Source organism: Hoplias malabaricus, chromosome 12 (genome assembly GCF_029633855.1).
Source record: "Hoplias malabaricus isolate fHopMal1 chromosome 12, fHopMal1.hap1, whole genome shotgun sequence".
Lineage (NCBI taxonomy): Eukaryota > Metazoa > Chordata > Actinopteri > Characiformes > Erythrinidae > Hoplias > Hoplias malabaricus.
The window spans coordinates 36440882-36512494 of record NC_089811.1 but is presented as its reverse complement, the minus strand read 5'-3'; the positions used below and the strand labels follow the sequence as shown (position 1 = coordinate 36512494).

Below are 71613 nucleotides of genomic sequence, written 5' to 3'. Positions count from 1 at the left end.
ATAAAATGAGCTTATTAATAGAATATAAAATATAAGTCACTAATATTAACAAACAGTAAGACAATGTCAAAATAATCACTAATAAACATAATGCAGTAGCACAAAATATACCAATATATAGTGTTACAAATTACAATAGCTGTGCCCGAAAAGAATTTGACTTGTACTAAAGTGTACTTACAGTAATTTCAATTATATATTAGTAATGATTTATCACAAATGAGTGGTTCCAAAATAGTACAATAGAAGCCAGTACTTCGTTGTGTGATGGTAACCTGAATTTATCATAAGATTTACTAACTTTATTTTTGTTCCCCTTAATATAACCTTGTTATAACCTCGCATTATATGACAGTAATTTCCTAAATTGTGGTGTCATACACTGGCACCACCAGAGATGTGTCTCGTGGTTACTATGACTCTGGATGTCACTTCCTGAGAGTACAGAAATGTGTATTTTTTAATCAGAATCATTCAGATATATAAATTATTCAGAAATAATATATGTTTTCGTAGCTTTGTAGGTAAGGGCCGTTTTGACTATTCAACAAAGGGATCAAGCAATAATCAGCCTTCATAGAAATGTTTTGATGTCACATGGCAGTAGTCGGTGTAGCTAGTATAAATAGTCCCCTGACTTTGGTGTACATTACTAAATGCCCCAGAGTGGTATGCAGTCACAGTTTAAAGTAACTGCTTAGAGCTTAATTGAGGCAACATGTTATTTCCAGCTCGAATGTTCTAGAGACACAAAACTCCATGTACATTTACAAGGACTCTGTACTATATAAATATGAGCTCCATTACATTAGATCCTTAGCTGCAGCTAATGCACAGCTGTAACGCAAACTCCTACGTTCATCTTTTTACTTTTTCTGTTTTTCTCCCAATAGCGTGAGTGTATTTCCATCCATGTGGGTCAAGCCGGTGTTCAGATGGGCAACACATGCTGGGAGTTGTATTGTCTGGAGCATGGTATTCAGCCAGACGGCCTAATGCCTAGTCGTGCCCCTGTGGGTGGCCATGATGACTCCTTCACCACCTTCTTTAGTGAGACCGGTGCTGGCAAATACGTCCCACGGGCCGTCTTTGTAGATCTGGAACCATCGGTCATTGGTAAGTGGAGCTAAACTGGGCATGTTGCTTCAAAGCTACAATAGTGAACCAAACAATGAAAACACTAATAACAAAGAAAACAAGAGATGACTATTATTCAAAATAAATGGTATAAGACAACTTCAACATCTTTTTAAACATGAATCTTTTGTCCAGTGTAGAGCAGTTGAATAAGGTGTCAAAAATGGTGCAATAAGAATGAATTATTGTTGTCCTTCATTGTGCAGATGAGGTTCGCACGGGGCTATATCGTCAGCTCTTCCACCCTGAACAGCTGATATCAGGAAAGGAGGATGCTGCTAATAATTATGCCCGTGGACACTACACTATCGGAAAAGAGATCATTGATTCAGTCTTGGATCGTGTTCGCAAATTGGTAATACATTCATTCATTCATTCATTATCTGTAACCCTTATCCAATTCAGGGTTGCGGTGGGTCCAGAGCCTACCTGGAATCATTGGGCGCAAGGCGGGAACACACCCTGGAGGGGGCACCAGTCCTTCACAGGGCAACACAGACACACACACATTCACTCACACACTCAAATTGGTAATACAGCTTTAAGTTAATAGTGTATGTTAGTCTCTTAGTCTGCAGCAAAATTCCAGTAAAGCAGAAATAAACCTGATGTCACATATTTAATCAATTGGTCTCAGCTGTCAAACATTTGATCGTGTATGCTCCTGCTTTTTTGGAATAAAACATTAAACAACACTGGCTCTTTGTTGGGCGGCACGGTGGCGCAGCAGGTAGTATCGCAGTCAGATAGCTCCAGGGGCCTGGAGGTTGTGGGTTCGATTCCTGCTCCAGGTGACTGTCTGTTAGGAGTGTGGTGTGTTCTCCCTGTGTCTGCGTGGGTTTCCTCCGGGTGACTGTCTGTGAGGAGTGTGGTGTGTTCTCCCTGTGTCTGCATGGGTTTCCTCCGGGTGACTGTCTGTAAAGAGTGTGGTGTGTTCTCTCTGTGTCTGCATGGGTTTCCTCTGGGTGACTGTCTGTGAGGAGTGTGGTGTGTTTTCCCTATGTCTGCGTGGGTTTCCTCCTGGTGACTGTCTGTGAGGAGTGTGGTGTATTCTCTCTGTGTCTGCGTGGGTTTCCTCCGGGTGCTCCGGTTTCCTCTCACGGTCCAAAAACACACGTTGGTAGGTGGATTGGCGACTCAAAAGTGTCCATAGGTGTGAGTGTGTGAGTGAATGTGTGAGTGTGTGTCACACTGTGAAGGACTAGTGCCCCCTCCAGGGTGTATTCCTGCCTTGCGCCCAATGATTCCAGATAAGTGTTACAGATAATGAATGAATACTTACTTTAGTAATTGTAAGTGAATATTTGTCATACTCTGAAAGTCAAGTTACTGAAGGGTTCTTAGTTACGGTTGCAAGTATACACACATTAGAAATTTTTTGCTGTGTTTGAGTCCCTAAAAAAAATCCTTTATTGTATATGACCCAAAATGTGCATCTGATTGGTTTTGTTTTGGCTCTCTCCGTTCATAGACGGATCAGTGCACTGGTCTACAAGGCTTCCTCGTGTTCCACAGTTTTGGAGGAGGTACTGGTTCTGGCTTCACCTCCCTGTTAATGGAGCGTCTCTCTGTTGACTACGGCAAGAAATCCAAGCTGGAGTTTGCTATCTATCCGGCTCCTCAGGTATCCACAGCAGTCGTGGAGCCCTACAACTCCATCCTCACCACCCACACCACCCTGGAGCACTCAGACTGTGCCTTCATGGTGGACAATGAAGCCATCTATGATATCTGTCGTAGGAATCTGGACATAGAGCGGCCCACTTACACTAATCTCAACAGGTTAATCAGTCAGATAGTGTCCTCCATCACTGCCTCTCTCAGATTTGATGGAGCTCTGAACGTGGATCTAACAGAGTTTCAGACCAACTTGGTGCCCTACCCTCGTATCCACTTCCCTCTGGCCACCTACGCTCCCGTGATCTCTGCTGAAAAGGCCTACCATGAACAGCTATCTGTTGCTGACATCACCAACGCCTGCTTTGAACCCTCAAACCAGATGGTGAAGTGTGACCCTCGTCATGGTAAATACATGGCCTGCTGTCTCCTTTACCGTGGAGACGTGGTGCCCAAAGATGTAAATGCTGCAATCGCAGCTATAAAGACCAAGAGGAGCATCCAGTTTGTTGACTGGTGTCCCACTGGTTTTAAGGTGGGCATCAATTACCAGCCCCCCACTGTGGTCCCCGGAGGAGACCTGGCCAAGGTGCAGAGAGCCGTGTGCATGCTGAGTAACACTACAGCCATTGCTGAGGCCTGGGCTCGTCTGGACCACAAGTTTGACCTGATGTATGCCAAAAGAGCCTTTGTGCACTGGTATGTGGGAGAGGGGATGGAGGAGGGAGAGTTCGCGGAAGCGAGAGAGGACATGGCAGCTCTGGAGAAAGATTATGAAGAGGTGGGAATTGACTCTTTTGAAGAGGATGAGGAGTTTGAAGAATATTAGCCTTGTTAATAAAGTGTACTCCTTCTGTAACAATAATTCTCATTGTACTTTTTAAACTATAACATAAATTGTCATTGCTATTCGGATGAGTTTGCTTTGTTGTTATTGCACCATGCACCACTAGAGGGCGACACAGTCTAATATATACTTTTGGCTTCTCAAGCTTGTGAGATGTCCAAACAATGTGAGAAATGTAATATGTTTACTGTACTAAATCATAAAATGACCAGGATGTGTCACCAGAGATTAAAGAAACATGCTAAACTGAAGCACGTACTGGCATCTCTGGATCCCTCTTCTGTGGCATGTGATCCCACCCAGTGCCCAATCCCCAGTATTGTTTCCAAATCCCAGGTTGCCAGGTATGACACACAGTGGAAGACAAACACTGTGCTTCAGCTATGGAAGCGACCAAGTAAACTGAGATAACACTAAGTAGCTGTCCTCTTTAAAACTCCATGACCAAAGATGGAGTAAAACAGGAGAACACATTTGCGACGCTTTAAAAAAACATGGAGACAGCTTAGAGCCCAGTAGGACTAGTCAGATGCTGAGTTGGCTATGAATTAATTGTGTAAACTCGGTGGCTTGTGTTTTAAACAAAGAAACTCGGGAATAATCTTCCCCAGCATGTTTCAAAAGCTGTCTTCGCGTTCTCATAGTCCCCTATTTACCTCAGGACAAAAAATTCTAATAAGAAGCTGGCAAAACATTAATATTAGCCGTGTAAACTGACCTATTTAAGGTGGAGCTAAATGTTTGAATACGAAAATTGTAAAATGTCCCATAAAATGACGTTGAAGGTGGAAGGGGGGTGTCATAAGAAATATAACATCAGCTTCAATTAAACATTTATTGTGAAAATGATGAGTCAAATAGGAAGCTGGTGAATACAGGAAAACACTGACGGCTAGTTCACGTTTTGCCTTTGGTTAGCATGTTAGCATTGCTAAATTTTTTTTATGCTAAATGGTGTACACATATCTGTGTAAATAGTTGGCAATGGCATTTTTTTAAACTATGAAGGTCCAAGGTCCTTAAACTCGTCTTGGGCTCGCTTGTTCATAAAGTTTCAGTTTCCTTAAACTGTCACCTCGCGAGTTTAGTGTCTGGGAATCAAAGGGAGGGGACAGAAAACTCTCCCAGTGTCTACCATTTGGAGTTCAGTTCCCATTTTAAATGCTTATCAGATTGCAGTTTACACCTGTGGTGTTGGGGTTATTTTCAGATTAATGTTTCTGTTCAGACATCTAAGCCGTCTTTAAATTCTTAATTTACTAAGCATCCCCATAAACTACTCAAAAGTGACTTCAATGTAGTTGATAATTGTAATTTCAGAAGTGGAGGGAAAACTAGGGCTTTTAATAAGACAATTTTTATAATAAAAATATAATCAAATAAGACAACACTTTTAATACAACATAAAAGTTTATAAAATTGTTTTTAGTCATTGGAATCATTTGTTTTTATCATTAGATTAGGATTGGATAAACTAAATTAAATAAACATAATTTATTATTATTGACTAATATATTACTATTATAAGAGGAATATTTTGATTGTTTTATTTTCCTTTCAAATCCAGGGCAACACAGTTAAAGTTCTAGTAAAAGTATTTTGTCATATTTGTTTTCTTAATATTTAAAAGACACATTTCAATTGGGTTTGTACATCAGATTTCACAAGTAGCTAGAAATTCACATCATTTTAAGACATTTAAGTCTATATCCTGAACATTGTTGTTTATGCTAAGCTATACATTCCTTTTTTCACTTTACAGACCTATACTATGCTTTTACAGGTCTGTGTAGAGCAATGCCATCAATTAAATGTAAAATGTATGATGTGAAATCACTGCCCTCAGTTTTGCAACCAACATTGATTTCAAATCTTGCATTTCTTCTTGGCAGCTTGTAACGTATCTAAATGTAAAGCCGTCGTTTATCATGCACATACAGGTCTAGTTAATCAGGTTGGAAGATGGCTGATTGTGCTAGATTTTTATTGTTTATTTGGAGGTATTAGACTTCTCTAATTAGACCATGGCCCCACCCTGCTCTAGTCTGTAGGCTGAAAGCAATTACTCAAAATTGGGTTGGACTGAAGATTTACGACTGCAAAGGTCAGCTGGATCAAAGTGATGTCGTACCTCACTCCATGTCCTAATCAATCGTGCTGCCAAACTTCAAATCTACACATACCAAGGGGCCATAAACACTGTTACACACCACACACTACACACACACAATAATCTGCAGTCAAAAAGTGCAATTAATTACTCTTTGATTAAGATTTTCACCAGTCATGCCCTCTCCAACAGCAGCACTGTTCCCTGTGTCCACAATCGATCACGACGTATTAGGTTTTATATGATGTAGCTGAGCCATACTGTTCTAGACATTCTTCAAAATACCAATTCAAAATACCTTTTTCTTATCATGGACTTAGCAAACATTGATATGAGAAATTCATAGCGTGCTTCACAACTATTTACATGGATTTGTGTAAGTGCTGTGTTAGTTTACGGTTCTTCCTTTACAGCGATGAATCGAACAGAGTCCATAAACTATCCCTGCAGCGTATTGATCGTGTGATGAATCAGTTAGTGAGTTATTTAATTAGCCAGGCATTATGGGTCAGTGTTGAGTGCCTTTGATTGTGTGGAGTTGCCAGGTTCTCCTAAATCATCAACTGGGAATTGGTGCAGGGGGAGATTATTATTTTTCTTTTTCTTATATAGGGCCGCAGAACCGACAGTGACGAATAAAGCGATGGGTGAATAGTGAAATCTCATTGCACAAACTGTTAGCCACATCTCTTGTCACTACTTTGGAAATGGAGACTTGTTCTAAATCATCTAGATTAGGTAACCTTGAAATGGCAGGTGAGTATATTGGTAGTTACTGAACATCGACTTTGGAGTGTTATGTGATTGGTGGGTGCTAATCTATATGATGGAAAGCCAGACACAGTGCTGGCTCTGATAGGGAGAGTGTCTGTGTGTATATGTGTAGCTAGCTGTTCCTATGTGAAGAAAACACATTTCCTTTTTAAATCCCCTTTCCATACTTTGTAATCTGTAACTGTATCGCATACTTGGCCAGACTGGCGTGAAGCTCAAATGTGCCAGGTGCACTATACTTATTATGTAATCTAATTAAGCACATTCGTCATACTGCTTTCCGATGGAGCCCTGGGGAGCAACTAAAACACAAAGACTGTGAACTATCCACCAGAGATTGGCAATGGCGTTCAGCTGTTAGCTGATTACATTGATCTCATTGATTTGTTACAGCTTTCCAGTCATTCCATCTCCAAAGGTGAGCACTTTATCTTTATATAAACACGCGGTGTAGAGAGCACCTCTATATATTTCACTGAGTAATTAGGTAAAAGTGTTTTAAGCATAAGCCTAAGTATTTTCAGGATAATCAATGCTTTTTCATTGTCCGATGGGTCAATACAGGTCCATATTCATTCATCTTATTAACTATATACCAGCACTGTGTGTTGCTCTGACTTGTAATATTTATTCAAAGGTGTTGTCTGATGGAGGTAAACCAGTCCAGTTGAGATTGTATTATTTGGATTGTTGATTATTTGTATTGTAAGGTTTTTTTTGGATTATTTGAAGTTTTATAAATGCAAAGGAAGCTTTATGTAACGAATGCTCCTGTGCAAATTAAAGTTATCTATCAGTAAGGTTTTTTATTATCTGAAAAATCGTGTATGTTAGATAATATACGTGAAAATTCAATGTAAAAGTTAAAGGGCAAAAAAAAGAGAAGTTGTGTGTTCTCCCCGTGTCTGCGTGGGTTTCCTCCGGGTGACTGTCTGTGAGGAGTGTGGTGTGTTCTCTCTGTGTCTGCGTGGGTTTCCTCCGGGTGACTGTCTGTGAGGAGTGTGGTGTGTTCTCCCTGTGTCTGCGTGGGTTTCCTCCAGGTGCTACGGTTTCCTCCCACAGCCCAAAAACACACGTTGGTAGGTGGATTGGCGACTCAAAAGTGTCCGTAGGTGTGTGTGTGAGTGAATGTGTGAGTGTGTGTGTGTTGCCCTGTGAAGGACTGGTGCCCCCTCCAGGGTGTATTCCTGTCTTGCGCCCAATGATTCCAGGTAGGCTCTGGACCCACCGCGACCCTGACTTGGATAAGGGTTACAGATAATGAATGAATGAATGAATGTGTAAATGAAAAAAAATGGAAGCTGGAATCATAGAACAATTGAATGCCCACCCTGACACATTACATACTGAAAAAAATACTAGTATTATAATTGTATGTTGCTCTACTTTTTTTTTACATTATTTAAAACATATGTTATGTATTTAATATGTGGTTTGCGTCCTTGAAAAATGCCTGTCCTCGCATGTATGCCCTTAAAAAGAACTGAACTAAAACTGCAGGCTGCAGGCTAGAGTGGATATTTATGTCCGGAGAGTGAGTAAATAGTTTGATAGGGTCTAATTGGAGGATCAAGACTTCATTAAAGCTGATTAAGTACACGAGCTGATTAGATTACATGGCGTCTCTGAGAGACACAGAGGGGTGTCGTTGGAAAAGGGAATTAGCTGATGAATGCAGGCTTTAGACAGAGGAGGAGCAGGACTGTGATTAATGAGTGCTTGTGGGTGGTGGAGTGTTTGTGTATTGTGTCACGCAGTTGTCAGAGAGTGAGTGAAATGTCTTCATCAATTTGTACCCATTATCATGTCAATAGGCAAACAGGAGGGGGGAGAGACAGGCTTCTGTTCAGCCCATCTGCATGCTTCTGCTCTTCAAATAATCAGCCAAAGGTCTCTCTCTCTCTCTCTCTCTCTCTCTCTCTCTCTCTCTCTCTCTCTCTCTCTCTCTCTCTCTCTCTCTCTCTCTGTCTCTCTCTCTCTCTCTCTCATCGCTCATCATTCACTCAGAGACACACTCCTGGAGTCCTCTTACCGTAAACCTCTTTAATTTCACTGAAATAGTGTGCTGACATGGCCCTCATGTTGATTAAATATAGACAGTGTCTGTGTCAGAACACCAGGACACCACTGGGTTACTTGTATTATTCATTAGGATGGATGGGTCGAACCGTTCAGCTATAAAACATCTCACCAAGGGCCATCACCTTGATGTGATGATAGATGAATAAAAATATTTCTCCCACGTGAGAAGTTTCCAATTCAAACTTCACTGATTAACAAATAATGGATAAACAAACACTTCTGTGAGGTTTTAGAATAGTGCTTCTTTACATTTTAGAAAGCAGTCGCATTGCTCCCCAGCCCTGCCCGGAATCACTGGGCGCAATGCAGGAACACACCCTGGAGGGGGCGCCAGTCCTTCACAGGGCGACACATACTCACACATTCCCTAGCACCTATGAACACTTTTGAGGCCCCAAACCACCTACCAACATGTGTTTTTGGACTGTGTGAGGAAACCAGAGCACCCGGAGGAAACCCACGCAGACACAGGGAGAACACACCACACTCCTCACAGACAGTCACCCAGAGGAAACCCACGCAAGCACAGGGAGAACACACCACACTCCTCACAGACAGTCACCCGGAGGAAACCCACGCAGACACAGGGAGAACACTCCACACTCCTCACAGACAGTCACCCGGAGGAAACCCACGCAGACACAGGGAGAACACTCCACACTCCTCACAGACAGTCACCCGGAGGAAACCCACGCAGATACAGGGAGAAGACACCACACTCCTCACAGACAGTCACCCGGAGGAAACCTACGCAGACACAGGGAGAAGACACCACACTCCTCACAGACAGTCACCCGGAGGAAACCCACACAGACACAGGGAGAAGACACCACACTCCTCACAGACAGTTACCTGGAGGAAACCCACGTAGACACAGGGAGAACACTCCACACTCCTCAGAGACAGTCACCCGGAGGAAACCCACGTAGACGCAGGGAGAACACTCCACACTCCTCACAGACAGTCACCTGGAGGAAACCCACATGGACACAGGGAGAACACACCACACTCCTCACAGACAGTCACCCGGAGGAAACCCACGCAGACACAGGGAGAACACACCTACCACTGCTTCACAGACAGTCACCTGGAGCGGGACTCAAACCCACAACCTCCAGGCCCCTGGAGCTGTGTGACTGAGACACTACCTGCTGCTCCACTGTGCCACCCATCATAGAAAATTATATTAGGAAAAAAGAAACTTTGATGTATTATATAAGCCTTGTTATATTTTGAAAAATATTTCAATAATGTTCTTCAAAAACAGACAGTTTTCGAATGTACTGCTTCTGAATTGTGTTTGAATCCTTTTCCATTAACAACAGTTCACTGTGGCCTTAATAAAACCTGTTTCATGCTTTGGTCAAAATACTACAAGGATCAAACAAAACAGTACGATCCTCTCTCTGTCTAAACAGACTTGTTCTGAATGACAAGTTTCCACAGCTATTTCTTTAAATGAGAATGAGACACAGCACCCCGGAGTGAGGCCCGAGAAGCAGAAGCACTGGATTTTAACCATTTTTGCTTGGTTCTGTTTGTTCTCAGTTTTGCCACATTGTTCCAGTACACTTATTTCTACAGGCTTTGTGCTTTCACATAAATGTGGGGCTCTAGGAACTGGAGCAATATCAGAATGCCTCTTTTTATCCCTCATTCCGGCCACTAAAACTCATTTCCAAGTGATATTAGCCATATCCCTTATCAGTATTTTCACAGAATTTACTGCTGTTAGCTTATACTATTATTAGAAAGCAAACTTAATGGAGTTGACGTAGCTGGCTCTATTCTTTTTCTTAAATCTCCTGTTAACAAAGAAGTCACGAAAGGTGTGATATTAAAGTTATTCCTTTGAACACAAGTATTTGTCTACTGGCCAACCGTCCACTGCCTTAGCTTCCCTCTATTACACTCCTCCAGTGGCCCACATGCTAAATGCTAATGGCACATCTTCATCTGTAATTTTTAAAAAATTATTACTAAAATGGTGAATGTGGCCTTTAAATCCAGATTTTATTAGAGATGTAAGCATTCACATCATCCATAAGAAATATCAAACCTAATAAATATAACTGACCACTGCTTATTATATCTCCTCTATCATATAATCTGCAATGTCATTTTAGATAAAATGTGTTGAACCAAAATGAAACTGGTGCATTTTGGTTGGATTTTATGTCCTGTGTGATGATTATATTGTTGTATACAGTCAAAATCTCTTTAATAAATCTGCCCTTTTTTCTCCTGTTTAACCCCAAATACAACAGGAGAGGTGAGATGTCTTGGCTTGTCCCCTTGCCTACAGTGTAGCTGCTAGCCTTGTTTTCCGTGATAATCATTCACCACTTTGTTGCCCATGCATAATCCATCACTTACAGCAGTTCAAGGGCAGGTTGAGCTTGACTGATGTTTGTGGCAGTTTCTGTGGTGTGATGAGAGGGGCTGGTGGGTTGACTCCAGCTGTGCATGTCACTGTGATAAACAGTGTTAGTTGCAGTGCTCCGTTCATCATTACTGACCTATTTGAGGGTCAGAGAACAGGTGCCTTATCTGCAGGTGTTGGAGGGACACAGGTTTTTATCTGAAAACAGAGGTCAGCAAAAGTTTACCACTGAGAGGTTTTGGATATAAACTTGGCTTGTGGAGTTTAGCCTAATCGTAGATTAGAATGGTTTAATCTTGGTTCAACAGTGTTTTTTTAATTCAGTAAGTTTGTGTTATAATACACAGATATAATAGACTTATAATAGACAGGAGGAGCAAATTCCTGATTTTTTCACCTGGTCACATTTGAGTTAAGGGTCAATATAATGTGCTAAAAACCATATTGAAGTCCACACACACACACACACACACACACACATACATATATATATATATATATATATATATATATTTTTTTTTTTCATTATAGCTGTTCACTTTGTTTTTCACTTCAATTAAAATGAACATCAGTTAAATGCAAATGAATTTGAATCAAATTTATTTGAATTTCATTCATTCATTCCTTATCTGTAAGCGCTTATCCAGTTCAGGGTCGCGGTGGGTCCAGAGCCTACCTGGAATCATTGGGTTCAAGGCGGGAATACACCCTGGAGGGGGCGCCAGTCTTTCACGGGGCAAGATAGACACACACATTCACTCACACACTCACACCTACGGACACTTTTGAGTCTCCAATCTACCTACCAACGTGTGTTTTTGGACTGTGGGAGGAAACCGGGGCACCCGGAGGAAACCCACGCCAACACGGGGAGAACACACCACACTCCTCACAGACAGTCACCCGGAGGAAACCCATGCCGACACAGGGAGAACACACCATACTCCTCACAGACAGTCACCCGGAGGAAACCCACGCAGACACAGAGAGAACACACCACACTGGTCACAGACAGTCACCCGGAGGAAACCCACGCAGACACAGGGAGAACACACCACACTCCTCACAGAAAGTCACCCGGAGGAAACCCACGCAGACACAGGGAGAACACACCACACTCCTCACAGACAGTCACCTGGAGGAAACCCACGCAGACACAGGGAGAACACACCACACTCCCCACAGACAGTCACCTGGAGGAAACCCACGCAGACACAGGAAGAACACACCAAACTCCTCACAGACAGTCACCCGGAGTTCCTAAACCTAATCCTTAAACTAACCCTAACACTATTGTTTGCAATGGGCTTTTCTGTGATTTAATTGGTGTGTAAACAGTGTCTTCTTGAAAGTATATTTATAATGAATGACGACAATTCCAACATTAATAGTAACTCATTGAGCTCGATAAACACGAACATAAACACAAGACCCATTGAGGCATTTCAGTGGTTGCCACATTATGGCAATGCCCCAATGCTAACAGCTTTAAAAAGCATTCACACACGTCCAGATGTGCTCCCTATTGTATGAGTCTACAAAAGAAATATTTCATTGACGTTATTTTCGAATACATCTTCATTCAGAAACTCATCAGGTTAATGTGAGTTCTGCTGAACAAACTTGACTGAATAAATAGAAATTAATCCATGATTAAACATATTAAGACAAATTAATTTAGAAAGGAAAAGTGGATGTTTGCTCATATAGAGTGGTTATAACAAAGGATGAGAGCGATCACATAATTATTAACCTGTTATCTGACTATAATCTTTATCAGCACATTCATCTAGACCCATTATTATTATTATTATTATTATTATTATTATTATTATGTGCAAACAGTATGTATTGTAATTGCATGGAGATTTAGAGGCACTGAGCTGCAGACAGTTTTAGAAATTAATGAAATAGGTACAGAAGAGGTACAAACCTTGTAAATGTACCTTTAACGGTGGTTTTAAAGTCCTGCTTTGTTCCATAAAGGTTACATTCTTTTCTCCAGGAGAGGTGAATATTTTTAAAGCTTTTATTATAGAACTGGGCAGCACAGTGGTGCAGACAGACAGTCACCCGGAGCGGGACTTGAACCCACAACCCCCAGGTCCCTGGAACAGTGTGACTCTGACACTCCAGGTCCCTGGAACTGTGTGAGACCTGGAGGTTGTGGGTTCAAGTCCTGCTCCGGGTGACTGTCTGTGAGTAGTGTTGTGTGTTCTCCCTGTGTCTGCGTGGGTTTCCTCCGGGTGACTGTCTGTGAGGAGTGTGGTGTGTTCTCTCTGTGTCTGCGTGGGTTTCCTCCGGGTGACTGTCTGTGAGGAGTGTGGTGTGTTCTCTCTGTGTCTGCGTGGGTTTCCTCTTGGTGACTGTCTGTGAGGAGTGTGGTGTGTTCTCCCTGTGTCTGCGTGGGTTTCCTCCGGGTGACTCTCTGTGAGGAGTGTGGTGTGTTCTCCCTGTGTCTGCGTGGGTTTCCTCCGGGTTTCTGTGTGTGAGGAGTGTGGTGTGTTCTCCCTGTGTCTGAGAGGGTTTCCTCTGGGTGCTCCGGATTCCTCCCACGGTACAAAAACACACGTTGGTAGGTGGATTGGAGACTCAAAAGTGTCCATAGGTGTGAGTGAATGTGTGAGTGTGTGTCACCCTGTGAAGGACTAGCGCCCCCTCCAGGGTGTGGACCTGCCTTGCACCCAGTGATTCCGTGTAGGCTCCGAACCCACTACGACCCTGAATTGGAAAAGTGGTTTCAGATAATGAATGAATGAATGAATTATAGAACTATGTAAAATAAATTCATTACGATTTTCAATGTTAACTAATTAAGGTACTAAATATGTACCTTTGAGGGTACCACCACAAATTCAGCAGTAGTTTTGACAAATACTTTAGTAATCTAAAGATCTTAGCTTTTTTTTTGCCTGGCAGAGAAAGCAGATTTTTGTACCAGATGTGCTCCTTAAATATACTGTAGAGTTTTAATCAGTCTAGAAGCACTGGTTCCCTGCCTTCGTTCAGTTCAGAGCATTCAAAGGTTAAACAGTGTAACAAATGACTTTTTTTTTTTCCACTGAATGCAGGCTTTTTGGCTGGTGGCTGGTGCTCGTATATTCTGTCTTCCCCGCCCCATCTCGTCCTCCTTTGTGTCTTCTCCAGGTCAACCAGCCGAGAGGTAATTGAGAGATGTCCAAACAGTAATCGCTTATCTGCCTAAACGACCATTCACAAGAAAGCCGCGAAGTGACATCTGTTAACTCAACTTGAAAAGGAAATTGCAGGCTGCATTTGTTTAAGCGGCTACACCCTGATTGTTATTGCAGTGTTCTCTGGTCCTTTAAAAATAATGAGCCACTTCCTTTGTCACGGTGGATTTTTACATATTTTTACATGTGGCACGTTCATAGAAATCAGTTCTTTTTAAGTAACAACTATGAATGTGTACAGAAATACTATATTTTTGTCATTGGAAAATGTGTAGGTTTCACCTGTGAATACAAATTTGTGAAACTGCAGCACATATACACAAGGATAGATGTGTTTATCAGCTCAGCGTCCCTGTCATTTGCATTTAGGGGAACAGGAATGACATGACCTTCCCAGGTTGGACTTCCAGCATGGGCTGTACAAGTTATGTTCTTGTCTCAATAAATCACCCATCTTAATCAAAGTAGAGGCCTCCTCTACTGCTAACGTGGCACGCCTGGTCCCAACATGCTTCACTGTGTGCTTAATGGAACTATTTGTTTCCATAATGCTGCATTGTCACCACATTGTTGTGCCCTTACACACACACACAGGTGGCCGAGAGAAGGCAAGAAGGAAAGGCAGCATCCTGAAGCAGGGCATGTATGTGTTGGGAGAGGTTGTTCTAATTAGAGAATAAAGTTTCATGCTCGGCTTTGGGCTGCAAATAAATCACCACGCACACAAGCCCAGTCTCTATTTCAGCTTGTCAGAAGCTTTTGACTGAACGGTCAATTCACGGATTACTAATTCCTCCATTAGCGCTGCACCAATTTCCCTTCCGTCCATTTTTTAAATAAGCTTCTGTTTTCAAAGGTGGCATGGCACTGCTCCACCAAGTTCTCACAAGGCCACTAATGAATGATTACGGCGACACGTTCGGAATTAAAATCCACTACTTGCGTCCTTTCCTTTTTTTTGCTATGTAGTTATGAGAATCTCATTCTGGGCCTGGGGGGAACCGCCTCAAATAAATGCTGTATTTTCTCCGTGGGGCAGTTTTAGAAACTAGCTGTTGGTTTGAACGAGAAATGCATGAATTGGTTCAGAGTAAATAAGGTCACAAGTGTAGACAGTATTCCAAATTAGACAATTGAAATTTGTTTTTGGATGACTGAGGTGTCTTGGCTCAAAGACCTTCATTCTCCCCTTGCCCTTGACTCAAGCACCATAGATCACCCGCAGCCAGGTCATTTAAATACACCTGACAGCACCATTTAGACTGAGAGCCACTCCGAAAATTGCCAAGGGTCTGCAAAGCAAATATTGCATTTTTAACGACAACTTTAGACAGATAACATACATTCTTTTAAGTATGTGATATTAGCTTGCAGAATATGTTAATGAATGCCGTAATTTATGAATAGCACTTTTATGCTGTAAAAGCAAATATAGATTCAGATCGCCTACAGATATATGATATATGCAAATGAGTTTAAAAAACGTATAGTGTTGAATATGAATTTGTACGTATACATAGACGGACACAAGAATGTGATTGCACTGGAGCACAATACCTTCTGCTTATATCACATATGATATCATACTAAACTGGTGCTGAGGCTTCTGTCTTCAGTGATTATTTCATGTCATAAAGCAGCCAGGCCTCACTCGGCATAAAGGAAGCATGGAAACGAGGAGGTGAAGTGAGTGGGTGAAAATTATGGTTATAAATTACTGCTGTTTATTCCATGTAGGCCCTGCTGATTAAAAACCACCGAGTCCATCAGTGGGTGGAGCAGCTTATCTCCGAACAGGATCAGGTGCCACAAGTAAGACGAGATTGGCTAATTGAACTGTCATATTTAACGTTCACTCTCCCACACGCATATACAGATATAAAATGTGGACGATTTCTTGACCTGTGTGTGGCACACCCGAGCGGTCTTGTTAAACACCGGAGCAGTAATCTTACACGCGGCTGTCATCTCACTCGCCCCTGATGCATATACACAGTTCCACAGAGGACATGACACTAATTCAGCCCTGTTCACCGTGCCTGCCATTGGATTTCTGTCCCACCAAGTAAATACGCCAAGCAAAAATGAAAAGCCTGCCCATATTTTAGGAGGCTGCTTTATTCTGATTACTTTCAGACATATTAATGATACCCCAGAAATGGAATGTGGACCATCACTCAGGAATACATTTGGAAGGGCCCATATATTTTGATTACACCTGACATTTCATTTGTACGTTTTTGTTTCTTTTTTTTCCTCATTGGTCATGTTTTTCCCATGGATATTCTCTTTATTAGTCATCACTGAAATTCAGCATCTGTCCATCTGCATATGTATTACTCTCCTGGGCACTCACGCCACCCACGATGCTCCTGTGACCGCAGCTCTTCTGTGCAAGCATCTGAAGCAGCCTTGAATATTGGTGGGGCAACAGATGCTAGCGACAGCTCTCCCTGCCTAATTATCCACTCCAGTCCTGTCCCATTGTGTGGCATGTGCACATGCGTCCGTTCAACTTTCTGCTGCACATTAACTTGGTGACGGGAGGATTTGCTGCTAATTGTCCAGTAACACACCCATCCAGCCTCCACTATTGTCCAGCTATCCCTGAAAAGTGGCTATCATTAATCAAGCCATTGAGGAGACTGCTGAACCCGCGAACCTGAACCGCCTAACTCTGGTTACGCAGGAAGCTTTCAATTCGCTTGTTTGGTCACAAGGACACAATGTGGCAGACATGTTATGAAGGGAGACGCCTGAGAGGTTGTGCATAAAAACATTAATTTAATTTTCTTGATCCAAATGCAGTGAAAGAGATGTTGCTTGGAATGTTCTTAATTGATTTCAAATGAATCAAATATAAAATTCATTCATGTGGAAATAATTTACACATTTAAGAATCCAGCATAAACAAAGCTGTGTTTTTCTATTTACTTTGTTAATAATAATAGTAATAATTAATCTTGTATTATTATTTTTATTATTATACCTTGTATTTATAAGGTGATCATCAAAAACTCACAGATGCTTAGAAATAATGAGGAGAAAGAGGAAGAAAGTTGAAAGCTGCAGCTGGCACTAAGAAAATGGAGAGAATTAACCCTTTGTTGGTGTCGCTGCACTGGCTACCAGTGAAATACAGAGTTGAATTTAAAATCTTACTGTTCGTCTTTAAAGCTCTCCATGGCCTGGCTCCGAAATATATTTCGGATCTTCTTTGTCTTCGATCTACCCCACGTGCCCTACGTTCTTCTAATCAATTGCTTTTAGACACCCCTTGTTCTCAGTTAAGGTTCAAAGGAGATCCGGCTTTTCCCGTAGCCTTCCCAAGACTTTGGAACAGTCCACTCTTCATAAAGCAATCCCCTACCATAGTGACTTTTAAGTCCAATTTGAAAACCTATTTATTTTCTCTGGCCTCTGGGTCTTTTTAAATTATTTCAGCTGTTTGTTCTGCCTTGATTAATGTTGTTTTGCCATCAGTATTTCTTCCACAACATTTTATTGTTAGATTCTTTTATTTGTTTTATAGATTTCATATATATGTTTTATAATTTGATCTGGTTTTGTTTGTTAATTGATTTCATTGTGCAGTACTTTGCCTGACATTCTCTGTTTTTTAAATGTGCTATATAAAAAATATTACTTGACTTGAGATGAATTTAAGCAAATCTAGACTGTGGAGATAAGATGAGGGTGAGGTAAATATCTCAGTTGTTACCTAAAGTAAGTGCTCTCAAAGAAAATAGACTGTGCTGGTGACTTCATGTGGCATTCGTGCACACTTTTAAAATACAAGGAAAATGAATGCACCACTGGCAGAACATGAAGAAGCTGGTGGAATGAGGAGTGTAAACCTGATAACAGCTAGTCTGGTTGGGGGGATTCTTGTACAACTCAGGGCAACTAGTGACACATGGGGGTCAGACGGTCATGGAGAGGTCAGCCTGTGACACTGCTGCATTTGTATATGAATAGTGGGTCCGCTGAATGCCTCCCCTACAGTCCAAATGCTCTCCTCTTCTGGACAGTTGGTCGGAAAGTAAGGCGTAAGGGCTGTTTTTAAGCCTTGTTTGTTAAACACTCTTCAGTCCTTCAGTGGTCTTTCCTTTCCTAATCAAAGAACATTATATTCTGCTCAGGTGTGACAGGACTCGGAAGGATGGAAACTTATCTCCTTTTACATGTGTTTATTTTATAAATTAAGATTTTAAAGAGCAAAGATAGAAAAAAAACAAAGGTGGTTGTAGGTGAGATTCGTCTTTAATTACCTGGGAGTACATACACAGAAGGAGAAGCAGATGACACGACTAGGTGAAAGTAATTATGTGCCTTTGAGTGTAAGATAACCTGTTTATTGCATCTGATAGCAGTGCAGCTGCACACAGTTGTTCCTTTGTTTTCAGGACCTGACGTGGAGCCGTTAGCTGTAAACGAACATTTGACTGTAATAAAACACTCTGTAGTTCAGGTGCTTTAGTCAACGTTATAATGAAATAAACAGATGAATAATGTTTGAGGAAGAAATGGCTTTAAAAAGATGGTCAAATAACTGATAATATTATGGAAAATTACTGTCATTACATAGTCATTGGAAAATAATAAATTGTCTGGTTTAATCTAGCTGTCGTTTTTTTTAATTAATTACGTGCACATTTTGAGATCAACGTTAAATTAAATTAGACATGAGTTAATGCAGGTTTTAACAGGAAAATAACATGTTTATTTTTATTTTCCTACTTTTATTTCTATATACAAGAATAGTTCATTTACATTAGTTGTGAACACTAGGCATTATGCTGATCTTAAGTCAGTTGTTGACGATTTTCAGTTGTTGCATTAGTGATTTAAAGGGTAATTGGTATAAAAGCTGAATTAGGAGTGAAAACCATCAGCATTTAAATAATCAGCCTCAACTGTAATCAGTCACATCCCTTTTGGCTTTTCCAATATAAAATACATCTGTTTAATTTAGCTAATCTTCCTCTGTGTAAACACAGCACTGGTTAATGACTAACTAAACCAGGTCTAATAAATTACCTTTATCTTTCTAATGAACTGAGATTAATTATGGTCTCAAGGTCTGGCCTGGGAAAGGGGCAGTTTATCTCTTTCTGTCTCACTCTGTGTGTGTGTGTTTGTGTGTGTGTGTGTGTGTGTTTCAACTCTATGAGAACAAGTAATTAACACCAACAGTTTCAAACGACATTTTTAATATTACTCTTAATAATTGTATATTTAAAATGACTACTTTGCAGAAAAAAAGCTTTCTTACCGTTTTAAATAGATTAAAAATATTGTTGGTTTTGGTTATTTTTACTTGCTGTGTTTGTATTCTTGAGCGGCACGGTGGCGCAGCAGGTAGGTGTCGCAGTCACACAGCTCCAGGGACCTGGAGGTGGTGGGTTCGAGTCCTGCTCCCGGTGACTGTCTGTGAGGAGTGTGGTGTGTTCTCCCTGTGTTTGCGTGGGTTTCCTCTGGATGGCTGTCTGTGAAGAGTGTGGTGTGTTCTCCCTGTGTCTGCGTGGGTTTCCTCCGGGTGACTGTCTGTGAGGAGTGTGGTGTGTTCTCCCTGTGTCTGCGTGGGTTTCCTCCGGGTGCTCCTTTTTCCTCCCACGGTCCAAAAACACACATTGATAGGTGGACTGGCGACTCAAAAGTGTGAGTGAATGTGTGAGTGTGTGTCACCCTGTGATAGGTGTGTTCTTACCCAGACCCACCGCAACCCTAAACTGGATAAGGGTTATTGACAATGAGTGAGTGAGTGAAATGAATTTACTGTGGCATCCTGTTTGATCATAATATAACTTTGAAACTTTGAAACAATGGGAAATTATTCTTAAGATATGAGAGCCCTCTTAAAGGACCCTAATTCAAATTTTGTTTGTTTTAGTTCATTTTTTAAATAATTATTTATTTAAAATGGGGTTTTAATTTGTAATTGAAAAGTTGAAAATCTACCATTGACTCTCCTGTGCAACTATGGTAACTGAACTGCTAAAACAGCATGTTTTAATTCAAGTTCAGTCTTGGTAAATACATTATTTAAAGCAAACAAATCCATGGCAATGGCATAGACCCAAGAAAAATGTAATGGAGTAAAAGTAGGGTTTAAGACCTTTAATACCTTTATTACCTTTAATATCAGTCTTGACATCCCCAAAGGGTTTGCACACAGTAGAATTCATAGTGTGACTTACTCTGGCCTGTGTGTGTGTGTGTGTGTGTGTGTGATACCTGCTCTCTGTGAGAAAAGACACATCTGAGGGCACTTGTACCTCTGGGGTGGGAAGGGTCAAATTGTTAATCATCCTTCATCATCAAGGTCAGAAAGCTGCAAAAACCCCAAATTTAACTTCACCCCTTCAAAGCATACACACACACACACACACACACACACACACATACACACACACACACACAACAGGAGCAGCAGTGTGAAAGTATTTATGCACTCTAGCTGTTTGGTCTTTATACTTTATTCAGTTTTTCTATGACTTGGTCTCTTCAGATCTGAGCTTAGGATATTAATGCCTAAGGCGCCATGATTAAGGATAAATTACTCATTCACTATTAAAGTAACATGAGCAAATAATAGTGTGGGATTTTTAATCATTAAGAAGTTAATTAATGATACACTGACCAATAATAAATAATAAAACCTAACTCTTCATTATGCTTTTAATGTTCATTAGAATATAAATTATACCAGTTTATTCACAAAAGTGTGGAAATAGCCTGTGAAGCATTTAATAAATGTTTTTAAAAAATGTAATAAATCTAATAAATGTTTTTTTCTGGGGGGGGGGGGGTTTGTTTTATTTATTATTTATATATACCTAATTTTGCTAATATAAATAAATGTCATATAATAATAATAATAATAATAATAATAATAATAATCAGTTATTAATGTTATTGTTGTTTTGTTATTTTATTTTTACTTTGTTATTATGGGGTTTTTTTTTATTCTTGTTTTGCATTTTTTTTTATTTTCTTTATTTATTCAATCCTCTAGGCACGACTTTTTATTTTACATACAAAATATTCAGCTGTGTTTCTGTTCTCGTAGCAGATAAACAGATACGTAATGAAAAGCACTACGTTGGTATTCTTTTAAAAATATGCTTTTATTTTGCTTTTCTCCAACCAAAAAATGACAAAAATTAAACGAAAAATATTTGTATTTAGATTTGAGTAAATTCAGCAAATTCCTTTGTTTCAGATGCATTTGCGCAGGTAAAGGCTCCAGAGGCGCGCGGAGCTGTTCCAATACAAACTCACTCACCGCCAATCAGAGCCCGCAAAAGAGCAGCGGCTTTTCCCACCTGCTTTCAGTGAGGCCCCGCCCCCCGCCGGAGTTCGACTGTAGCCGTAGTGACGCTGAACGACTTCTGCCCAGAGTCCGTGAGTGTGAACTATCAGCCAATCAGAGCGCAGCGAGCCACCGCAGAACGGGTGGAGAGAGAAACCTGAACTCATGTAAAAGTGGGATCTGCGCCTTCTGAGCTTTAGAGACATGATGAAGAAGGAGAACGCACGGGACTGGTGTTTACGTTCAGATCCACTCTCTAAAACCCGACATTATAAGCGGAGTTCTCTTCTACAGCTGAAAAAGAGAAGAAATAACAGGACATTTAAGACTAAATTAGGGCGTTAAAAGCAAAGACACCTTTTAAGACGTGAAGAAATAAGTTGTATATTTGGAAAGTGTGGAAACGCAGTTCAGGACATTTAGGCTAAAAGCCTTCAGAGGAAACCGTGCAGCCAAAGCAGGCTCGTGAAGGCGTCTCCGGTGCTGTATTTTCTCTCCAAGTCCATGGACAAGTCGCGGAGTTTCCGTATCGAGGCTCTACTGGCGGAGGAGTGCCGGATGGTTGGCGATAGTGAGGTAGGACTCTGCGCCCTGGAGCCCCCCGGTGTGTCTCCGCAGCCCCGCGGCGCTGTGGTGGTCAAGCCAGGGCTTCTGAGCCTCTCTCCGCCGCTCGGGGGTCTCTATCCTCTCGCGCATCCGCACGCGCCCCTCCCGCAGCCTCACCCCGAGCACTTGCGTGCCGCAGTGCTGGCGGGACATTTCCACCTGGAGCCGTGGATCCGCGCCTCGGCGCTGCTTCCAACTCTCACACACTTCACCGGTACGTGCTGCAAACACACACACACACACACACACACACAGAAAGAGAATGAACACCTGCAGCACAGGGTCATCGGCCTACTTTGAATTAAGCCTCATATTCAGTGTCTCAGGCGGTGTACCCATAAGGCCACATCAAATCAACGATCCAGCAAGTGTTTAGTGATGTTTTATTCATTCCAATCGAATCCTTACAGCCATGCCTAAAACTTCCAGCCAAAACACACGATTTTAAACGTTAAAACACTGCTGTCACTTTGTTTTTAAATGTGCTTTCATTCAAGCCATATTTCATTGATTTTAAATATGTGAAAATCAGCTCTGTAACTAAACAGTCATTCTGCATTAGAGCGCGTTGAAAAGTGTTGAAATAGACAGCGTTAATCAGAGTCACGCTTCGTAGATTTGTACGTTTTGAAATGTGCCTTTAATTTGGACGATTCTCATGAAAAGTGTCAATCGGCTGGACATAAATCAGTGTGTCATATTAACACACTTTTTTTTGGACCAAAAATAAATGGTCCTACTTTTGGTGAGAGGTTTTTAAAAAAGCACGTTTCATTGTTTGCAGTATTCATCATGGAAATGTAAGGCACTGGTGCTGGATGCGTTAGTCCAGTAAAGAGTTAATCAGGAAAATCACAAACAAAACAGGAAAAAGGTCAACGAGAAAATGGCGTTCACACGATGATGAGAAAAGGAAGGAAGTGTAAAAATAGAAATAATTGAGTGTGTATATTAGATATATATGAATATATCCCATCACATTTTTTATTTACTGTTATTTAACAAGGAAGTAATAATAATAATAATAATAATAGCAATAATTATAATAATTTGATATATTCATAGGAATAGAGATGATTTCTGTTTATTTAGATTTATTTATTGTGTCTTGTATAGATTATAAAAATTAAAACATTAAAACGGAAACAGAAAAACAACAACCAGGGAAATTCTGATTGTTATAATAATAATACTTATTAATATTGTTATTATTATTATTATTATTATTATTATTATTATTGTACACAAGCCTGTTTTTGTAAAAAAAAAAAATACAGGGGGTAAAAATATTAAAACAAATAAATAAATGCCAAACACGTCAACAATATATTTTTAAAACAAAAATAAAACGAAATATAATAAATCCAAAATAATTATGAACACAATATTTAATTCACAGTAGTAAAGGACTGAAAGCTCCCTTCTGTAAACCCTCCAAAACTTAACCCTCCATAAGCAGTCATCAGTTCATTCATTTATTAATTCATTTATCCATTCTCTCAACCCAAGTGTTGTTTGGGTCAAAGCAGTGACAGTGTGGATGAGTTACAGCCGCAAATGAAGAGTAATTGATTTTATGTTGGATATATCCAATGAATCTGAGTCAAGGGACACAGCAGCGCTGTAAATATTCTCCACCGTAACCGAATCAGAGTTTACTGCTAACCGAACTATAATGTAAGCTTTTTATTTTTAGTCCTTTCATATTGTCATAAAGGACAGCTCTATTAAAACTGCCTTTGCCTGGCAGGAAACTATAAAGAAACACTTAGACCTCGCTGTACTTTGTCAGTAAAGTTTCTGGTGGAGTTTATTGAATTTTCATTAAGTTAATGGTGCTCTCTTGTGCTTTATTGTCCCACTAAAGCAATATCTCTGCACCCTCTCATCAACAATAAACCCGACTGAAGCTGTTATCGTTATAGGACAAGAGGAGCAGTCTGTGGTTTACTTTCATTTTTTTTTTAATTCTTGTTTTGACTCTCCTCTGTTCTCCTTTTGTTCTTGCATTTTTACTTTCTTTGTCCTCTCTCCCTCAGTGCTGGACTTTGTCTCTCATACATTATCCTTGTCCTATATCCTCTCAGGTGCACCTCAGCCCGGCCTGATGGGAAAGTGTCGCAGACCTCGCACAGCTTTCACCAGCCAGCAGCTCCTGGAGCTGGAAAACCAGTTCAAGCTGAACAAGTACCTGTCTAGACCCAAACGCTTCGAAGTGGCCACCTCGCTAATGCTGACAGAAACACAGGTGAGTGGTCTGGTGACAGAGAAGTGATATTGCTCTCGTGGATTAGGATTTGCTTAATTAAATTCCAATGCAAACCATATATCACAGTACAATAAAGAGTACAGGAACGGTTCTGTGTGTGAGGCTACAGAAAAACACAAGTTTAGATGTCTGAGAAAGATTACAGTAATGAATTTTAAAGTTTAAATACTACGACTCGATGTAAGGATATTCACACCTTTAAAAAGTTACGATACAAATGGTTCTTTAGGCAACGTACACGTACTTCCTGTGACATTGTTTTGTAAAGATTGTACTCAGCAGTGTTCCAGTCACTCACCATGACTGAAGGTGTTGCATTAAATTATGTTCAGGTGAAGATCTGGTTCCAGAACCGACGCATGAAATGGAAGCGCAGTCGTAAAGCCAAAGAGCAGGCTGCCCATCTTGAAGGTGAAGGTGGGCAGATAGGCAAGCGGGCCAGCAAGGCTGGAGATGTTCGGCGCTGCAACACACTGGACGATGATGAGGAGCTGGTAGGAGAGGAGGAAGAAGAGGAGGATGAAGGCTTTGGAGGTACCCTAACAGGGATGGGGCTGTCTCGCTCTTCAGACTTTGCCCAACATGGCTCAGAGCTAAGCTACAGCTCTCACAGTTCCTACTCAGATGATGACCTGGAAGAGATTGGAGTAGACAGGAAGACTGGAGCGGGGCTCTGAAGTGTCTCTGTGGTCCTGAATCTGAATCATTTCCTCTGTGTAGCCTTCATTAGAGGCTTAAATCTTGCAAAGACTAAAGCCATGCACCAAAATCCCTTACCCAGTCCACACTCAGCACCCACACTATACTCCATTCGACAGTATGTACAGGTAGTTTGTAGCCCATTTGCTGTCATGCATATTTTGTCATTCATCATTAGTATGTTTCAGACAAAGCCAGATATGGTTTGAGTAACAGCTCATTCTCAAGCAGCATGGCACATTAGTGCGTGACATGCAAGTAAACGGACACAGGCAGGTTTGTGGGGTTTTGGTACACATCAGTTTCACTCAGAACCTGGAAGTTGTCCTCCACCCAAAAATATTAAATGAAGAGCAGCTATGTTGTGAAGGGCTGTAAAATATCTAACAAAAGCTGTGACTGTGTGTAACAAAAGGCTGCAGTCTTTAAGTGGCCTGCGAAGGTATGTGAAAGAGTTTACACACTGTATAGTTAGAAAAGCGATATCATACAATACTTTAGTTATTGATTCTCCTGTTAGTTTGCACTTAATTCCCTGGAAGCCTACTTATAAACTGCTAGTTTGTCCCAAATAGAAATGTTGTCTCACTGTGTAAATATATCTGTCCTCTGTATTCAGGCAATCATTTTGGAAAGTGGAATTTGTGAGTAATGAAATTTCGAATGACTGCCGAATATTTCCTGTTGTCCTGCATAGATCTGACCTGTACAGAACCGTGAACAAAAACACTAAGTGTAGATATGAACCACACTCTATTCATGTCAACAGAGGTTTAGTGTGTAGTGCCAGGCTTATGTTGCTATGCCTTTTTCTGAAAACACATGACTGAATGACACAGAGGACCTGGTAAATCCTCTTCAAATATTAAGGGGGAAGTCGAGCCGTGTGTTATTTTGTCAGTAGCCTTTGTCATGTTTGTTATTGGTGTGTTGTCTTTAATGGTATTTAAGTATAATAGATAATATCTAATTTATTTAATGTAAAACATGCAGCATTTATTGTGTCAAAACTCTTAAATTAAAAGCAATATAATAAAAAAACACAAAATAGACGTCATTTATACTGCAACTTGTTTTCTCATTTCAGTGATTCATTCTTACTTTTGTAACTGCACGCACTGTGGAAGATAAATATATATCTGTGTTTGGCATGGAGACCTTCCTGGGCTTTTGGTGTTGTAAATGTTTGTGACTGTAAAGCAGCCAGCACCGTCGTTCCTTCCTCTTTCTGCGGCACTCCCTTTTCTCCTGTTTAACCTCCAGCTGACAAAGATGGTGATTAAAGCACCAGAGAATGTGCAGTGCATTATGGGCAATATGCTTGTTATTTACAGCCGTGGCCCTCAAATATGAATTACTCAGGCAGGTTTACTGATGGACAAATAATTAAGTTAATGAAGGGGAGTAAAATAATCAGCTCCTTATGCTGATGTCACAGGCCCATTTAATTTGTGGAAAAATGCTTCTGGGACCTAAAGAGGGGCTTTATGGGTGTGAGGTGCGGTTATGAGAGCAGCACTTTAATATAGGAGCAGCAGTCCATCTTCTCTTATAAAAAGCTTGTTTTTCAGTTGTATGCAAAAGTTTGGGTGCCTCTGGTCATTTTATATTGTTTATTGATTTTCAAAGTAAAAACAAGTTAATACACCCTCTACACAGTAGAGGGTGTGCTGTTTCTCCACACACACACACTGAAACACACTTACTCTCACACACTCTCTCTCTCACACACACACACACACAGTCACATTCTCATACTCTCACATGCACACACTTTCACTCACACACACTCTCTCTCTCACACACACACACACACTCACACTGTCACACACACACACTCACATTCTCTCTCACACACACTTTTACACACGCTCTCACACACACTTTTACACACTCAAGCTCTCACACACACACACTCACATACTCACTCTCACACACTCACTCTCTCACACACACACACACACTTACGCTCTCTCTGTCACTCTCTCACTCACACACACAGTGTTGCTGTCCAAAGAAAAATAGTAAATTCATAGGAGAATGAAAAAACGTTCTTAACTTTCAATTGAAGTCAATGTGAAAACATTTTATTCCAAGTAATTCTAGAGCATTTCTACTGGCCATTCATCATGACATATTCACACAATTAAGAGATCTGGTGTGTTTGTGTGTGTGTGTGTGTGTGTGTGTTATAGGTGAACTTGTCAATTTCATCAGAGTGGCTCTCTATAGGCAAAATAACCATTTTTATGACCATCTTCATATGTTACGATGCCTTTTTCACATGGCATTTTTATATACACAATGTCCTTCAAAATGGGGACATACAGTTCCACATTAAAAACGTTAAACACAGGGATGACTTTTGTATATGTACACTATTAAATATAGTACATTTCCCTACAATAATAATTCAATATTAGTTCCATAGATCCAATAGCAGACACTATACTATCTTCCAGTTTCATCCCCATCATTTTAGAAGGTTGAGTCCTGAGAGTTTATCATTGTAATGGCGTGGAGGGTGTGTTAACTTGTTTGCGATTCGAAAATCAATATATTATTTGCCCTCAGGGCGTTAAGACGGTTGATATTCTCCAAAGGAAGGTTTGAGGGTGAATGAACGCGAAAGTCCCTCGTCTCTTTCCGTCGTTGCTATAGAGAAGAAACACAACTCTACAGTTAAACAGAGCGGCTCGAGCTCAGTCGCAGCGTCCTGCACTACAGCGGAGCGGAAAGAGGAACGACCGTGAACATTTATGAGGTAAAGAGAAGCTTAGCGACATTATTAAAACACTTAGCTTAAAGGCAAATGTCTCTCTGTTAACTTTTAAATAAATAAAAACTATGTAACTAAAGCAACTTCCCCCTTTCCTTGAGAAATAGTCCGTCGCTGAATGGCGGAAAGTGAGGATCTTATCTGTTCATTGTGCAATTACACTCACTAGCTTGGCCTTCCTCTGAGGTAACTTTCATTGACGACTCAACGGTGTACGCTTCTGTCAGTTTTAAGTTAGACACAATTCAATGGTTGCTTGAATAATTAAAGTGATAGTAACTTTGCAGATAATAAATAAAACTCGAAACATTCATTATCTATAATCCTCAGAGTATAAAGAGAGATTAGTCTCAAAATACTTTGCAAATGCCTAAATGTTAATCCACAAATTAAACACAAGTCACAAATATGTTTCACTGTTTACAAATGAACACATCCCAGTCTGTGTCTCACAGTCTGCAATTTGTACAAATACAATCCAAATACAAATGCAGCCTGATCCACAAATGTGGCCAGCAGGACAACAAGCCACCGCTAAGGGGCACTGTTGCTTTCCCCAGTGTCTCAGAACTGACCTGTTGCTGTCAGGGCCGCGGCAAAACAACCCCCTGTAGGCGGGACAATGACTTCATTGGCTGCCGCAGTAAATGATAGACAGCTAACTCTGGCTGTTGATTGGCTGATTATAACAATGACTGTAACGGTATTTGTACAAATTGCAGACCGTGAGACACAGATTGGGATGTGTTCATTTGTAAACAGTGAAACATATTTGTGACTTGTGTTTTATTTGTGGATTAACATTTATGCATTTGTAAAGTATTTTGAGACTAACCTCTCTCCATAATAGAGCCCCCTGCATGCAGCCACGGGGAGAACACACCAAGCTCTTCACAGACAGTAAAGGTTTGAAGCGGTTATTCATTTCAGCTTTACTTTATGACCGTACAGGTCTATTTTTTATGTGTGGCATTGTCTTGTAGCTTTTATTTGGCATACATTGTAAAAACATGTAGATGATGAAATGATAAATCCAGATAGGGGCAAAAGTGCATCTCATTTTAGTTTGGGAGGTCAGTGGTGTTAATATTGGGGACATAAACAAGCTAATTTCATTATCGTTTAATATTAATTGACAGTAATATTCTTTTGCAGGGGGGCATTAATGTTTATTCCCATTGGCCCATATTATTTTAGTAATGTCTTTAATTAAGATGATTACAATGATAAACATTCATTCCAACAGGAGTAAGTCTCTCTGTATCTGTTGAAATGCTGGCACATATTCCAGATCAGCCTCAAAGCAATGGGACTGCATGGAAAACCAGACCAAGCATGCGTGGAAAGGTATGATTTTTGCATTAATAGTCCTGATTGTAATTAATTAGTAATAATCTCATATGAGCGCACCCATTTTGACATCTAAGACTGACGTTTAAAAGCTGTGATTTGATTAACAGTCATTTCCATGCTGTAGATATGCTGCCAATATAAATATATATTATAACGGGTCTGAGTACCTTGTAATTATTGAACAATCTATGGCTCTTTGTGGTTTGGATAAAACTGGCCTTAAATAATTGAGAAGTACTGTCAATTCAATCGGGAAAGACAGATAGGGATTGTTGGGAGTTAGAATGCTGCCCCCTGGTGACACTGAAAGGTTCCACGACTTTGTAATACACTAGCCTTCCCATTAATGAAAGTTTTGATGCTTTGGTGTTGTTAACTATATGGGTTCTAATTTTGTGTTTCAACTGCAGCGAACAGTGGAGCTTCAGAAAAAAAGAGCATCCAAGAACAGCTGTTTTTTGGGGGTGGAAACTTCGGATGAGCTGGTCTGGGAGGACTGGGAGCTGGGAGAAGAATATACCAAATGTCTTATCCTAAAAAATGTGTATGGGAAACTGCAGAAGCTCAGTTTCAGGTCAGTTTAGACCTCACAGTGACTGTGGGCCGCACCGGGAATACCAAAGTGTGTGGAAATATCTGAGATAGCTAATTGAATATATGATAGTCTATTTTCTTTTTTAGACCCCCTGTTTCCAAAGTCTTCACCACACAGTTTCCTCAGACCATCATTCTGAGTCCTGGAACATCTTTTTCACTACCGATAACATTTCGTCCCCTGAAGAAGGTACTGTTGTGTTAAGAATGTGTTGGAGATGTCATGACATGTGGATTGGCATATTTACATTGACTGATATTTACACTGGGGCGGCACGGCGCAGCAGGTAGTGTCGCAGTCACACAGCTCCAGGGGCCTGGAGGTTATGGGTTCGATTCCCGGTCCGGGTGACTGTCTGTGAGGAGTTGGTGTGTTTTCCTCGTCTCCGTGTGGTTTTCCTCCGGGTGACTGTCTGTGAGGAGTGTGGTGTGTTCTCCCTGTGTCCGCGTGGGTGTCCTCTGTGTGCTCCGGTTTCCTCCGGGTGCTCCGGTTTCCTCCCACAGTCCAAAAACACACGTTGCAGGTGGATTGGCGACTCAAAAGTGTCCGTAGGTGTATGTGTGTGAGTGTGTGTTGCCCTGTGAAGGACTGGCGCCCCCTCCAGGGTGTATTCCTGTCTTGCGCCCAATGATTCCAGGTAGGCTCTGGACCCACCGCGACCCTGAATTGGATAAGGGTTACAGACAATGAATGATATTTACACTGATAGTATGTCTCTGTCCATGGTTTGATTGTTGTTCTTATTTCATTTCTCTGCAGCGTGAGTATGTGGACGCAATCGAGTTCCAGAATAAGGAGGGGACATTCCAGATATCACTACATGCAGTAATGCCCTATCATGCTCTGGATCTCCCAGACTCAGTACAGCTCCCTCCCTGTGCTGTCCAGCACAGCTCTAGTACCAGCTTCCTATTCCACAATGCTGGGTATGGAGAACCGAGCAGGAATGTTTTTTTGTAATAAAAATACTTAGATGCCATTTTAATAGAGAGATGTGCTGAGTACTGTTGCTTTATGCAATAGACATGTTGTCATTGTAAAACAAAGATAAAATTAATATAGTTGACCTGTCCTTACCTCCCAGTAAGTTGCAAACTGGTTTCCAGTGGATGGTGGAGCCTCCGTTTGAGCTCTCACCAGCAAGTGGGGTCCTGCAACCAGGAGAGCAGTGCAAGGTCACTGTTACGTTTAGACCACAGAAAGCTCAAGTATATCAGACAGAAGCCTCTTGCACTTTTGGGGACAATGATGATAGCAACTGCACCACGTTACTACGAGGACTGTGTGAGTTCATTTAAAACTAATGTTGCTGTTTTAGCTATTTCTAGTTTATAAGTTATATTAACCTCATACTTGCCCTCAGTTGCCATTTTACAAGTTAAAGGGAAGGGAAGATTGTAGGGAAATGCAGCTCTAAGCTCTGCATCTTTTAAGGGGGGACGGCATGTTTGAGGGGAATATAATTACAGTTGTTTGTACGTGGCTGACCTTTAACTGTAATCTGTACGTTTTTATTCACTGTTCGCAATACCACAGAATCTCATTTGTAGCTTTAGCTGTTTAGTTTTGTAGCACTTTTTGGTAGTGCTGTTAAATATAAGTCAATATTACGCACATATGGAGCAGGAATGGAGTAATCCTCATTTCGGGTCATGCTTTTCAACATTTGGAGTTCTGTTCATAGTCTAAAACAACTCCAAACGCCTCTGCAACGCCGAGCCAGTTTGGTTTTTCATAGGGTGACCAGACGTCCTCTTTTACCCGGACATGTCCTCTTTTTTAGACTTAAAAAAATGTCCGGGCGGAATTTCGTCCAGGATTTTGTTTTTCTAGAGCTTACATTGAACTTCGAGAAGTTTCGTTTACAGACTAGTCCCGCCCTCCCCTACTCCGATTGGTTCGCTTGAGTGAGAAGGGGCGTGGTGAAGTAGCCTAAAATTTTCTGATTGGACGGTCTAACTGTAGAGCTACCGTTATTGGTCGATAACCTTCTCTGTAAACATTTAATTGGTCAGTCTGCACGTCAGTAGTCCTTGTTTACGTCAGGCACCCAAACTCATTCTCAGAATTCGGACTTTATTCTCGGAATCTTGTTTTTTTTTTTTTTGTTTGTTTGTTTGTTTTTTTCACTTTCTCCTTAATGCCATGGCCCTTAAACTAAAATAATTACATTATGTATGTCAACAATTTGAACAGGACCAAAATAACTAAAATGTCACTGCCATTGCTACAAGGCCACAGGACAGGGGTCCCATTATAAAGCATTGTTGTTTTGATTTAGAACTTTTTTTTGGTGGTCTTTTTATATAGACAATGTAGCTGGTGGCCAAAAGATATATATAGAGTGTGTCTACAATTTGCACTTGCACTAAAGATGTACTTGATGATTCATTTTTAAATGTACTGCTGAATTTTGGAAATCTATTGTCTATTGAAAATTGTCTTTTACACATCCCTTTTTGGTTATAATCAAAGATTGTTATTGTTTCTTGAAGGAAATATGGTTATTTTAAAAGATACCACAGCACTGAAGATTTGTGAGATGTGGGAAATGTTCATTGCTGTTTTTATCCGATTGGTTATACATTTTTAAAGTCAAGATTTGGTTAGGAATTTTGGCCCTTATATAACTTTTTCTTCAATGTTTTCTTTAGCCAAGTTCCCTCATCTGCAGATCATCTCACCTGACCAGGAAGAAGGCTGTGGTGTTCTCGAGTTTGGCAGTGTAGCAATTGGAAGCTCTCTGGAAAAACACTTTGAGATTTTTAACCCTTCTTCAGTGAGTCACTGTGATACATTGCCTTATATGTTCATATATAAATCAAATAATAAAAATAATATGGGTACTATTGATTATATCTTTATTATATAATAGGACTGTTAACCATTCCCATTGGAATCTTGTCCCTCTGGCAGGTAGGTGCTTCCTTCGCTCTCACCCATGTGCCAAAACCTGCTCTGATGGAGTCTGTGTTTCATTGTCGTTTACATGAGGGCCACATAGCCCCACATTCAGTATTGAAAGTACCTGTGTGCTTCACCCCTCTCACTGTAGACAGCACCAATGTGGACTACTTCAGTCTCACCTGCCCTGGTGCTGTTAACAGAAATCTACTCAAAGTCTCTGGCTCATGCATAGGTAAGATAAACACACGAGAAGTATACTCAACCCACAAAATAAAAGTCATAAGCTATTGGTATTAATATTGTCAGCTGTAACTGTCCCTGTTGTCAATCATTTTACCTTCAGGGTTTCTACTTGGACATAGCACAAAATAATCAGTAACAACCATATAGGTAGTGGCTGAATTCTGATGTTGTGTATTTCCCTGATGTCTGTAGGTCCTGTGGTTTCTTTAAGTTCTTCTGTGGTGGATTTTGGCTGTGTGGATGAAGGAGAGGAAGCCATGCTTATTATTTATATTAGAAACTCTTCCATTGTACCAGCTCATTACCAGTTTGACATGGACCCTGGCAGCCACAGCGTTTTCACTCTTGACCGAATATGTGGCACTCTGTCAGCCAATAGCAGCCATGCTCTGCATATAAAGTTCCGCCCTTGTCATCCAATAGCCTATCACAAGAGACCAGCCTGCCTTATACTCCACAGGGTATGTCAGTGTCATAGTTAGACAAATCAAAAATATTTTATCTTTGCTCTGTGTTTATGTATTTTAATTGTCCTTGTGAATTATTAATTTTATATATATATATATATATATATAAAATACACAGACACACACCAGTGCACTATGGGCTCTGAACACACACTCAGAGCGGCAGGCAGCCATCCCTGGCACCCGTCTTTCAGTGCCTTGCTCAAAGCCCCTGGGGACCATTAGGCAAAGGCTGCCACTTATAATATAATATAAAATATCTTTTTCTACATTTTTTTAAGTGTTACAGAGTCACCTCAAACATTATCTCTGCAGCATTTACCTGGATGTTTCAACAGCAGTCAGTTCACACCAGTATTCTCCTCACACATGAGCTATTTGGTCAAGAGGTGACTAGAGGGTAAAATACAGGCAATTTATTTGGAGATGGGGGATTATTAAAAGCTCACCAACACCACTTCCAGCAGCCATCCAGGCTTTCTCATCCAAGTACTGGCCAGGCCCATGCTTGCTTAGCTTCAGTGGATTTGCATGTTCTGGTTTTACGTTGCTATGGCTACTGACAAAGCACGTATGCTTCTGTAGCTTTAGTCGTGACTGGATCTATACGGATAATGGGAAGTAGTCACATATTGTAAATGCAAGGGACCCTACTTTAATACAGACTCCACTTACTTGTAGTGTAAATATTTCTCAATTTTTGTAGGAGCCCATTTTTCTGGACTTGATTGGCACCTGTCACTCAGAACAACTGAAGCCAGCCATCTTACACCCCAGACACCTGAACGTATACAGACTGAACCTTCTCCGTGGCCTCACTTGCTATCCTCCTGATATACTCTGTGCTATGTTGGCTGAACATAAATTGCAGTTAGATGAAAGTGGGGCTTTACTATTCCAGGAGGTATGTGTGATTACAATTACACATGAATTTGTGTGTGTGTGGCCACATGTATGGGTGCAAATAAAGTATTTAACCTTGATATTTTTTGGTGTTTTTAATCAGAAAAGCTAACAATGTCATAACTTGATATTTGTTTTCTGGTCTTAAGAACCCATCAGACGATGCTGCTTTGTTTAGACCGTGCAATGTGATGGAGGAATTTTTTCACAACAGCTATGCAGATGAGGGAGAGGTACACACTGCTGAGTGTGGAGACCACCAACTATTCCCCAGGCACCATGTCACAGTGCAGCCATCTGAACTGCTTTTTTATGATGGGCCAGCATCTCGTTCAGTCTCCATCACCAACCACACTAAAGGCAAACTTAGTCTGCTGTGGACCCCTCCTGCTGACTCCCCTTTCTCCATCACTCCTCTGATCTGTGACCTGAGCCCATTGAAGTCCACTGCTTTCAGGGTGACTTACACACCCAGACAGCACAATGTCTTCGATGCAGCACATCTTGAGTGCTTTGCTCTCTACAAGGTAAAATACAGGGTTGGTTTTTGATCCTTTAGTACAGGCACTGGGAACAAATGGCTGGAGTTCAGCACAGTTTGCTGAACATCTCTAGTACACTTGCTAAACCTGGTACCTCTGTTTAATAAAGGAATCACAACACTGCAAGAATACCTCCTTCTGAGTTCCCAACACCTGCTCTAGTATTTAAGACGTTTTGTATAAACATACCGCAACCCCTCAGCTTTTTCAGATGTGCCATTAGCTGAAATTGGCATTCATGTGTACAAACACAACTTCTGGTATCTCCATCACAGAGCTATATTCTAAAGCGACCACAGGTGCTCTGAAGCCCCACTGAATAATTTAAGAGATTTGTTGAATCAGAACTAATCCTGCAGCATTAAAATCTTAAATGCCGTTCATGATTTTAATGTCAGAACCATGTGTCTAACTGCTTTTGTTAATTTTGTGAACATTGTGTGGGAATGTCATCTGGATGGCAGGTTTTGCGGGACCATAGACAGACAGAAGACTGCACTCTGTGCCCATCATGGTGTCTCACTGTCAGGGTAAGTGCTCACTCATTCCAGCCTGGTAATGAGCACTTCATCCCCCGCTTCTCTCTGGAGCACACTCAAGTGGTGAGTAAACATTTTTGTAAGCGATGATTTTCCTGAATCTCTGAATATCACACAGAGTCTTTTTATTTACTTACTTTTAGCATTTTTTTTCCCTTTCCTCTGTTTATTCCAGATGTTTCCTGCTTTGAGTCAAGTCTCCTACCGAAACGTTCTCCTGCAGAACACAGGAGACCTTCCCATGATTTTTCGATTGGACCCAGAGCAGTGTCCTGCTGTATGTGTGCTGCCACCTAGTGGATTCATTTCACCTGGCAGCCACCAGATATTCACTCTTAGAACAACTCCTGCGGAAGATCGCCTGGCCAGTTTACCACTGACACTTCAGCTCAATGCCAGCTCAAAACATACACAGGTAGCTGCAAAAGAACCATATAAAGTTTGTGTACTGGGGTTTTAGTTGTGCAGTGTGGTATGGTTTCTCTGAGTTTGCCTTTGTGTTTAGAAGCTGAGTGTGGTTAGTACAGCGGAACGGCTGCATGTAGTTCTGGAGGAGAATGGGACCTTGTTCTTCAGGCCTACAGCAGTGGGCTCCTGCTCCAAGAGAAGTCTGTGGGTCAGAAACCTGAGCAGAGTGACAGTTCACTTCCACTGGAGCGTGTTGGGCTCAGACCAGAAGGTTCTCACTGTACAGCCAGACCGTGGGATACTGCAGCCCAACGAATTCCAGGTGAGGGACAGTTTTGGTGCCCGTGTACATGCTTATACATGCAACAATATTTATCTGACACACACATCATTGATATTTATTGCTCATCTGTGTGTTCTTAATAGAATGAAACTGATACTTTGTTGTCGTTTAGGTACAGCAATGGTCCTTCTCTCCAGTGGAAGAGCAGATGCATATTATGAAGGCTACACTTAGATTTTGGCCTGTCCAGACACCAGACTGCAAGAGGTCCAGCCTGTCCCTTAAAGTTATTGCACTGGCTGCTAAAGGTTCCATACAGGTACATAATAGCCTCAAGTAGTCTAGATAAATGAAACATAATTAGTTAGTAAATGTGTGTGTCCATGTGTGCTTTCCTGTGATTATGATTCCAGGCAGATTGCTCAGTTCTGGATCTGGGTGAAGTGTTGGTTGGAAGCTGTAAATCATTTGAAGTTCCACTGATGAACACTGGCTCCTGTGCCATTAGCTTCTCTCTAACCGTGCTTCAAAACATCACTACCCCACATGTATCTGAGGATGTGACCAAAGACGCTGTTGGTAGGAGAACTATAAACCTCGCTCTCTCCTCAGTTACTTGGATGGACAAACTGAACAAGTGGGATCTAATTCAAATGTCAAATATTATGCAGAACATATTGTGGTCTTTTGATGTGCTTTTCTTCTCCATTTGCAGCTCTGGAGATGGACAATGTGAAGGGCACTATTCCAGCCCACTGCAGGTTGTTGGTCCGCACTACAGCAAGACCGGCTCGTAGGGCCCATTATTGCTGGACTATTCACTACCAGATCATCAATGCCTCAGGTACTGCACTGGCCAAAAACTTCATGTAAATCTAAGTGTTGGATTGTTTTTACAGTTATTTAAATTAGTCGTATTTAACCCTGGGCCTTAGAAACTTCCCTCCCTTGAGATTTCACATAACGTTCCTGCAGTGCTCTCCCTTTTGTAGATGAGAATACTTTTGAGACACCCACTCTGACACACACTGACACACACATACACATCTTTTGATTATATACTCCACTGGAATTTATTTTAAACATTGTAACTTCTTATTGAACAAAACTAAATTAATTGACAAATCACTGTTAGAGTGAAATTATTACGAGTGACATGTATGTGGTATCTCATGTATCTTGCTCTGCCCCCAAAAAACAGCTCCACACACCCCTGAGGTTGTGCCCCTACTTTGGGGCTGATCTTAAACCTTTTAAAAACAAAATAAGAGCACTAATGTACTAATTAGTATTGATGTCTTTCTTTGAGACTCGTGTTGTACTCATGCATGTTTCCTCTGTGATCTCCAGGTTCAGAGGTGGGTGAGCCCTGCTCTCTGTGCGTGATCCAGGCAAAGGGAGTGTACCCCACTCTAGGGGTAACAGATATCCGATGCAGTGGCAGTCTGGAGGGGCTGAGTAAGCTGCAGCTCTGGGGGCTCTTTTCTCTAGATTTACTTAATACATATCTGTGTAACGACCCCAGCCCCTCTGAGCTCACCTACAGAGTGCCAACCAGACACAGGTATCTTATAGAACTGCCTGAAGCTAAACTCTCTGGAACTGCAGGGGTTCTCTAATTGTATTTATTGAATTAGCATTAATTGTTAAATTATGCTTGTTTTATTTGATGTACTTTTATAGCCTGAGCCGCTGTCCTCCCATTTTCACATCCACCATGTTGGATTTTAACTTCAGTTCTGCCCCTCTGGGTGAAGAACCCTCCACCTTCCTGCTCATGTTTGAGAACATTGGGAGCATCCCTGCGGAGTGGTAGGTACAACCAGTAACTCCTTATAGATATTTTTTAGTATCACATAAAAATAACACTACACTTATAAAGGTTTATAAATGGTTTAATGTTTTTTTTAATTAAATGGTTATTAATTAGGTTGTAAACACTTTAAAGGTCATTAACAATCATTTGTAACAAATATATAGAAAGGGCACAGTGACCTGATATTTGCTAAATAGTAAATGTGTCCGATATCTGACTAAAAATGTCAAAGTAAAGAATAAGGTATGAGAATATGAATTTATTAAGTTCATGTTAAGGTGTACCACATTTTCATTAATGTCTAAAATGACCATCTGTTGGTAGAAGATTCATTAAACATGGTGCTTAAAGGGTTAAACAAACGTGATAAAGCAGACTGGCTTAATGTTGACTGATGGAGAAGACAAAGTAAGGTCAGTATCCAATGAGATCTGAGATCTAACAGTGTAGAAGGATGTGGGTTCACTATTTGGCAAACAACAAGTCACAGTCTTCCTGATTGTCTGCCAGGTCATTTCTGTTCCCAGAGGACCAGCAGATCGAGCTGGAGTATTGGGCAGAGAGTGGAGAGTTCACGCCCACTGAGCTCCATCAAATGAAGGTGCAGGAGAGCAGACTCTTTTCCATCTCCCCACGTGCTGGTAAACTCCAGCCTGGCCAGCAGAGGGCGGTGCAGTTCACTTATAGGTTAGACAGCAACATTATCATGCTGTTTTCCTTATTTTAACAGATAAAGTGTTTCTTTTCAAAGTGTTTTTCTTTTTAAGTAAATGTTCTCCTCTCTCAGGCATGATTTTGTTGGAACATATCGACTTCCTGTCCTGTTGAAACTATCTTATGGCAGGGAGATTTTGGTAAGAAACTAGAGTTAAAGGTTACCTACAACGTCCATATGTGATGACTTAAATTTGGACTTTAAAATTATTGAAACAATCCCTGTTCTTGCTTTGTCCTCTCCAGCTAAATTTTGTGGGTGTTACAGTGGAGAGAGATAGACGCTATATCCACTTGCCCTCAACTCGGCATCTATTTGCTCCTGTGGCTATTGGAGGATTCTATCCACCCATGCAGGTTTGGATCATTTTTCTTCAGGCAGTTTCCTCAAGTTCAGGCAGTTTTCTCAAGTTTTTTTTATGAGGGGAATGAGACCCACCATGGCAGTTTTCATGAGGGTGAAGCAATGACCTTTAAACATACAACATACAGAAATTACAATTATTATTGACTGGATCTTTTATATGTTTTATTATTTGTGGTTAATGTCAGTTCATTTGGTGTGTGTAGGTGTATGAACTGTATAATGGAGGGGCTCTTCCTTTGAGATATCATGTGGACATATCTCCTTTGGAGCAGTTGCAGGAGGAAAACTTCAGCCACCCCATCCTGCAGTGCCTGAACCCAGATGGAGAATTGCAGCCTGGCCACACAGCCACTTTGAAATGGGTCTTTTCTCCTCTGGAGGCCAAAATATACAGTGTTAGTTCCTATAAGCCATTCATTTCCATTTTACACTGCTGTAGTACATGTTAAAAGCAAGATGCATAACAATAAGTATGCTCTCAATTCATATATCCATTTTTATAAGCAGTTTTATGAAATGAAAAAATAGCATTTAACTGATACTTTAAATTACAAAAATTAATTGCTTTTATTGTATAAAAAGCAGCAAAAGGTCATCATCCTCACACATAGTCTGAGTCTACGTGTACTAGTTCTCCTTTTGCCTATATGATTACAGACGTTACAATAAATACATAGTGTTTGTACAATGTTTTTAAAAGAAGTATATAAAAATATTACCTGCAGCGCTCCAGTCTTTCACCCACTCAAACTAGACTTATGTGTTTTTAGGTGGATATTCCTATATACATACTTGAAGGAGAGAGTCTGCTGGTGACATTTGAGGGCTGTGGATTTGACAAGAGAGACTCATTACCTTTACAATTTCATGACGGACATGCGGCTGTGCCCTGTACCCAGAAAGTGCCTACACCAGGACAGGTAAAAAGCAAATTGAACCTGCCGGTTAGAGCGAAACAGCTGTTAGCAACAGCTTAGTAAGTTTATTGTTAATTTAATAATTTAGTGCTTTAAAGGCTAAGCAGCAGCTCTATGAAAGTGTCAAACAAATAAATACAGTGGAATTTGAGTTCCTAACTTGTGTTTATTGATAGTCAGAAAACATGTTATTTCTTACTAATTCAAGGAATAAGGTTTAAAAGACCGTAGGTCCTGTGACGTAGATGGTGGACAACAACTCTAGAAGCTGCACTTAATTTAATGCAAAATGACAAAAAGGTGTGTTGTTTTTGGCTGCAATCATTCAATGTACAGTGGGACATCTGTGCACAAATGGCCCAAAGATCCCAAAATATCCAGAAAATGGACTAAATTTGTCAACTTTAAACAGGCACTTTGGAAAGGACCATCCGCTCACTCCGTTATCTGTAGCTCATTTCACTGGCGCTTTTCCAACAATATGGGCATGTAAGGAAACCAACGAAAGGTGTTCAAGAGCCTCTGTAACATGGAGGTAAACAGGGTAAGGACACTCACTTCGCCTGTTTTAGTTGGTGTTAGTTAACGTTAGCTTGACTCGCTAAACTCGGTGGCTCAGATTATACTCGGCTACGTAGCTGCATTACGGAGGTTTAAAGTGTCGGATGAATTTGAGTTCGACTTCGATCACATTTACAAGAATAACGGTACCTCTAAATTTGAGTTTAGCTTATTGCTAGGCAATTGTCATGAATAATGTTGGTTATTTAGCTAGATACTGTCATAACAGTCAGTCATAACGGTGTTTTACCGCGGCGTTGTTCAGCTGTTGTCCACCAGTGACGTCACGGCTGCGTTCAAGAATTTCCGTAACGACCTCGGGTTTTTCCGTCAATTTAATAAAATTGTCAGTTTTAAAGCAAATTAAGCTGCTATTTTCATTTTAATTCATATTTATATATGTCAGTAACTACAATAATGTGAAATATTCATGGAGGTCCATTAAGTGGTGCTTAGCCTTTAACGTTTTTGCTTTAAAAAGACTGTAATAAATTGCTCACATATTTGATTTTGCCTTTCCATACTACATCTTAGGAACAAAGAGTAATGTTTCCTACTTTTTCTGTGGTTTATAGGTGGTGTTCCTTTCAGAGGAAAGAGTGTCATTTGGTGATATTCCAGTCTGCTCTCGCAGCACACGCATCCTGTTTTTAACCAATGTTTCCCACACTGACAAAGTGCTCTTCTCGTGGAAGTTGAAAGATCAATATGAGAAGCAGGTGTGTAAAACTGTCAAAGAAACATTTAAATGTAAATATTGTTGTTGTGATAATAAAATGAAACCTTGATGACAAAATAACTGTAAAATCTGCCAAGGTGTTGGATATGTTAGGCAGCAACTGAACAACTATTTGTAATAGTTGATCTGTAGGAAGCAGGAATAATATACAAGTGTATGGATCTGAGACAACTGAGTCACAGCATCTCTAAACTTGGGTGTGCAGTAATTATTCCCTACCAAAAGTGATCTAAGAAAGGATCAGTGGTAAAGTGTCAGTATGGTCATGGACACCCAAGGCTATTTTATGCACATAGGAAGTGTAGGACGCTATCCTCTTTGGTCCAGTCCTGCTGAGGGCAAATGAAAATTACATTTTGATAGCTGTAAGAGAGACCAGCATTAATTAAAGTATAAAATAGAAATATGAAAACATCTACAAGGTCATATACAATGGGCTTTTATATGTGAAAAAAGTACCACGTATGTCACAGTATGCATTATGTATTTCACATATTTTATTCATTTACAGTCCTGGATGTAAAAATTCAGTGTGTTATGGACCTCAACAAAATTTAGCAGGTGGTTTAATTTAATGTGTGATCATTATAAAGCGCCCAACTAGGGGCACTAGCTTAAATTAGCATTATTGAACCATAGGTAATCAGTCAAACATAAGCTAACAAAGGTATATAGAACTCTGTGTATGATTTATGTATATTACATAGTGACCTGTAATGCCCAATCCCCGAATCAAACAGGTTTGTGTCATATTTAATTTGGTTTGTGTGTACATGTGTGAATTTATATCTGTAGGCAGTGCAGATCCACCCTCTGAATGGATCTCTAGCTGCAGGGGAAAGTGTTCTCTGCATCCTTACTATAAACACCTCAGGCAGCCCTATGTTCTACCAACAAGACCTCGTTTGTGAAGTGAGTGTGACCTGCGGGCACAAACACACCAAAACACAATCACAATCATACACTCAATAACATATATATTCACAGGCTTGTGTAACATACATATATCAAACACTGCCCAAGGCGCACAAAGACTGTTTTAATCTAAGAGAGTGATGCTAATAAAAGGTTTTTCATTAATGTATTTTTCAGATTACACCAGAGGAGGCTCTAGCTCAGTACCAGACAAACCTACAGCAATGGGAGGTGGAGAGAGAAAGAGAAATGAATGAATTTACTATAACAGAGAAGGACCTACTACGGACAAAACCACAGAATAAACCTACTAAGGTTCTGATTGTCTCCTCATCATAAAACCATACATATTTTAATTTGTTCTCTTCTCATTCTGCTACATGTCATGAGTTCAAAGGAATAAAATGAACACTTTTTCACTCAGGTGTGCACAGCAGATGAACAGAAAATATCATTTGAACCTCGAAAATACAAGGTATAAAACAAATTCTGCACTAAATATTTTAGTAAAGCATGTGTAATGACAGCAGAGGCCGTCTAAATTTTGATTAGTGCAAAAGGACAAAATATGAAGTCACTAGAGAAAAAATGAACATAAGACTAAAAAAAATAGGAAAACAGAATTACGTGAACATAAACTGGAAATAGCAGACCAAACCAAAGCAATAATACAAAAGGCCCCATAAACCAGGCAAACAGAACCATGTTACACATTCAAATCCTAGCCAAGGCGAACCATGGGGTATTCATAAAGGAGCAGTATTAAGTAAGTATTATCAAGAAATACTGAAAGACCACTAAAAATGGTTAGTGACAGACAAAACACAGGTGCAATGCAGATGCACAGCAGAGAAAAAAGTTAGAGCAAGGTGGGGCAGGGTTGCAAACTCAAATAAGTCTATGACCAGAGACATGAGATTTGCTAAATGTGCCATCTGTGACAAACTATGTGTGTGTGTGTGTCTTTGTTTTAGACATTGCCACCCATCCGCAGTAGTAGTAGTGGTGCTATACTTGGAGGGTCCAGTGGATTAGAAAATAAAGACCTGGCTGGCAGAAGACATCCTGAGCCTCCTCGTCCTTCACTTCTCCATCTGGGGGTCACTGCACGCTCCCACTCCCTGTTGGAGTACCAGGCATACTTCCCTTCTCACTTCAATAAACATCATATCTACAGGTAAGCACTGTGAAAAACATTTATTTAAAATTTTCTGCAGTTGATCTTTAGTTACAGACGTGGACAATTTTTTTTGTACGTTTACAGCTCATTGAAACAACTCCTGAAAAGGGATGAAATTAAAAGCAATATTCATTCATTATCTGTAACCCTTATCGTTCAGAGTCACGGTGGGTCTGGAGCCTACCTGGAATTATTGTGCGCCTGGCAGGAATACACCCTGGAGGGGGCGCCAGTCCTTTACAGGGCCACACACACACACACACACACACACACAACCACACCTATGGACACTTTTGAGTTGCCAAAGGTCAGACACAGGGAGAACACACCACACTTCTCACAGACAGTCACCCGGAGGAACCCACGCAGACACAGGGAGAACACACCACACTCCTCACAGACAGTCACCTGGAGGAAACCCACGCAGACACAGTGAGAACACACCACACTTCTCACAGACAGTCACCCGGAGGAACCCACGCAGACACAGGGAGAACACACCACACTCCTCACAGACAGTCACCTGGAGGAAACCCACGCAGACACAGTGAGAACACACCACGCTTCTCACAGACAGTCACCCGGAGGAAACCCACGTAGACACAGGGAGAACACACCACACTCCTCACAGACAGTCACCTGGAGAAAACCCACGCAGACACAGGGAGAACGCACCACACTCCTCACAGACAGTCACCCGGAGGAAACCCACGCAGACACAGGGAGAACACACCACACTCCTCACAGACAGTCACCCGGAGGAAACCCACGCAGACACAGGGAGAACACACCACACTCCTCGAACCCACAACCTCCAGGACCCTGGAGCTGTGTGACTGTGACACCTACCTGCTGCACTAAATGCATTATACTGACTTATAACTGCATTGGTATGTCATGGAGTAAAGCAAAGAAATGTGAGAAGAGATAAAACATTTCTTCTACTGACATTCTTCAAAAATGCCTGGACATATTTGCTGGTGCTAAAAAAATATTAATAAATCGATTTTAGAAATATTTTAAAGCTAATATTTTTGAGAATTGAGACAGAATTTGCTAAAATGCATACAGACAATCCACAGTGCTGAGAGAATGTTCTTTTCAATAGATGAGAGAAAACTGTAGCTATGTAGCATTTCACAGCTCTGTTCAGCTTTCAGTGAAAAGAAGATCATACCTAACATGAAACATGGAACGGGCTTGTTATGTTTTGAGGGTGCTTTACTGCGTCTGGTAGGGCACAATAGAATCTCAACATTATCAAAGCATTCCAAAGTAAAATCTACTACCAAGTGTCAGAAAGCTCTGTCTCAGTCGCAGGTCATGGGTTCTCCAACAGAGTAATGACCCGACACAAACAGCTAAAAGCACTCAAGAATGGCTAAGAACAAAACACTGGTCTACTCTGAAATGGCCTTCATAAAAAAGCTGAAACATATCTGTAGAAGAGACCCTTCAAACCTGAGGCAGCTACAACAGGTCCTATCATATTGCCCATACCATTTTAATTTGTTTTATTATTTGAAATATTCAGTTGAATCAAAGCTAAAAAAAAAAAAGTCTTATTTTAATTAACTGAGGAATAAACAGTGATGTGTCGTGGTGGGTCCGGAGCCCAACCGGAATCATTGGGTGCAAGGCGGGAACACACCGTGGAGGGGGGACCTGTGAAGGGTGACACACACTCACACACTCACACCCACAACCTCCAGGACACTGGAGCTGTGTGACTACCTGCTTTTTTTTTTTTAATGACATAAGGTTAATGAAAGCAAATGAAATGTCATTCATGCCGTAATTGCTAAATGTTCAAAAGTGAGTAGATTTGTGTCTGTGAAGTTACATTCTTCATATTCAGCTGCCATTATTTAAGGGACTGAGATTACTAAGATACCTCCATGTTCTCTGTTGGATGTTTGAATATCTGAATGCATATTCAGGTCTGTGCAGCCAAAACGTCCTCAGTCTGGATCAAATGAGGATAGGATTTCCTCTTCACACATGCCACCTCTCACCCATGGCCCAGAGAGAGACATCCTCACTCACATCCTTACGTCTCTGCTCAGGTACTCACATGTGCACACAAAATGATTAACTACACAAGGTGATTAACACTAGTCATAAACAAAGTACTTTCCCACACCCAGGAGTCTTCTGGATGACCCGGAGTTTCATCAGGCTCTCCAAAATGCTTCAGCTGAGCCGGTACCCTACTTCACTCAGTTTCGTTCTGATTCCTCCCTGACATCCTCCATTCAGGGTTCCCCAGCTGCTGAGGTCTTATATCCACTTGACATGACCACTCTACCTGACCACGGACAAGCTCCACAGTACACAGGGAGTCTTGCCACACAGCAAACGCAAACACAGCCTGCCTCTGAGTGCAAGCCAGAACCCCATCAGGAGTTGCATCAGGAGCTCAGGATGAAGGTTCAGGATTCAATTCGCAGGTGAGCTGCTTTTTCCACTAGAGGGTAGACCAAAGGAAGATGCAGGTAATTGCAGATTTGGCTCTGACACAGCCTTCTTCAAAATGTTCCGTCATTTTAATGCTGTTGATTGCCTACACTGCCCGTTGTTTACGCATGGCGTTGATATTTTTAAGGACGTGCACAACAGACGCAATGTGAGTGCATGGGTATGGGTTTGAGTTTCTAAACAAGCTCTCTCTCTCTCTCTCTCCTTGTGTATGTGTGTGTTTCGGTCTTACACTCTCTCTTCTTATGCTCCTACAGAAGTCCAGAGTTCAGTAACCTAATGGAGGAGATTCTACTCAGTACTCTGCAGAACCTGATGATGGAGGCTTTTCTTGGGGAGCTGATACTGACAGCTCGCCCTCGCATCATAGCTCTGCCACCCAGCCCAACCAGGTCACACACTCCCTCACACTCCGAGCATTCCTCTTTCACTTAGTGCCTCTTAACAAATGAGCAATTCATCCATCCATCCATTATCTGTAACCGCTTATCCAATTTATTACTTATCCAACAGTCGCGGGGGGTACAGAGCCTACCTGGATTCATCGGGCGCAAGGCGGGAATACACCCTGGAGGGGACGCCAGTCCTTCACAGGGCAACACAGACACACACACATTCACTCACACACTCACACCTACGAGTCGCCAATCCACCTGCAACGTGTGTTTTTGGACTGTGGGAGGAAACCGGAGCACCCGGAGGAAACCCACGCGGACACGGGGAGAACACACCAACTCCTCACAGACAGTCACCCGGAGTGGGAATCGAACCCACAACCTCCAGGCCCCTGGAGCTGTGTGACTGCGACACTACCTGCTGCGCCACCGTGCCGCATGAGCAATTCATCATTTAGCAAATGCATCAGATTTTTAGGCCTTTTCACTGCATTCCACGTGTAACTAGCTTTAGAGTCACATGTCTGATTCTGTGTCTTTATAGAAGAAACAGCCCAAGCTCCAGGAGACCGTCCAGAGGCTCTGTGGAGTCAGAGAACAACCGGGATCAGCAGTGCCCCCTTGTGACCAGCCCAGGCCCTTACATGCGCACCTCTGCTCTACGCTTAAAGCGGGAGTCTTTTAAACACTGATGTGCTCTTCAAAGTTAATAACTGTGCATCCAATTGTTAATAAATTCAATGAGCAGAAATAACAGATAAATTGTGTTCTGAGATTGAAAAACCAATGCACATTCAGTCTTCATAAAAAAATGCAACACTTGTGAAACTACTATATTCTTTTTCATTTACTAGACCCCTTAAACACAGCATTGCCTCAAACCAAAATAGTTAATGACCTAAACACATTCATTAGATATTTTAAACTACAAATATCTGGATGTGGCTTGGTGCTGTTGATTGCATAAAATATACAGCCATCCGTTTTGGTCCAAACAACCCACCCAAGTAATTTTCCACATGGTAATGTATAATTGGATAGAGAGAGTACAGATAAGTGTAAAATTTGTTATGTGTTTGGGTCCTGCCTGCTCTTGGTCTTGTTAGAGCTTGTACAGAACGGTCACATGGGAAGAGACATGCATTATCAAGTTAAGGAGGGACCTGCTGAAAGATATCAGCTTGAACAAATGCCTTCTCTTGGTTCAGTGAGCTGTAGAATCTGGTTGAAACTGCTAATGCTGCTTGTCTTTAGAAGCTGAATTATGTCATTTATAATGCATTAAATAGCCGCATATTCTGGGAAATTCTTTGGAGAGTGAAATGGGTACATTTTATTCCCAGTGCTGCCACCCAAATGAAAAGGAAGAGAAGAATGCTATATTATGGTAAGGGGACTTTATTGTTTGGTGTCTACATTGATGATTTTTGCAGTATGTGTTTTAGTAATGTGTGTTACTTCAGGATGGAGACTCTGTACAGTAACTATAAGACTGCGGTGCCTTATGATTAGCTGAATACTGAGTTGCTATTGAATGGAGATTCCCTGTTTTTACAAATGTTTAGAATGGAACCTACTGAGAATTTCTAGACCTTAAATACTGGTGAATAGTAATGTGAAATGCTGCTTTACTGCTAGTTAGAACATTCAGAAACGTTTTCTGCATGTGAATTTTCTGCTTATCACCGGCCCTCCAGTAACACCAGTGCGTCCAGTGGGAGAGAGGTACAATTGGAATGTGCCACTGGACTCAAGCAAAACAGAACCTCATGGAAAGCACCTCTCAGCTCCTCCTCCATTATTGATGGAGAGTCAGATCAGGAACTGCAGGCCTTTCTCATGATGAGGAACCAAGTGGATGAAGACACAGAGGCAAGGGATTTGCATTCTAAAAAATAATGAAAGGTTTTCTGTCATTAGTATGATGTTATTAAATGCAAACTGTCATATCCTTCATGATTGGAAGTTACAGGACTTGATAGAAAACACAGATTGTACCACAACACTGACCATTACCCTGCTCCTCCTCCATGCTAATAGAATCATTCAATCAGCACTGCTGCCCTGAATCAGCTTATATCAGCCTGGATAAGGGACTCTTTCATTCCTCAAGCTTTACTGGGCTTGTTCTCTGAAAGACTTGGAGGAATGCACTTAATGCTGGAGGTTGGTCACAGCAAATAGTTTACATTTCTCCAGCCATAGGTCTAGGTATTTAACACTACAATTAAGGTTGTGTCTAATTAACTTATAGGTGCTTACAAAGCCATGCTTAAGCATACCTATACAATTGTTCGTGTTGTATACATGTTTTGCATGATTTAGTGAGTTTGCTTTGCATATTAAACCTGACTGTACACAAGGTAATGATGTGATATTGATATGTGCCAGATTAATATCTAACAGGAACTGTGGGCAACTTTCATATTCCTTTCATATTGACTAACACTAATCACTGAATTTTAATGTATGATCAGGATGAACACAAACAGATAATCAGCAGTCATTAGTATTAGTTTGTCTTGTCTCTAGTTTATTTTCAGCTTTACCTTGTTTAGGATTCCTGTTTTCTGCCTTGATGCCTGTGTGTTTACTCAAGCATCACATGCTTCTTAAATGTAATACAGGTTAAATCAGTAGTGCTGCACAATCTCTCTCTCTTTCTTTCTTTTTCTAATGGAGGTTGACCTTAAAATATATTTTATATGTGTGTGTTAGGAGTGGGAGAAACTGAACTATGATATCCACACGCTGAAATGTGCTCGTCGAGAGGTGTGTTCACGCTGGAAAAAGATTCTTCTTCTTCTGGGTGAGAGTCCATTTTTACAGTTACATTTTAGAAATGTGCATTTTCTAGCTCCTCCTTGTGTATATTTTAGTTTGGTTCTGCTAGTCCAGTTCTGAACTGCTTTGCAGTTTAATTGCATTTTAATTTTAGACAAAACAAATCTGAAAAAGAATACATTTTCTAACAGATTCATTCCCATAATACACTAGATTTTAAAGTGAAATTTTACTCATACTCAGGTTTTCTAGACTATGTTCCATTATTTTATTGCTGAATGGAACATATTGTGGGAAACTTTTTTTTATTTTATGAGTGTAATCCCAGGTTACCAGATGGAGGTGGACTTGTTGCTGGCAGTAAATAAGCAGAGCATTCTGAGGGATGGAGAACATGTGGAGAGAGCCAGAGAGCTCCTGGACACAGTGTGTGAGGAGTCCAACCTGTTTCCCAGGGGAGTGGAGCCCAATGACAGATACCTCCACGTCATGGTAACTCATATGTTTAACTAAACAGGGACTGAGATGTTTAGATAATATGGAAGAGGTGACTATTCCTGCAGATATTACCTGTGTGTGTTTTTGTGATTTTTCCCAGGATCGCTTGGTGTCGTTGGACAATGCTGAGGACTTTGTCAGACTTGCCAAGGAGAAATATCCTAAAACTGATTCGTGAGACGTCCCAATGGGAGTAAATGGGATTGGGAATGTTGTTTGTGTGTGTGTGTGTGTGATTAGAAACTGTGGAGGTTTTAAAATGACTCGTGCAGTTATGTTCATAGGGGGTGTGTCTAGTTTATTATTTTTGTTTCGAGAAATGCAGATTTTTATTATGTTTAGCTACAAATTTATCAGATACTTTCTCTTAATAACTGTAGGAATGTAAGAGAATAGTCAGTAGATGGTCTCTATATAATTTTCTGTTAAATTCCTGCATTAATTCTGTATCTCAAAGCACTAAAAAACATTTGTTTACAGTTGTTTGTTATTTTCATTTAATGCTATTTTCATTAATTAAATAAGAATATATTGTTAAAATGATCAGAAATATGGAATGTTATAGTTCATCTGCATAGAATGTATGTTCTCTTTTTTAACCTAGAATTCAACTATTGTGCCATTTGACCACAAATGGATAAACTTTTGTAAATATTATGACTTTCTTTTTTGCCTTTTTTAAATGTAATTTGTAGATGTCAACACTAGGGGTCAGTGTTAGCTATTTTTCTCCCGAACACTCTCATATTATTCTCTTCTGTTGTAGTCAAGGCTCACCAAAGGTTTGTGGATCTTCAGTATCTTTTTGTGATGACGTATTCCGTTTCATATAAGAGGCCCCTTAGGACAAACGTCAAATTTAACAACACACTCACTCTCTCTGTCTCTCACACAGGCTATTAACACTTAACACTTACACATAATTTGAATCTCTGACACACACTAGAGACCATTTAGGCTAAAGTTCAAACTTAACTTACTGACACACACTACTAAATTCTCTATTAAACACACACTATTAAACTCACACTGTCAAATTTTTACAATGACTATCAAATTCTCCACACTATCAATCTCTCCCACACAAGTTATTCAACTCTAACACAGTCAGACTTTACACTCACTTTTGTGAAACACACAAAAACACTTTCACACTCACTGTCTCTCACAGTCACTTTCAAACTCTCACACAGACACACACTTACATTATCAGATTCTTACACAATACCAAACTCTTAAATACACTGTTGAACTCTGTGTGTGTGTGTGTGTGTGTGTGTGAATAAGAATTTTGGCCTAAAGGGCCCCTCATTGTTTCGTAACTCTGTCCTTTTGATGGAAGGAAGAGCGCAGTGTGTTTAGTTTAAACGTCTCTCCTCAGAGGTCCATATGGTCATGATTTCAGTTATGTGTAGTGACCTACATATTGTTGTCTCTAAGGCCTGCTCTGAGGGTCTAGAAACAGATGTGCAGAAGGAGAAAGAGGCAGAAAGAAGGGGTGGGGGGTGTAGTTGCTTGCAGACCCTATGAGTTTGTCTCTGTTGCCCTGTCGAAGGCTGTGCCTTGTTCTCATTATGGTTTTGTGTGTGTGTGTGTGTGCACGCGCACAAGTGAGACACAGAGAGAGAATCTTTACTGTCACATTTTTCCAGAAAATGCTGGAAACCTATGTCCGTGACAAAAGGAGGGTGAGCATGTGCGAGGGTGACGTAATTTTTGGTCTCTGTGTGAAATGCTAGTCGTCCTCCTTCACCTCTTCTTAGCTGTAGTGAGGAAACCTGGCTTTGTCCAGTCCTCTGCGATTGTGTTTCATGATTACTGCATATGATTATGGTACAGATGAACTGGGTCAGGAGGTTGGCTGCTGACTGTTGAGGGAGACTGGACCTCTCTCTATTACCCCTCCTTACTTTCTCTCATTCTTTTATACTCTCTAGGTCTCTTCTTTCTACACCCAACTTCCCTCTTAATGAACAAGTGTGTACTTCAGTACAGGCCCAAGAAAATCACATCTAGGGTTGCAAAGGGGTGGAAATTTCTAATAAATTTCCAGTAAATTACCGATAACTTTGCTTGGGAACTTTGGAAATATTCCAAATTTTGGGAACTATGGGAATTTATTTGAATTAATAGGATATATTGGATAAATTATAATAATTAGATCATACACTATCTTCAATGGACCTATTTTTGTCAACAACAGACATGGAGGCATCACAATACAAATAAAAACTATGACACCTGTGATGTCATAGTTGATGCACGTGGCATTTTTCTGTTGAATAAAATGATAAAGTGTAAAAACACTACAGCTAATTGTCTTCAAAATGTAAAATAAATAATTAAATATTAATCCTTGGTTTCAGAAATCCATTGAGGCAAAAAATATAGGTAGCAAGCCTACGCTAGCTAAGCTAACATTTTGCTAGCCTGCTAGCCTTGGTTAACTAGTCTCTTAACTGAAAATGACCATTGAGCTTTTTTGATTTAGCAGATAGCAAGCAACTGTGAGATTGATTACACCTTGATTTAATAGTTGCTTAAATGTTTCAAAACTATTACAGTCAATAAAAATATGAACCTCTCAAAACTTACCTGAATTTAGGTTGTCCTTTGGTCCAAATAAAATAATAGTGTAAAAAATGCTAATGGTCTTCAAAATGTTAAATAAATAATTAATAAATATTAATCCTTGGTTACAGAAATCCAATGAGGCAAAAAATATAGGTAGCAAGCCTACGCTAGCTAAGCTAACATCTTGCTAGCCTGCTAGCCTTGGTTAACTAGTCTCTTAACTGAAAATGACCATTGAGCTTTTTTGATTTAGCAGATAGCAAGCAACTGTGAGATTGATTACACCTTGATTTAATAGTTACTTAAATGTTTCAATACTATTACAGTCAGTAAAAATATGAACCTCTCAAAACTTACCTGAATTTAGGTAGTCCTTTGGTCCAAATGTGTGCTTTCAGTAAGTGAGTGTCAGGTTTCTAGAAATCATCTGGACATATGCTGTACATGTCATGGAGGATTGAACAGAGCAGGGGGTATGGTCTCAATAGCCCTTCAGTGTGTAATGTGCCCTGTGCCTGGGATTGAGGAGCAGCTTTGCTATTTAACTTTATTGCTATTTATTTTGGTATCATATCTAATTATTTTAGCCAAGATTATGCTTCAGTATATTTTTTTACCAACTATATGTAAGTTACTCACCTTTAGCTTTGAATATTCCAATTTTATTCCCGTGGTAAATTTCCCAGCTTTGGTCACTGGGTCTTAATAATTTAGTGCTCAGATCACTCATGAAAAATCTCACTTTAAACAAAATTTTCATTCTGTTACAATGTTCCTGCTAAACACTTTTAGTGGGATATTATGTCACAAACTACATCCTCAACACTTTTTATAGTATTTTCTAGTCATTGCTAATGTAGGCAATAGGTACGTCAACACGCTTTATCTGATTATCTCTCAGTTTTCAAGTCAGGTGTGCTATACAGGCCTATTAGTATATCACTGCACATAGACCTTAAACATTTCTGGTCTGATTTCCCTCACTTTCCGGTATGTTACCGTATGGTCATTAATCTGCCACAGTGCCATTGGGTACTAGCTTTTTTGATATCCTTACATTTCTTCTTGTGACTTTAACAATCTAATTAGTCTATTTAAAATATGATGTAAGAAAAGGCATAATTTGTTCTTTGGAGGCACGGTGGTGCAGCAGGTAGTGTCGCAGTCACACAGCTCCAGGGGCCTGGAGGTTGTGGGTTCGATTCCCGCTCCGGGTGACTGTCTGTGAGGAGTGTGGTGTGTTCTCCCTGTGTCTGCGTGGGTTTCCTCCGGGTGACTGTGTGAGGAGTGTGGTGTGTTCTCCCCGTGTCTGCGTGTGTGAGGAGTGTGGTGTGTTCTCCCTGTGTCTGCGTGGGTTTCCTCCGGGTGACTGTCTGTGAGGAGTGTGGTGTGTTCTCCCCGTGTCTGCGTGGGTTTCCTCCGGGTGCTCCGGTTTCCTCCCACAGTCCAAAAACACACGTTGGTAGGTGGATTGGTGACTCAAAAGTGTCTGTAGGTGTGAATGTGTGTGTTGCCCTGTGAAGGACTGGCGCTCCCTCCAGGGTGTATTCCCACCTTGCGCCCAATGATTCCAGGTAGGCTCTGGACCGCGATCCTGAACTGGATGAGGGTTACAGACAATGAATCAATGAATAATTTGTTCTTTGTTAAATTGCATCTTTTTTCTGTAAAACAGATTTTATTAAACTGAATAATTCAGTGAATCTTACTGCAAGACCTGAATATTATGGAATATTTCTGCTTCTTTGCCCAGATACGGACATTACCATTTCTGCTGATCTTTCTTTTGTACATCATACCTGCGGTTAAGGGAATCTGAGTATATGAAGATAGACACAGGTCAGAAGTTTAGCTTTACTCCTCAGATGCATATTTGTAAGTATAATCCATGTTGGTAATTTGTGTTGAGGCTTGACATTTATTACACTGTTAAAAATGTAATGTTAAAAATGTGGTTGCATCCCCCATCTTGGTCTCTGGATAAATATTTTCCCAGAGGCACTTTGGGGAAGTAGGTGGTGTGGCAGACGTGAACCAGTGGTGGATCTGAAGCATGTCTCTCAGACAGAGACAGTCACACTGACAATACCACAGGAGGTTGTCATATCAGTTTGCTCACTTTATTTTGCCTTCCGCTCAGTACAGCACAGTATGACTCACAGCATGGAGGTTCACACTGCCAGTGCTTTGGACCTCATGCTTAGTTAATTTCAGTATTTTTACTCGTCTGACACATATAAAGCAGATCATAAAGCTCTTGATAATTGGCTAATGAGTTAAAGCTGGCAGGTTACATCAGGAAAATACAAAACCTGTTCAGTATGAGGGGAGAACAGCTTGTAATGTGTATAGTATCTCTGTGAGAGGCTACATGGTTTTTACAAAATGAATGATGGAGTCCACATTGGGATGACTAAAGACCTGGAAAATGTAATCTGGTAAACATCCGCAAGAAGAACATATTTAGTCACCGTATTAGAAAACTGTGAAGTTCGGTTGCCCTGTTGGACACACCATTCCTTCGCCCAAAAGCCCCCCATAATAACCATAAGTTATGTAAGATATTTACATAGGTTAATACTTTATAATTTCACTTGGAATATCAACATTTTGTTGTCAAATCATAATGAACATATGTCTGTGCAGGTTAACCGATGTCTGATGTTTGTAAATACAACCGAAACAATCGATTCATTTCTTCAAACATCTCAGCTGTCCTCTTTTCTATATAAATGCATTTGAGGTTAAGCAGTCACACTCCGTGCGGTGAGGAGGATGTGAGGATGGTTTTCTCATTATGGGGACACTTGGCAGGGCGGGCTAAAACTGTCTGGCAGACTATAAACTTTGTCTCCTGAATCTCCTTGCTCTCCATCCCTCTGCCCAGAGGAGTGAGACAAACCTGGAGCCAAAACTTATCTCTCTCCCTCCCTCAGCAATACGTACATGTCTCTTTTTATCAGCGTAGAACCACAAAGACACGGGGATTTTCTGAAGGTTGTGTGGAGTTCATTGTTCAGTGTATGCTCTTGACTACAGCGGGTATTAACTGATTTAAAGGAGGTGTACCAGAGGCGTTATATTTCTTTTGGCAGAGGCCTATATTTTTTACCACGGATGATGCAACATTTACTGTCGTAGTCTAGAAACATTAAACAAAGTAAATGGATTAGGAACTTCATTGCACTATAAGTCTAAAAGTTTGTAGACACATATTTAGTCGTTTTGGGTGCAGCTAAAAGGGTATAAAGCAATATCTAGAGTAATAGAAAGCTGGGAACTCTATTGTTTTGTAATTGTCAGTGGATTTTGTGATTAGGAGCTAATCATGCAACAAACTGACCTCTCTAATGTTGTCATGAATGAATGCCATCAAATCCTCATGGAAATATTCTAGCATGTAGTTTAAATCCTTCCCAGAAGAGTAGAGGCTATTCTTACATCAACGGGATGGAAAGACAGACATCATATTAACATCCTTAATCTCAAAAGAAATTGTTGGGTCTGTAGGTGTCTACACATCGCTATATAGCTTTTATTCTCCAGAAAAATGAAACTGACCAGTTGACAAATGCAATGTGATGCAAGTTACGTATTACTGTGCAGACTGACATCCCAATGGGAGGACTCCAGTGTTACAGCTGTGTTGTGGCATCCAGGATTAGGAGGAAAACGTAAGGCAGCGTCCCTCAGCCGCAGCAACACAGTGTTCAGCGCTAGATGAGCTCAGAACCATAACTCAGTTTGCTCACAGCCTTGGTATTTAGTGTAAGTGTAAACAGATTGCTGTCCAAAAGCTATTTAATTGAATGGAAGAATGAGGCTACAGAATGAATGGATTTAATACTCTCTTAATGAATGACCAGTAAATCTCACTGTGCTGTATATTTTGCAACGTATAAAAGTTCAGAGATTGTGTTTGTTAGTAAATATTTCAAAGATAATAATTAAATGGCCTTGCAAAGTTACACTTAATTAAATATTCTATTGGTTTGCTCATAATTAAAATCTATATATATTTGAACCTACATTGTCCACGTGTCTGAGCAGACATGATGTAATAGAAAAGAAAAATAGGCAAAAGGTGGTAGTAATGTTGCTCTTGGCCTTGAGGAAGAAAAAGCTAGTAATATATAACCTCTACTCCCCCTTTGCAGGGGCCTGCTTCGTTTCCATATTGAGGAAATGGGGCCTCCGGCTTTGGGCCAGCAGAAGAAACTGGAGTTTGGCCCTTGATAGGCTGAGAGCTGTATTGCAAATATATGATTAAACTATGGACTGTTTTGGAGTCATTTGTTCTCCTCATAAGACCCCAACACGGATGGATCAAAACTGCATCTCTGCTGCTAACGTCCTCCCTGTGTAAGTATGTTTGGATTGTAATTAAGTCAGTGCGCCGGACATGTCTGATGTCCCTCAGGCCAGAAAAGCAGGCTTTTTTGAAGCCAAACAAAAATATATTCTGTTTATGATTTTGATGAAGTGATATATGAACATATTAAAACACTTGGTGGTCTAGTCAATGTTTGTGTTTCTATTAAGAACAACTTATTAACCTGGTAGGGCCAGAGTGGGGTAGAATGAGCCAGTGGATAAGTTGACCCTCCCCCTGTAACTTTGGCATTCATGCCTTTTGTCATGTCACCATACATTTTGGAACCATCCAGAGTGAAAAAAGTAGATGCGCATTCAGTTCATTTTATAAACTGTTTTTGACTCGTCAAAGTAAAAGTTTAGTGTGTCCGATGGAATGGCTGCTACACGAATGCAAATGTATCCAGGTGTGAATGTATTTACGATGCAGGCTATTTATTAGCCAGAATTTGTAAGCTAGCTAGTGTATTTCTCTTGCAGAATGTTTCTGCAATTATTAAAAAAAATTGCTGAAGCTACCATGCAAGGCATTATGGGAGTTTGAGTTTGGAAAGCCGCAACAAACATGGACACCATGAAAAACATACAAAATTCACACAACTGAGGATTTTCTCCCAATGTCACCCACAGTACACTTATGCAGTTTAGCCATCATTGCTACTTTTTATAATCCCAGTAAAACCAACATCAACCTAACCATGGTGACATTCTCAGATTGAAAGAGAATTGCTGTCTATTACAATGTCATATTTTCAACTCAGTACTAGTTACAGATGCAATTTTAAGGTGGAATTGAAAGCTCAACAAACTTTTTCAGAAATTCGGAAAATTAAAGCTTTTGAAATGTAAATTCACTCACTGGTTTTTGTTTTTTAAGTCAGTTTTAAGAAAAGCAATATGAAAACAAAAGGTGAATTGATAATTAAATTAGTTAAAAAGTGAATTATTGATTTGATTCAAATTCAGTTATAAGGCCACTTTACTCTTACATGGGGCAACTTATTGACTGCTTAATTATAAGTGGCCATATTTGTCATAGATGATTAAAAGGGACTCTGACGATTAAGTTTATTGGAAATATTTTGAAATTAGCTTAGATACATTAATTGTAGGGCGGCACGGTGGCGCAGCAGTTGGTGTCGCAGTCACACAGCTCCAGGGACCTGGAGGTTGTGGGTTCAAGTCCCGCTCCGGGTGACTGTCTGTGAGGAGTGTGGTGTGTTCTCCCTGTGTCTGCGTAGGTTTACTCTGGGCGACTGTCTGTGAGGAGTGTGGTGTGTTCTCCCTGTGTCTGCGTGGGTTTCCTCCGGGTGACTGTCTGTGAGGAGTGTGGTGTGTTCTCTCTGTGTCTGCGTGGGTTTCCTCCGGGTGACTGTCTGTGAGGAGTGTGGTGTGTTCTCTCTGTGTCTGCGTGGGTTTCCTCCGGGTGACTCTCTGTGAGGAGTGTGGTGTGTTCTCCCTGTGTCTGTGTGGGTTTCCTCCGGGTGACTGTCTGTGAGGAGTGTGGTGTGTTCTCCCTGTGTCTGTGTGGGTTTCCTCCGGGTGACTGTCTGTGAGGAGTGTGGTGTGTTCTCCCTGTGTCTGTGTGGGTTTCCTCCGGGTGTTCTGGTTTCCTCCCACGGTCTAAATTAACATGTTGGTGCCTGTAGTTATAACTGGAATATAACTCTGTAACCAGTTGTCATATAATAACTAAATAATAAGCCTTAGGTTGTAATAAGGGGTTAAGTCTTCATTCAGTGTGTTTCTTCTGTTATCTTACCCTTCTCTTCCTCTCCATCTCTCTCTCCCTCATCCCCTGTGCTGTCCTCTGTACTTCCTCAACACAGATAAGCAAATCCAACCCAGCCTTGACAATGTCCAGAAAACGAGAAAGAGAAAGTGCTCATCTTTTATTGTAATATTCCAGCAAAGGTTAGTCCCTGTCCTGACGCAGGTCAGATAACACCTACAGATATGTATTACATATCAGTACAAGGGGTGGTAGGCCAATAAGGGTCAGCGAAGAAAAAAAAGTATATCATGTCTGAACACTGCTCCTTGTTTCGTGGTTGGTGTGCTGTTGTCTGCCCTTGATGAACTCCTAGTATTATCTTGCCTTGTCATGCCAGAAACCAGAGATGCTTCTTGGGGTTAAAGGAAGGTACTAAGCCTTAAAAATGATAGACAATGAAAAACTGAATATGGGTATGATATGAAAGTGAGTAAACACTTCCTCATTCAAATATTAATTCTGAAAGTTTGTCCCTCTTTTTTCACCAATTCTCTCGAATCATTTGGGAAGACTTCACAAAAGATGGTGGAATATTTTAATGACGTTTTGATGGCATTCAGCCACAATAGATGATCCATTGTGCTTGCACAACTTAATAGATGCCCCTTAAAATATATTAATGTGCTAATTACAATGTGTGTATGCCAGCTTTTTGATATAGTTCCTACACGTGTTGTTTACTAAAGGTAAGCGACATATGTACACAAGACACATGAGAACCCAAAGAAACTTGAAAGTTTCATTGAAAATGTCTTCTGTATGAGAGAAAATATGTTAACGTAATGGACTTTTAAAAAAGGTCTAAATAGCACAAAAAAGCGCTTCTGGTATTATAATAAGTCATAGAACCTTATTGCTTACTTACTTTTGCCAACCCCTTTTTATGAATAGTACAGGATTTAACAAATAGAAGGTTATTTGCCACTACTGCTTAACACAGACTGAGCTTTGCTTTACACTGTTTGATTAATGAGCACTTTGTCTATGGTCAACATGTGCAGTGCTGTCACTGTTTACACAAAGCTCTTGACTGATGAACCTCTCTGTGCAGTAAATCATCTATGTAAAAGATACAGTGATCCTACAATGCTCCAAAGTTTAAACGCAGGTTAAATAAGCCGAATTCTGTGAGTCACATCATGTGGTAGGTCTTTGTCTTAGAGAGATATACACCGCCCTGCTTTATGCCAGGGCAGGATTTCGGTTCATTTCACTCTTTCAGGCAAATTATAGTTTCTCTTGCCCTAACCAGGCCTTAGCTATAAATAGGTTGTATTTAAGAGCTCACAATGAACGTTGTATAGTTGGGTTACAGTATTCTCTTGAACTCTCTCATTTTTGTAGGGAACCAGTGCAGTTTTGTACACTAGATGGAGAAATATATTTGTGAGGAGTTGGTTTTTAGGAGCCATTTTATTGGATGAATAGTTCTGGATCAGACACCAATCCATTATTATCCATCAATTCTGATAACAGTTCCATTGCTTCACAGCCCAGTGGTTGGGGGGATTTATAAAAAGAAAGATCTAGAGCTAAAGATCAATGGGCTGTCCATTAATAGAGAAGAGTAGAATGAGTTGCACTATTATTTAGACATACATTTATGTGAAATTACACTTTTGCTTGCTTTTAGAATATTAAATATCACCCTCTGAGAGCCGTACTTATGTAAGGCTACAAACATGCACACACGCACACAAACACTTGTAATGTGAGGGTAAACGCCCTGCCCAAGCTGGCTGGTGTAGGTTATGGTTAAGGATCAGCCTTGTGTGGTGAGGATGAGGCTGTAATTGAAAAAGAATCTCCCTTTTTATATCATGATTTATTCATTCACATTAAAGCGTGTGCTCCCTGAAGCTTCTCAGATAATAATTACAGCACTCAATAGAGAAGTTCTCATTTGCTTTTGGAGTAACACCCTAAAACTGCTCCTGTCCACAGGCATTAACGACTATTCTTCGTTTACACTGAGATTTCAACCATGAAATAGTGTAAGTGATGCTTACATTATCAGGGTCTATTGTTAGATGCAATGTAACTTGGAAATGAGTGGAGCAGTGACATCAGATTTATGGTATGGCTTACTAAAGAGGGCTTAAAAGTTATTATTTATTATGTCTACATTTTGGGAACAAACAAATTACATTGTAGTCCCTGAATGAGCCAGTTTATGAGCCATTGAGTGGATCTTGCAGGTAGGAGATGACAAAAAGTTCATGCTGGGACATGAGGTGCGATTATTATGGCTGTTCTATACCATGATAAAAATAACAGGAGAAAATGTTTGCTCCTTTAATCATGTCTGATTATGTTGGATGCTAATGTATTGTTCTGTGTGTGTGTGAGTATGTGTCAGTGTGGTAGACACGTAACAATTTAGACAGGAGTATGAAGCAGAGATCCAAGAGAATTTGTCATAGCCCTTACCTGTTGAAAAGAAAGAATGGATGCAGACTTTGTAGATTGTTATCTCTAAAGCATGGGTGCATTACTGGGGCCTACCAGACAGTGACTCATACACTATCACCACCTGCTTAAGGCGCTCAAAAAAAGATTTCATCAGAGACCTCTTTTTGGCCCCAGAGCAAAGACACAGCATTCCTGAGTCAATGTATTTTACCAGAACATTTCGTCTGCCCCTCACAGACATACACACACACACACACGTTTGTTTTTATACCGTGTATGACCGTATATCCGATATGTCTGGTGTTTGGTGTCATGCAGTGCCATTTGTGTTGTTACAGATAACAAAATAACAAAGTGTGTGTTAATACAAATGTGTGTTTACATAAAATTACAAAAATATTTTATCTGGGACTAGTAATATGTAGAATTTTATAACTCTACACTGCATTATTGAAATCTATGCAAGTAAAATTTACTAAAAACTAGTCTAAATATCTAGTGTTACTCATTTGGAAATTGTTGTAAGAATATAATAAGATTATTCAACTTATTTCTGACTTAATTTGACCTGTTTTAGATCATTTTATCTACAGAAAGTGTCTTAATCTATTGGCAGATACTTTTTCTTAATTCAAGAATTAACGTAAAATGATGCTTAAAAGAAGCAAAAATATCTGCCAATAGATTAAGACACTTTCTGTAGATAAAATGATCTAAAACAGGTCAAATTAAGTCAAAAATGAGTTGAATAATCTTATTATATTCTTACAACAATTTCCAAATGAGTAACACTAGATATTTAGACTAGTTTTAAGTAAATTTTACTTGCATAGATTTCATTTTTTGCAGTGTAAACATCTCAGACCAAATCTTGCGAACTAAAAATGTATTATCCCTCTGCAAAAAATGAAAAGCAAAAAATCAAAGAACCGACATTAATGTTTATTCATAATGTTTTTAACATATTTGTCCTGAAACCATACAAAAACACATGCACGCATAAAATGCACCTCAAGTATTCAGATTACGAATGAGGATTGTCCGTTTTTAGACAGCGTTCCTCATTTTCCCTGTCACTTTATCCATTACCTAAAACTTCCTTCGGCTATACACATTACCAGGCAAACCCTACTGACCGCTGGACGGCCGAAATTGCTCTTAACGTTGGTTACTATGACCTCAGAGGCATCCACATCATGATGTCCACTGTTGTCTCCATGGGTACAGGTCTATGTTCTGCATTATTAATGGGACCACATGCACCCTGTGCCTGTCAGAGTAAAGCAGCCTGAGCCTGGCCTGGCCTACAGATGCTCTGCTCTATGTTTTAGAGCTTGCCACAAGCCACAGCTCAGCTAAGTTTGATCTATAAATAAGTATGAAAGCAGACAAATATGCTGAAAGGCTTGGATTTGATGTCACCCAGCTGTGCATGTGAATGTATGACAGAGGGCGATCCAAACACACCCATGCTACTCAAACAGCGGTTACCTTTCCTTGTTGTGAAAAAGGAAGGGAAAATACGAAAGAGCACAGAAGGGAAGTATAACACACTGCTAGATTCGTATAGCCACTGACCCCTGAGGTCACAAGTAGGTCAGTCTTGAGGCCTCTGACATCATTCGTATCTCATAAACGCAAATAATTTCCTAACCTTAGTTGCTCAATATATTGTTACGGTCTTCAAATTGTTGCTCAATACATTCACATAATAAAAATCTTTAATCGTAATACAGCACTGATATATATATATACAGGTGCTGGTCATAAAATCAGAATATCATGAAAAAATTGATTTATTTCAGTATGCCAGGTGCCACTCTCTGATCAGCTAATTAACTCAAAACACCTGCAAAGGCCTTTAAATGGTCTCTCAGTCTAGTTCTGTAGGCTACACACTCATGAGGAAGACTGCTGACTTGACAGTTGTCCAAAAGATGACCATTGACACCTTACACAAGCAGGGCAAGACACAAAAGTTCATTGCTAAAGAGGCTGGCTGTTCACAGAGCTGTGTCCAAGTACATTAATAGAGAGGTGAAAGGAAGGAAAAGATGTGGTAGAGAAAAGTGTAGAAGCAATAGGTATAACCGCACCCTGGAGAGGATTGTGAAACAAAACCCATTCAAAAATGTCGGGGAGATTCACAAAGACTGGACTGCAGCTGGAGTCAGTGCTTCAAGAACCACCACACAGACGTATGCAAGAAATGGGTTTCAGCTGTCGCATTCCTTTTGTCAAGCCACTCTTGAACAAGAGACAGCGTCAGAAGCGTCTTGCTTCCAAGAAGAACTGGATTGCTGCTGAGTGGTCCAAAGTTATGTTCTCTGATTAAAGTAAATTTTGCATTTCCTTTGGAAATCAAGGTCCCAGAGTCTGGAGGAAGAGAGGAGAGGCACAGAATCCATGTTGCTTAAGGTCCAGTGTAAAGTTTCCACAGACAGTGATGGTTTGGGGTGCCATGTCACCTGCTGGTGTTGGTCCATTGTGTTTTCTGAGGTCCAAGGTCAACGCAGCTGTCTACCAGGACGTTTTAGAGCAGTTCATGCTTCCTGCTGCTGACCAACTTTATGGAGATGCAGATTTCATTTTCCAACAGGACTTGGCACCTGCACACAGTGCCTAAGCTACCAGTACCTGGTTTAAGGACCATGGTCTCCCTGTTCTTAATTGGCCAGCAAACTCGCCTGACCTTAACCCCATAGAAAATCTGTGGAGTATTGCAAAGAGGAAGATGCAATACACCAGACACAACAATGTAGAAGAGCTGAAGGCCACTATCAGAGCAACCTGGGCTCTCATATAACACCTGAGCAGTGCCACTGACTGATCCACTCCATGCCACACCACATTGCTGCAGTGTTTCAGGCAAAAGGAGCCCAAACTAAGTACTGAGTGCTGTACATGCTTATACTTTTCATGTTCATACTTCTCAGTTGGCCAGCATTTCTAAAAATCCTTTTTTGTATTGGTCTTAAGTAATATTCTGATTTTCTGAGATACTGAATTTGGAGTTCTCATTAGTTGTCAGTTATAATCATCAAATTAAAAGGAATAAACACTTGAAATATATCAGTCTGCGTGTAATGAATGAGTATAAAATACAAGTTTCACTTTTTAAATGCAATATATATATATATATATATGAAAGGCCTACTCCCAACAACATACATACATATAAACTGCAGGTCTCAGAGTGCATTGCATTAATTAAACTGTCCAGACATGCTGCTGTACTTTGAAACTAAATGGATATAGTTAACAGTTCCAGTTGAGGATGCAGTAAATGAAGCATTCAAAGGGAAGAAGCTGAAATATACAGATCTGGCAGCAGAGGTGAGGAAACACAGGTGGTGGGCACATTTAAGACCAGTGAAAATAGGTGTTGGGGGATTTGTAGCCAAGTCTATCACATCCTTGTTTGTGCAGTTCGACGTTAGGGGACGAAAGCTATGGGCAGCTGTGAATGAGTTATCAGAAACAGCTGAGGTGCGTTTAAGGTACGTGGAGAGGAGGGCAGGTGAGTGGGAAGCCGTGTTGGGGTTGTTGGTGATGTAGCATGTAAAGTTCACATGGAACTGGTGGCACTGTGCATGCATTAACGGTGCCAGTGGGGCTAGGTACAGCCTTAGTCACCAGGGAGGCCAGTGTGGAATTATTGTTGCTAGATGAGGGTATGGTAGGACTGTAAAGATAGCTTGAAGGGGTGTGGTGGGCTTAAAGGGAATGTCTATGATTGTGAATAAGTGCAGTTCTCTGTTTAGTTACATTCATAATCTCTGTGATTTTTAAGGTTCAGTGAAGTTTTTATTCACTCTTTTAATTACAACAGAAACTCATTTGTAACTCAAGAGGCTGCACCATGCTCACCAAAAAGGTCTTATCTGCCTTGACCCACAAAATGACTGTAAGTATAAATAGATAGTATTTGCTTGTAATTATTACCCTGGAAGACAATACTATTTAAACATTTTTATTACTGTTATTGCTTAATGTGTTAACTGACACAGTCTGCTTAAACACTCATACTTCACCCTAACACACAAACTTCTTTCGTTCATTCATTCATTCATTGTCTGTAAACCTTTATCCAGTTCAGGGTCATGGTGGGTCCCGAGCCTCCCCGGATTTCAGTCGGAACAAGGCGGGAACACACCCTAAAAAGGGCGCCAGTCCTTTGCAGGGCAACACACACTCATACCTATGGACACTTTTTAGAATTCAGTCCACTTACCAACGTGTTTTTGGACCATGGGAGGAAACCAGAGCACCTGGAGCACACGGGAAGAACACACCAAACTCCTGAAGCTCAGTTTTTCACCATGTCTTGTTTGTTTTTTCCTTTGCACTGTACATGCGCTGAGAATTGTTGGTAACTGAGGGTTATGAAGAATACGCCTAGAATTTCTAGGCTACACCAGAGGGGTCCTTCACATTGGAACAGCCTTCTATGGCGTAGTGGCCAAGAAATGCAGTCGAGTTCTGATGCAGCCTAGGTTTTGATAACCCCTGTTAAGAGCTAGCCATGTAGTGCCTGTGTTGGGTACTCATGGGTTGGGCCCAAAGAGTACCCTTAAATGCTTAGGGTAGCTGGCTGCTGATCAGATCATAAACAGCCACAGCAACCTTAAGTTTAGGATTTTGTGACCCATTAGTCTTATCCGAGTGACTTTCTAATATGGTCAGAAGCACCACCGTAAAGATGTAAACGTTATCTTGGTCTTAGTATTACAATGTTGTCAGGTTATTGGTTCTTGTTTTATACTTTATATAGGGTGACCAGACGTCCTCTTTTCGCCGGACATGTCTTCTTTTCGGGACGTAAAAAATGTCCCAATTCTTACAAAAAGCCCTAATTTCTTTCTTGAAGTGTGCACTTCGATGACGTGTGATGACGTTGTTGTAGGTGAGCAAAAGGGGCGCGCCGGGATCAAGTGTTCAAGGGGTCAGAGCTCAGAGCAGAAATGGGACACACTTTTTGTGCTTACACCACTTTCAGCCGAGCTCCACATCACAGTGTTTTACTGGAGCCTCGAACAGAAATGTGTTGGAAGTTGTTAAGGTCATTTACCGTAGTCTCTTTTTCGTATTTGGAAGCGTTTCGCGTTCTGCTCTATATTAAAAAAAAACCAAAAAACTGAAAGTCGTCACTTCCGTCCCTATAACGGCACAAATACACGGACACACCTGACCGTTACTGACTCTCTGACGAGTTCATCCAGTTACATCTGCGCAGTTTTTCTCTTTAACCTTTAACTTTCTCTTTAACCTCATTAACTTTAGAAGAAAACAGGCCAAGTCATTAAATCCGTAGCAGGGGACTGAATTATAGTTTATATATATTATATTATGTATGTTGTCACATACAGCACGTTTTATCAGCCAGACCTTATAAAATATGAAATATAAGTATTTTTACATAAACGTCTGGATGCTAGCGATGCTCTGATCAAGTCTGTATTACTCTTGGTTGATAAAATGTGGTGCTTGCTTTTAGTAACGTTTAAAAAACACAGTTAAAATGTAAATTCATCGGTTTCTGTCATGATCCTGAGTTTTCTGGTGTAAACAAGTCGCTTTAACACAGGACTTCAATTTTGAAGTTCGGTATGAACAGGATATAACAGGTCTTAATGATAATAAACTGTCAAGAAATGACAAAAATACTATTTTATTACTTTTGCTCAGGGCCAAATGTTGAATGGAACGGAATCTGTCCAAAAAGGCATTTGTTTATATCTTGTTAAAGAGTATCTGTTTATGTATTAAATTCAGCAGAATAGTTGCATGGTAATGGAAGCATTTGTGCTGCCAACCTGCCCCATATGTCCTCTTTTTTGAAAACTCAAATATGGTCACCCTACTTTATATGAGGTTCCAATGTATTATGAACATCTGTCTTGGACCTGCATTCAATGGCATGCTATTATGAACACTTAGCGTGCATGGACCACACCCAAACCTGTGCTTGAGGCAGGGGAGTTGAACTCTGAAAAGCTTGTGGAGCATTTCTAGGTGGATCACTCTCATTACATCTAGTGATTTGAAAGTGGAAGCAGGTTAAATTTACGTAGTTATTTTATAGTTTTATACTGGCTACTGGCATGTGCTGCAAGTGTCCATTTATTTATTTTTTTGCTAATTGGCTATTCAGTGTATATTTCAGTTACTTTCAGTCAAAGTAGTTTCAGATCTCTACATCTACATCTCTCTACAAAATTCACCATATTCCTTAGGGAGATCTTTCTGTAGAGCACTTCTAGCATCACTTCAATGATTAGTAATGTCTGCAGTATGTAGGTGCATTTGAATGGATGTAGACCTCATTCAGAGGTTGCTAGTGATGCCTAGACACGCTGTGAGACTGGAGCCAGCTCCTCAGCCATTTTGTTCTTTATAAAATTAAATAACTATATGCCTATAAAGGTGGGATTGGATATCGGTTTGTTTCTTTTCTGTTGTTTAACAATGAATGCTTCCAGTCAGGTCCTCTCCGCTTCAGTGGAATAGTGGACCTGCACATGCAGTTGTAGAACTCAAGACGAGACCATGCCAGTCCAGTAAAGATCAAGCTCATTACCCCCTGCTGTAGAGTAAAACAATGGAAACATACAAGGCCTGGGATGCAACTGTAATTTACGGAAAGTCGGACTGACTCAGACACAAAGACAGATTTCCTCACAGGGGAAAGCCAAATAGCTGCCTTTTGACGTCTTTCAGTACGTTTCTGTCCAGTTTTTTTTTTTCACTGAGTCTGCATAATGTCCATGACTAAAGAGAATAATCCATGGCCTTCCTCTTTCACACACATACACACAGCTGTCATGGCCAACTCAGGACATAAGTTCCAGTTTAACGAAATTACTCTTCCTATTCCTTCTGTATCACTCTCATATTTCTTCTGTATCTGCACTCCTCTCTCTTGTTGTACCTCTATGTCTGTCTGAGACAATCATCATATCTGGTTTCATTTATCATGAAGTCTGTGTGTAATCCTTTAGTGAGGTTTGTTCACTCTCCTCCTGTGCCAGCAATCAGGCAAGCGTGCTTATATTTCATTATTTATGGAGGAACCTGGCTGCTGCTTTTCTTTCTCGGAATGCAGACTGCACTAATACATTTTAAAAATATTTATTTGTATGACATCATCCTTGTCCTTCTCCTTCTAAAGCATACAGTCTCCTCTTTGTGTGAAATGAAAGCAGTGAAGGCTCAAGTCTGGAATGTCTACTTAGTGTCACAGTCACACAGCTCCAGGGGCCTGGAGGTTGTGGGTTCGATTCCCGCTCCGGGTGACTGTCTGTGAGGGGTGTGGTGTGTTCTCCCTGGGTCTGGGTGAGTTTCCTCTGGGTGACTCTGTGAGGAGTGTGGTGTGTTCTCCCTGTGTCTGGGTGGGTTTCCTCCGGATGACTGTCTGTGAGGAGTGTGGTGTGTTCTCCCTGTGTCTGGGTGGGTTTCCTCCGGATGACTGTCTGTGAGGAGTGTGGTGTGTTCTCCATGTGTCTGCGTGGGTTTCCTCTGGGTGACTGTCTGTGAGGAGTGTGGTGTGTTCTCCCTGTGTCTGCGTGGGTTTCCTCCGGGTGACTGTCTGTGAGGAATGTGATGTGTTCTCCCTGTGTCTGCGTGGGTTTCCTCCAGGTGTTACTTGATACTTGTTAATTGTTACTTGATAAACCACTTCTGCTGTGAAAGAGTCTATGATTGCCATTGACTGATTCCCCTTCATGACCATAGGAGCCAAATCTGGACTGCAGACTGTCTAATATAGCCACACAGTTTTAGAATGTGCATAATGGCCTGCTACAAATATTATTTGCTGAAATAAGCATGGATTCTTGGGAAAGGATCCCTCTAAAATCCCACTGTAGGCCTCTACATACATTGCGCTCTCAAACATATACGCTCAGAAAAAAAGGTGTGGTTGAGGTACATTATTAATCACTAAAGGTACAAACAGTGTAAATGTACCTTCAAAGGTACAACAGTGTTTAAAAGTCCAGGTGTGTTCCTTAAAGGTACATTGCATTCTCTCCTCCAGAAGGAGAGGGGGATATCTGTAATCTTTCATTACAGAACTGTGTAAAATAAAAGAACATAATATAAATCCTGGGCGGCATGGTGGCGCAGCAGGTAGGTGTCGCAGTCACACAGCTCCAGGGACCTGGAGGTTGTGGGTTCGATTCCCACTCCGGGTGACTGTCTGTGAGGAGTTGGTGTGTTCTTCTCCTGTCCGCGTGGGTTTCCTCCGGGTGCTCCGGTTTCCTCCCACAGTCCAAAAACACACGTTGGTAGGTGGATTGGTGACTCAAAAAGTGTCCGTAGGTGTGTGTGTGTCTGTGTTGCCCTGTGAAGGACTGGCGCCCCCTCCAGGGTGTATTCCTGCCTTGCGCCCAATGATTCCAGGTAGGCTCTGGACCCACCGTGACCCTGAATTGGATAAGCGCTTACAGATAATGAATGAATGAATATAAATCCTGGAGATTATGGGGCGTATGAAATCAACACAAATTTAAAATTCACAATTATTTTAGAATAAGGTTATGTTATTAATAATGTTCCCTAATTAAATGTACAAATATGTACCCTTGAGGCTACCACCACAGACGTATTTTCTGACTGTGTACTGTATCGTAGCTGTGTAAATTAAAGCTCTCCAAAACAGGAACTTTATGGGAGAAGAAAAAACCTTGTTAACTTTCATTGGAAGTGTGATGTCATCTTTGGGCCCCACAAGTAAATTAACCGATCTTGGCCTTGAGGATTTGAACTTAAATTTGTCAGTGCAATGATGTCAAGCAAGAACACAGAAAACATAAGAACACAAGAATGCATACTGAGAAATAGCTTTGATCTCCTGAGGATCTCCTTTTTGGCATCGTGAAGCAAGTGACTTTTATTCTGAAGTGCACTCATCTGTTTTCCTACAGAATGATGATGAGGATCACATTACTTCTCTGTGACAGTGGAGTATTCCAAGGGAAGATGCAGGGGTGTGACTCTCGTTTGGTTTGTTTTCCAGATGAGAATGAGAAATGTAACAGTGGTTAGAGCTAGCCATGTTTATTTGATGGCAATGATGATATTCCCTGTGACTTGATGATTGCACTATTGATTTCATCATTTGCTTATTTGATGAATAATTTACTTGCTCCCAGTAAACCACTTACACTCACACTCACACTTTTACTTAGAATGTAAACCACTTTTTGGACGATGTATATAATGTACAATATTTCATACAACAATGTGTAATATTTATACAATATAATGTGCAATATTTCAAACTGTGGGCGGCACAGTGGTGCAGCAGGTAGTGTCACGGTCACACAGCACCAGTGACATGAAGTTTGGTGTGTTCTCCCTGTGTCTGTGTGGGTTTCCTCCAGGTGACTGTCTGTGAGGAGTGTGGTGTGTTCTCTCTGTGTCTGTGTGGGTTTCCTCCGGGTGACTGTCTGTGAGGAGTGTGGTGTGTTCTCTCTGGGTCTGCGTGGGTTTCCTTGGATCGTCTTGGGTTCACACGCAGGAACACACCCTAGAGGGGGCGCTAGTCACAAAACACTTTTTATAATATTCAGATATTTCCTCACCATTTGCTAGCTCTCTAGGCTGTTTGCCTGCTGGAAACCGGTGTTGTGTTTACAAAGTGTCAGTAATGAGTAAAAGAAAAAAAAAAACAAATGTGGCTTGGTAAGACATGCTAGGCTTCCTCTCACCTCATAACAGAAAAACAGCAACGAGCCCTCCAAACATAGAAAAATCATGAAAAGAGGACATTACTTCATTCCAGCGCCATAGGTGGGTAATATTGATTTATTTTTGCTGGTTCAGATAATTTAAGTAGGAACTCATTCTAAATTTGGGAGACTGATAGATGCATGAATTTAAAGACAGACCAAAAGTAATACAAAACTACACTTCTCGAGTTACAACCGAGTTTCTGTGGTAACTGAAATAGTGAATGGAAAACAGACAAGATAAACTTCATCATTCGTCATTTTTCTCCTCAAACACACCCTTCTAACTTAAAAGACATGTAGCTTCTGAATGTAAACAAACCAGACAGAACTGCAGTTCCCTGCAATCTTAGACATTTGTTCAGAGACATTTCTGTCAAACAATTTGACTAGTCTATACATTTCTGCCTGTTGCCTAGTAACCAATTATGTTCCTTCTGCCTCGTAGGCAGTGCTGCCTCCTGAATCTTTCTGAGTAGTGATTTTGGACACATGCTGTTTGACAGCTTGAAGGTCACACACACTCAATGGTGTTGTTTGGCCTTGCCCTCCACAAACTGAATTTCCATCGGATTCCCTGAACCTTTTCACAGTATTATGTATGGTAGATAGTGAAAGACTTAAATACTTTACAATCTTGCACTGAGGAATGTTCTTTTTGAACTGTTTGATATTCTTCCTTGACGTTTGGCAAAAAGCAATGAGCCATAAGTTATCTTTGCTTTATACCCTTTAAATTCACCCGCTCATAGTGAAATGTTTCAAAAAAGTCTTACTTGATTTCTTTCTATGTTCTTTCTAATCTTTTTTGTGTGCCAAATTTCATGAGTGTGTTGCAGGCATCAAATCCCAATTTGTTCATATTTACAAAATACAGTCAAGTTGGTCAGTGAAAACACTGGATCATGCAATAAATTAATCAGGTTCAAGAGAATGAATGAGATTCTTATTTAATTGTATTTTATAAAAATCCCAGCTTTTGCAGAAATGGGGTTTTCACTTTGGTGGACAAGGATAGGCCAGCAGTGGAAGATTAATCTCTCTTCTTTTTTGGTAACCTGAATTTAACTTCCTTTTTATATGCGCTTGCAATTTTGTTGCAGTCATCATTAATCAGTACATCTTAATCTAGAAACGTTGTAGCCTGCTCAATTATTGCCTCTACGAACAGGGCAGCTGAGAAGAGGAGAGGGTGTTCAGTATTTTAGGGGGAGGGTAGGTGAATTGGCTTCTCTAAAAGCTGTCCTGGTGTGTGAGTGAATGAGTGTGTATATGAATGAGTGTCTGTATGTGTGAGAGCCCAGATATGGATTGGTGCTCTGTCCTGGG

The 71613-nt window shown here is 40.6% G+C and overlaps 4 protein-coding genes across 6 annotated transcripts in view; all 4 read left to right on the top strand.

Annotated features, from left to right (window-relative positions):
* The window catches only part of LOC136710654 (tubulin alpha chain-like), a 4290-nt gene extending 707 nt beyond the window's left edge, over positions 1-3583 (top strand). For both annotated transcript variants that reach the window (XM_066686376.1, XM_066686377.1), the window contains exons 3-5: positions 894-1116; positions 1344-1492; positions 2609-3583. In XM_066686376.1, coding sequence (XP_066542473.1) covers positions 894-1116; positions 1344-1492; positions 2609-3583 — 1347 coding nt within the window. The remainder of the gene's footprint in view (positions 1-893; positions 1117-1343; positions 1493-2608) is intronic.
* Positions 3584-21606: 18023 nt separating this feature from the next.
* On the top strand, positions 21607-25953 carry mnx2a (motor neuron and pancreas homeobox 2a). The gene is made up of 3 exons (XM_066641160.1): positions 21607-22279; positions 24153-24313; positions 24667-25953. The coding sequence occupies exons 1-3, from the start codon at positions 21964-21966 to the stop codon at positions 25009-25011; spliced, it is 822 nt and encodes a 273-aa protein (XP_066497257.1). The 5' UTR covers positions 21607-21963; the 3' UTR covers positions 25012-25953.
* Positions 25954-27691: 1738 nt separating this feature from the next.
* On the top strand, positions 27692-46834 carry cfap65 (cilia and flagella associated protein 65). 2 transcript variants are annotated; one of them, XM_066641093.1, is made up of 33 exons: positions 27692-27797; positions 29059-29159; positions 29576-29739; positions 29847-29949; positions 30520-30686; positions 30845-31044; positions 32415-32539; positions 32677-32899; positions 33103-33371; positions 34084-34281; positions 34430-34807; positions 35287-35424; positions 35537-35776; positions 35867-36091; positions 36225-36371; positions 36466-36631; positions 36768-36896; positions 37403-37616; positions 37736-37864; positions 38379-38555; positions 38656-38722; positions 38829-38939; positions 39153-39344; positions 39720-39869; positions 41003-41146; positions 41962-42078; positions 42259-42396; positions 42506-42556; positions 43056-43258; positions 45202-45327; positions 45409-45711; positions 45997-46131; positions 46253-46648. In XM_066641093.1, exons 2-33 carry the CDS (start codon positions 29085-29087, stop codon positions 46590-46592), a joined length of 5544 nt encoding a protein of 1847 aa, XP_066497190.1. In that variant the 5' UTR covers positions 27692-27797; positions 29059-29084; the 3' UTR covers positions 46593-46648. The 2 variants fall into 2 exon arrangements, with proteins under 2 accessions (XP_066497190.1, XP_066497191.1); XM_066641094.1 differs by lacking the exons at positions 27692-27797; positions 46253-46648 and adding exons at positions 28671-28718; positions 46679-46834.
* Positions 46835-47383: 549 nt separating this feature from the next.
* On the top strand, positions 47384-49957 carry LOC136664063 (melanoregulin-like). Its single transcript, XM_066641096.1, has 5 exons — positions 47384-47521; positions 47832-48006; positions 48853-48943; positions 49247-49410; positions 49517-49957. The coding sequence occupies exons 1-5, from the start codon at positions 47457-47459 to the stop codon at positions 49592-49594; spliced, it is 573 nt and encodes a 190-aa protein (XP_066497193.1). The 5' UTR covers positions 47384-47456; the 3' UTR covers positions 49595-49957.
* The last annotated feature ends 21656 nt before the right edge of the window (positions 49958-71613 follow it).

What these genes read in the sequence shown, in the direction of transcription:
- mnx2a (XM_066641160.1), top strand. Translation starts at nt 21,964, where the DNA reads ATGGACAAGTCGCGGAGTTTCCGTATCGAGGCTCTACTGGCGGAGGAG. An exon ending in AACTCTCACACACTTCACCG is followed by an intron (nt 22,280 to 24,152) that starts GTACGTGCTGCA and finishes ATATCCTCTCAG; the next exon opens with GTGCACCTCAGCCCGGCCTG. An exon ending in TAATGCTGACAGAAACACAG is followed by an intron (nt 24,314 to 24,666) that starts GTGAGTGGTCTG and finishes AATTATGTTCAG; the next exon opens with GTGAAGATCTGGTTCCAGAA.
- cfap65 (XM_066641093.1), top strand. Translation starts at nt 29,085, where the DNA reads ATGCTGGCACATATTCCAGATCAGCCTCAAAGCAATGGGACTGCATGG. An exon ending in CTTATGGCAGGGAGATTTTG is followed by an intron (nt 38,723 to 38,828) that starts GTAAGAAACTAG and finishes TGTCCTCTCCAG; the next exon opens with CTAAATTTTGTGGGTGTTAC. An exon ending in TGGAGGCCAAAATATACAGT is followed by an intron (nt 39,345 to 39,719) that starts GTTAGTTCCTAT and finishes ATGTGTTTTTAG; the next exon opens with GTGGATATTCCTATATACAT.
- LOC136664063 (XM_066641096.1), top strand. Translation starts at nt 47,457, where the DNA reads ATGGGTACATTTTATTCCCAGTGCTGCCACCCAAATGAAAAGGAAGAG. An exon ending in AAGTGGATGAAGACACAGAG is followed by an intron (nt 48,007 to 48,852) that starts GCAAGGGATTTG and finishes TGTGTGTGTTAG; the next exon opens with GAGTGGGAGAAACTGAACTA. An exon ending in ACAGATACCTCCACGTCATG is followed by an intron (nt 49,411 to 49,516) that starts GTAACTCATATG and finishes GATTTTTCCCAG; the next exon opens with GATCGCTTGGTGTCGTTGGA.